The following is a 72089-nucleotide window of genomic DNA, read 5'->3' on the forward strand; positions in this document are numbered from 1 at the left end:
TCATTTATACCCATTCTCATTTATGATAGGATACAACACACATGAATGGTGACTACTCAGCAAAAAATAGCCTCCATAATTGTTCTGAATGTTTTCATGACTTACAATGGGAATATCTTCTGATTATATCTGCTCTTCAATAGAACTTCATAAAATACTGGAATTCTTTCATGGATAAATCATGCAGTAAGAAAGAATACCTTATTTACTTAGCCTAGATTACTTGTTAAAATATAACTTAGTTACTTCTCCAAATTGGAGAATATTACATCAGAAAATTGCAGGCACATATTAATTTATTTTAGTTGGGTAAAATACAGACATTCCTGAGGAGATGGCTAATAGTATAGCTGGTCATTAAATGCTTCTCCCCAAGGACCCAAGGATCCCTGCCTTCCACATGCTAGTCTTTACAATTTTATGACTTTTCTGTCCCCTCAATCCCCTATATAGTACTCCCAACTTCCATTGGACTAGAAGTTAATTTCAGGGCTGGGCAAAACATTTTAATCTAACTTATTTATTTCTACTTCATTTCTTCCAGTTATTGAAGAGCTGTTTAGATAAAAGATGAATACATTTAACCAGGACTTATAGTAGTTGTAATTTGAGTTGGCTCAATATTGTTTTCTTTATTGTTATTTTTTGTTGGTTGGTTTATAAACAATGTTTTTTTTTTTAGAATCCTGACCTATCAGCAATACTATGGAAAATGTAAACAATATTAAGGCCATGCAAATTAATCTCTTTTTAAAATATAGACTAACAAGGGCTGAGTAGAAATAAAGAATCATTAAATATGTGTTTCAATCTCACTTGAAAGTATGAAAGGTTAAGTTTCTCTGAAAGTCTTAACAGTGATATTTAGGCAAAAAGAAAATTTTAAAAATGAGCACACCTTAATTTCTTTGATTTAATGTTAGAGACATTTTCTAGTTATATAGGAAAACTGTCAATGGATTTTTTTTTTTAATTTTCAAAAATAGTCATTAGATTACTGGGCAAAAATTCCAATAATACTCTACATTTAAAAGCCAGTATACAGATTCATATTAACTACATTCCTGCTTGAATAAGCAAAGACAAACACACAAATAGCACTGTTCATTGTAGGACACAAAATAAGGTGTTTTTGGTTATGTATATATTAAGTAAATATGTTTTCCCTGCTTTTATTTGTATGCATTACATGTGAGTGCAGACTGAGGTTTCAAATTACTTTGAATTAAAAAGAAATGAAAACCTTTATTCTATACTTTATTCTGTACAAAGTACTTTATTCTGGAGTACTTTGGTGTCAGATTTTTTATGTAGTTTTTAAAGAAGGAGTTTCATATACAACAAACTAATGCTAGCTTTGTCAAAGACATCTACAAAAAAAAAAATATGTCCCCTACACTTTCAACACAATAAACAAAAGTATAAAATCTGTCAAGGTGGAAACTTTCTGGAACTTCTTTTTTTTTTTTTTTTTTTTTTTTTTTTTTTTTATTCATGAGAGACAGAGCAAGAGAGAAAGGCAGAGGGAGAAGCAGGCTCCCAAGGAGCAGGGAGCCCAATGCGGGACTCGATCCCAGGACCCCGAGATCATGACCTGAGCTGAAGGCAGACGCTTAACCATCTGAGCCACCCAGGTGGCCCACTTTCTGGAACTTCTTAAAATATTGGAAAGTACAGCAAGGCAAAAGAAAGCATTATGTACAAATAGTGTTTAAGCATTCTGGAATATATATGTGTTCTTAGTGTAATTAGAGTGAAACGTATCTATATATATACACACAAAATATTTTAGAAGCAACACCAGTTCTCTAAATTACACTGGATCACATAGACAAACAAGTCTCTGTGATAGTTTATCCTGGAGAAAGCAAGTTTTATTTTTTCAAATTTTTAAAGATTTTATTTATTTATTTGAGAGAGAGAGAGAGAGAGCAAGAGAGAATACAAACAGGGTGAAGGGGAGAGGGAAATAGACTCCCACTGAGCAGGGAGCCCAATGCCGGGCTCTATCCCAGGACTCCAGGATCATGACCTGAACTGAAGGCAAATGTTTAACCAACTGAGCCACCCAGGCGACCAAGAAAACAACTTTTAAAAGTCACAAGATTATGGGGCGCCTGGGTGGCTCAGTTGGTTAAGTGACTGCCTTCGGCTCAGGTCATGATCCTGGAGTCCCAGGATCGAGTCCCACATCGGGACTCGGCAGGGGGTCTGCTTCTCCCTCTGCCCTCTTCCCTCTCGTGCTCTCTCTCATTCTCTCCCTCTCAAATAAATAAATAAAATCTTTAAAAAAAATTCACACAAAACCCAACATTAAGACTTTACTTTTTCAAACATTCTGGAACAAATGGAGAACTTAATAGAGCAGAAGCTACAAAGGGAAGCAAATTTTTTTTTCTTTCTTTCAAGATTTTATTTAAATTCTAGTTAGTTAACATATAGTGTAGTATTAGTTTCAGTGGTAGAATTTAGTGATTCATCACTTGCATACAACACCCAGTGCCCATTACAAGAAGTGCCCTCCTTAATGCCCATCACCCATTTATCCCATCCCCCTTCTAGCAACCCTCAGTTCCCTATTAAGAGCTTCTTATGGTTCAAAGGAGAGCAAATTCAATCTCTAAATGAAATATGCATGAAAGTAGAAAATGTCCATCATAAAGGAGTTAAAATTAACCACATTTTGCTAATTTATGATACATTACATTCATACCAATCATGATAAAATTCAACTTCTCTACCTGTTCCATGGAAGCAACACTTGTACCAACAGAACGTGTCTGACGCTGTGGTAGTTCAATACTGAGATCAAGGCTACAATTTAAAATAATTAGCATAAATGAATATTAATATAGGCATTTTCCTCTTATCTAATTATGATAAGCAATAAAATAGGCTTATCGCAAATTTGAACATTCCACCTAGCTTTATACCTTAATTTAAATAACAAACGAATTCAATTTTATATGTAATAGAACTCAAACATCTTCTGAATGTCCACTTTAGGATAAAAGAATTTACAAATTATAAAGTGTTTTTGTTAAGCCCTAATGGTATCTCATCTGGATGATAATCTTATGATAAAAAAGCTTATAAAAGGACAATGATCCAGTCATCTGAATAAAAGACCAAAACAATGGTTATCCAATATATTCAAGTTACTGGAGATTACTATGTCTTCCACTGTAAAGGAAAATTAGTATAATTAAAAAAGAAAAAACAAGCTACACAAATATGGCTTCAGGATCCATACTTAATAACTGAGCTAACTTCACGTTCAGTGTCTAGCTCCCGAGCTACCCATAATAGGAACAATTACTTCCACCCATCTATACAAGTGACATTTAGAAAAGTTAGGTATACTTGTCCAAGATCACCCTAATGATAGGATCTGGATCAAGGTTTGTCTGCCTCCAAGACCCATGATTTTAATCTCCATTATAACTACACTTCTAGGATATAAACTAGTCTTTCCTTCTGTCTCTAGACCAGTGTATGCAAACCAGTTTGAAAACAACACTGGGGATAAAGCAACTTTAACAGTCATTAGGAGATTCTATAGACAGATTATTTTTTAAAATTTATTAAGTGGTTTACAGCCCTTTCATTATTTTTTTTTATTATGTTCAGTTAGCCAACATATAGTACATCATTAGTTTTTGATGTAGTGTTCAATGATTCATTAGTTGTGTATAATACCCAGTGTTCATGACATCACATGCCCTCCTTAATACCCACCACCCGGCTGCACCACCACCCAAACCCCTCCCTTCTGTAACCCTCAGTTTATTTCCCAGAGTGCAGAGTCTCTCATGCTTTGTCTCCTTCACTGATCTCTTCCCCTTCAGTTAACCCTCTCTTCCCCTATGGTCCTCTGTGCTATTCCTTATATTCCACAAATGAGTGAAACCATATGATAATTGTCTTTCTCTGCTTGATTCATTTCACTTAGCATAATCCCCTCCAGTTCTATCCATGTAGATGCAAATGGTCGGTATTCAACTTTTCTGATGACTGAGTAATATTCCACTGTATATGAACCACATCTTCTTTATCCATTCATATGTTGAACGATATCTTGCTTTCTTCCAGTTTGGCTATTGTGGACATTGCTGCTATGAACATTGGGGTGCATGTTCCCCTTCTTTTCACTATATCTGTATCTTTGAGGTAAATACCCAGTAGTGCAATTGCTTGGTTGTAGGGTAGCTCTATTTTAAGGTCTTGAAGAACCTCCATAGTGTTTTCCAGAGTGGCTGTACCAGCTTGCATTCCCACCAACAGTGTAAGAGGGTTCCCCTTTTCCTCCCTTCATAATTTTAGCCATTCTAACTGGTGTAATGTGGTATATCATTGTGGTTTTGGTTTGTATTTCCCTGATGACTAGTGATGTTGAACATTTTTCATGTGCCTGTTATTCATTTGTAAGTCTTCTTTGGAGAAGTGTCTGTTCATGTCTTCTGCCCATTTCTTGACTGGATTATTTCTTTTTTGGGTGTAGAGTTTGAGAAGTTCTTTATAGATCTTGGATACCAGCCCTTTATCTGTAATGTCACTTGCAAATATCTTCTCCCATTCTGTGGTTTGCCTCTTTGTTTTGTTGACTGTTTCCTTTGCTGTGCAGAAGCTTTTTATCTTGATGAAGTCCCAAAAGTTCATTTTTGCTTTTGTTTCCCTTGCCTTTGGAGACGTGTCTTGAAAGAAATTGCTGGGGTTGATGTCTAAGAGGTTACTGCCTATGTTCTCCTCTAGGATTTTGATGGATTCCTGTCTCACACTGAGGTCTTTCATACATTTTGAGTTTATCTTTGTGTATAGTGTAAGAAAATGGTCAAGTTTCATATTCTGCATGTGGCTGTCCAATTTTCCCAGCACTGTTTACTAAAGAGACTGTCTTTTATCCATTGAATATTTTTTCCTGATTTGTCAAAGATTAGTTGACCATTGGATATTTTTTCCTGATTTGTCAAAGATTAGTTGACCATAGAGTCGAAGGTTCATTTCTGGGCTCTCTATTCTGTTCCATTGATCTATGTGTCTGTTTTTCTGTGAATAACATGCTGTCCTGATGATCACAGATTTGTAATATAGCTTAAAGTCAGGCAGTGTGATGCCCCCAGCTTTGGTTTTCTTTTTCAACATCCCCCTGGTGATTTGGGGTCTTTTCTTGTTCCATACAAATTTTAGAGTTGTTTATTCCAGCTCTGTGAAAAATGTTAATGGTATTTTGATAGGGATTGCATTGAATGTATTGACTTCTCTGGGCAGCATAGAGTTTTCCACAATGTTTATTCTTTCAACCCATGAGCATGGAATGTATTTCCATTTCTTTGTTTCTTCCTCAATTTTTTCATAACTGTTCTGTAGTTTCTAAAGTATAGATACTTTACTTCTTTGGTTAGGTTTATTCCTAGGTATTTTATGGTTTTTGGTGCTATTGTAAATGTAATTGATCCCTTAAGTTCTATTTCTTCAGTTATGCTGTTAGTGTATAGAAATGCAACTGATTTGTGTGCATTGATTTGTCCTGCCAAGTTGCTGAATTGCTGTATGAGTTCTAGAAAATTGCGGGTGGAGTTTTTGGGTTTTCCATATAAAGTATCATGTCATCTGTGAAGAGAGAGAGTTTGACTTCTTCTTTGCCAATTTGAATGGCTTGTCGTTTTGTTGTCTGATTGTTGAGGATAGGAATTCTATAACATGTTGAACAATAATGGTGAGAGTGGGCATCCCTGTTGTGTTCCTGACCTTAAGGGAAAAGCTCTCAGTTTTTCCCCATTTAGAATGATATTTGCTCTGGGCTTTTCATAGATGGTTTTTATGATACTGAGGTATATTCCCTCTATCCTTAAACTTTGAAGAGTTTTAATCAGAAAAGGATGCTGTATTTTGTCAAATGCCTTTTCTGCATCAACTGAGAGGATCATATGGATCCTTTTCTTTTCTTTTCTTTTATTAATGTCCTCTCTCACGTTGATTGATTTGTGAATGTTGAACCACACATGCATCCCAGGAATAAATCTCACCTGGTTTTGATGGATAATCCTTTTAACGTACTGTTGGATCCTTTTGCCTAGGATCTTGTTGAGTATTTTGGCATCCATGTTCATCAGGGATATTGGTCTGTAATTCTCCTTTATGATGGGGTCTTTGCCTGGTTGGTAATAGAGGTAATGCTGGCCTCATAGAACAAGTTTGGAAGTTTTCCTTTCATTTCTATTTTTTGAAACAGCTTCAGTAGAATAGGTATTTCTTCTTTAAATGTTTGGTAGAATTCCCCTGGGAATCCATCAGGCCCTGGACTCTTGTCTTTTGGAGGTTTTTGATTATTGCTTCAATTTCATTACTGGTTATTATTCTATTCAGATTGTCTCTTTCTTCCTGTTTTAGTCTTGGTAGTTTATAATTTTGCAGAAGGCATCAATTTCTTCCAAATTGCTTAATTTGTTGGCATATAGTTGCTGGTAATATTTTCTAATAATTGTTTCTATTTCCTTGGTGTTCGTTGTGATCTCGTCCCTTTCATTCATGATTTTATTGATTTGGGTCATTTCCCTTTTCTTTTGGATAAGTCTGGCCAGCGGTTTATTGATCTTATTAATTCTTTCAAAGTGCCAGCTTCTAATTTCATTGATTTGTTCTACTGTTTTTCTGGTTTATATTTCATTGATTTCTGCTCTAATCTTTATTATTCCTCTTCTTCTGCTTTGTTTAGGCTTTATTTGCTGTTCTTTCTCCAGCTCCTTTAGGTATAAGGTTAGCTTGTGCATTTGAGATTTTTCTAATCTTTTGAGAGAGGCTTGGATGGCTATGTGTTTCCCCCTTAGGACTGATTTTGCAGTATCCTATAGGTTTTGGACCAACATGTTTTCATTCACATTAGTTTGCATGAATTGTTTAAGTTTTTCTTTACTTTCCTGGTTGATCCATTCATTCTTTATCATGATGCTCTTTAACTTCCAAGTGTTTGAATTCCTTCCAAATGTTTTCTTGTGATTGAGTTCCAGTTTCAAAGCACTGTGGTCTGAAAATATTCAGGGAATAATCTCAATGTTTAGGTATCAGTTGAGACCTGATTTGTGACCCAGTATGTGGTCAATTCTGGAGAGAGTTCTGTGTGCACTCGAGAAGAATGAGTATTCTGTTGTTTTAGGATGGAATGTTTTGTACATTATGTATGATGTTCATCTGGCCCATTGTGTCTTTCAAAGCCCTTGTTTCTTTGTTGATCTTTTGCTCAGATTATCTGTCCATTACTGTGAGTAGAGTGTTGAGGTCTCCAACTATTAATGTATTATTATCAATATGTTTCTTTATTTTGGTTATTAATTGGTTTATATAATTAGCTGTTCCCATGTTGGGGGCATAGATATATTCAATTGTTGGATCTTCTTGTTGGATAGACCCTTTAAGTATAATATACTGTCCCTCTACATCTCTTATTATGGTCTTTGGATTAAAATCTAATTTGTCTGGTATGAGGATTGCCACCCCAGATTTCTTTTGAGGTCCATTAGTATGTTAAATTGTTCCCCATCCCCTCACTTTCAATCTGGATGTGTCTTTAGGTTCAAAATGTGTCTCTTGTGGACAGTATATGGATGAGTCCTGCTTTTTTATCCAATCTGCAGCCCTGTTTCTTTTGATGGAAGCATTCAGCCCATTTGCATTTAGATAACTATTGAAAGATATGAATTTAGTGTCATTTTATTACTTGTAAAGTCCCTGTTTTTCTAGATTTTCTGTTTCTTTCTTGTCTGTGTGACTTTTGGGGTCTCTCTTCATTTTCCCCTTAATATTTCTTGCATGGTTGGCTTGGTGGCCACATATTCTTTTAGTTTCTGCCTGTCCTGAATGCTCTTTATCTCTCCTTCCATTCTGAATGACAGCCTTGCTGGACAAAGTATTCTTGGCTGCATGCTCTTTTCATTTAGTACCCTGAATATGTCTTGCCAGCCCCTTCTTTCTTGCCAGGTTTCTGTGGACAGGTCTGATGTTATTCTAATGTTCATTTCTCCATATTTAAGGAAACTCCTTTCCTTGGCTATTCTCAGTATTGCTTCCTTGGCTGTAAAATTTGCAAGTCACTATTATATGTCGGGATGTTGATTTATTTTTATTGATTTTGGCAGGGGTCCTCTCTGCCTCTTGGACTCAAATGCTTGTTTCCTTCCCCAGATTAGGCAAGTTCTCAGCTATGATTTGCTCAACTATACCTTCTAGCCCTCTCTCTCTCTTCACCTTTTTGGGGATCCCAATAATTCTGACACTGGAATGTTTTATGGCATCATTAATCTCTGCAATCCTTTTCTCATGTGCTACTAGCAGCCTATCTCTGTTTTCCTCTACTCCCTTCTTTTCCATCAGCTTATCTTCTAGATCACTGATTAGTTATTCTGCCTCATTTACCCCGGCTGCTAGAGTATCCTGTTTAGACTGCATCTCATTCATAGCATTTTCTAGCTTGGCCTGATTGATCTCGTTTCTGCTCTTAGAGATTGTATATTGTCACTAATGCTCTTTTCAAGCCTGGCTATTGACTAGATGATTGCTATCCTGAATTCTATCTGTGACATTTTGCTTATATCCATATCTGTTGGTTCTGTGGCAGAGGACATTGTCTCTGGTTCTTTTCTTTGTTGAGAGTTCCTCCTCCTACTCATTCTGTTGAGGGATGTTTGAGTGAGTGAGCAGAGTCCAAAATATCAACCACAACCCAAGCCAAGATGCACCGTAGCAAAATCCGGAGCAGACAGAAGCCACCACTGAGAAAACAAAGCCAAAATGAAACAGAAGACTAAAATTTATGAAATTAAATAATAAATAAAGGAGGGGTGAGGGGAAAGGGCCTATAATCTCTCAGTGTGGACAAAGCAGGGTATTTCTATTATTCCTGGTGTATTTTGGTCTGTGTGTTAGAGGACATACTTCCCAAAATTACAAGGAAAATAAAACTTGTATATATATAAAGGACTACAATAAAGCATATATCTATAGAAATATAGGTGTGAAAAAATACAAGTTAAAAAGCTACTATGAAATATATGTTGATATAATACACATTTAGTTGAAATGAGAAAAATGTAAAAACAGAGTAAAAGCATAAGAAAAAGAAAAAAAAAATATCTGAAAAATAAACCATGAGGCAATGCCTGAAGCTCAATATACTATTTTCCCCTGGCATTGGGATTTTACAGTATTACGGGATCCATAGGGTTATTGTCCTCTTGTTCTTCCAGGCTGTCTTCTGGAGGAGGTGTCTGCTGTGCTGTTTTTCAGGTAACCCTGCTTGGGCGGAGTTGCCCTGCCCCCTTTCAGCGGGATGGGCTCAGTGGAAATTGGTCTTCTGTGCTTTTGTTCCCTGGAGGCTTTCCGTGTCTCTTCTGAGGGTCAGAGCAAAAATTATTTCACTCAAACCTCTGGCCCAGAGCAGAGAAATCGCAGTCTGCTCTCTTCACTAAGCCCTCCAGGACAGTCTCCATTTCTCTATATGGCACTGAAAATCACAGCCTTCCATGGTGAGCACCCACAGTGACTCTCTCAGAGGTCATCCCAAGGGCCCAGGAATGTCCCTGCCCTTTATGCTTCTAAAACCATGAGTGGTCGCGGGCTTGCTTGCACACCTGCAGCTCCTGGATCTTATCTGGGCGCTGCTCTAAAACCCTTTCCCAGCTGCTACCACTCTGAGAGTTTTTGCCGGGTCATGATCCCATGCTCCAGATTTTTTCAACCTGCTCATGAGAAGAGTGATTCTCAAATGGCCCAGCTTGCAGTTTATGGTGATCCAAGCTGAGAGACCCTTCCTGGACTCACTGACCATAACCTCCTTCCTAGCTCCACTGCCTGGGTACTTTGCTGGTCCAGGAAGCCCCTTTGGTTCTGAGGCTTCTCCTATCCCATGACCACAATGCTCTACCTAGAATTCTGCCTTTTCATTTCCAGAGCCCCTTTCAGAGAGGGATGTCACTCCCTAGAGCAGATTTCTAAGGGTTCTGATTTTGGGCTCTGCTGTTCTATTACATTCCAGGAGCCAGCTTATGAAGGCTCCCTCCCCATTCTGTTTATCTTCCAGTATCTCCCCGCAGATTCACAATTCCACACTTCCTACCTTGCAGAAAGCAGTGTTTTTCTGCTTGTAGAGATCCAGATATATATTCTTACATCTCAGGCTGATTTCGTGGGTGTTCAGAATGGTTTGGTAGATATTCAGCTAAATTCAGGGGACCATTTGAAATAGGGCCCCCTACTCCTCCACTATGCTGCCTCCATAATCAACAGATTGTTATTTAAAAGTTAATGATATGCTATATTAAAATGTGTTGAGGGAATCACAACCTCAAGCAGAATCTGAATACTTAAACATCTTTAAGGATGGGCAATTAGTATTTTGACATCAGTGGAACCACTGCTCCAGTCACCACCCATTATTGATATAACACATCTCTCTCAATTTTGACCCACTCATCCAAGGAATATTTGCTCTAAATCTTGTCATGAAGTTGTCTACAGAACTTGGTTTTCTGCTGAAAGTCAGCAAGGCTGTAATGTGGCAATGCCCGTTTTACAAGACCTCCCTTGCTGTATTTTCAAGCCCAATCTTATTTTTTTTTTACAGTTGTTTTTCTCTTGATTTTTTTTATTTATTTTTTTATTCTTATGTTAATCCCCATACATTACATCATTAGTTTTAGATGTAGTGTTCCATGATTCATTGTTTGTGCATAACACCCAGTGCTCCATACAGAATGTGCCCTCCTCAATACCCATCACCAGGCTAACCCATCCTCCCACCCCCCTCCCCTCTAGAACCCTCAGTTTGTTTTTCAGAGTCCATCATCTCTCATGGTTCATCTACCCCTCCAATTTCCCCCCCTTCATTCTTACCCTCCTGCTACCTTCTTCTTCTTCTTCTTTTTTTTTTTTTTCTTAACATATATTGCATTATTAGTTTTGGAGGTAGAGATCTGAGATTCAACAGTCTTGCATAATTCACAGCACTTCCCAGAGCACATACCCTCCGCAGTGTCTATCACCCAGTCACGCCATCCCTCCCACCCCACCCCCCACTCCAGCAACCCTCAGTTTGTTTACTGTGATTAAGAATTCCTCATATCAGTGAGGTCATATGATACATGTCTTTCTCTGTTTGACTTATTTCGCTCAACATAATACCATCCAGTTCCATCCACGTCATTGCAAATGGCAAGATCTCATTCCTTTTGATCAAGCCCAATCTTCTTACTTAGTCTTTGGTAGGAACAGAAACAAGTCCTTAGCCTCATATTCTTTAGATGGAATATTCTGACACACAATGCCTTAGTATCCTATATAATACTTAACAAGAGTCTTCTTTCTTGCTACCTACCTGTCGGTATGTAGGCTATATCAGGATACTAACAAAGCAAACTACTGTACAACCTAACCTCCAGCCCTGTTCTCAATTACTGCAATCCTGACTTATTAAACTGGGTTTTAATTTACTAAAGATACATTAGTGATAATAAAGTGCTGATAAAGTTAATTGTTCATATTGATCAGAAATTAGCTTAGGCACTAGAATAATATTCAACAACTCTAGTTTCCAGGTGTATACAAATCTTCTCTTCCCAGGAGAAACAGAGTACATAAAACATATTTCAATCTATTACTCTACCTTTGATGATAAAGTATAAAACTTCAGTATCACCCAGTTTTACTTTTTATCTTTGGAAAAAAAATTATTCTTTATTACAATGTTCTCTTGAGCTAAATAACATACCGGAAAATGCTGATATAACATGACAGATATTATCATGGCCAAGTCATTCCCCTGAAACATGAAGGGTCTGAAGTAAACAGCCCATTAACAGATACCTTATTTCTAATAACAGTACCACAAACAGTGTCAATTATTTACCTTTTTAAAAAATGAGTGACCGGGTGCCTGGGTGGCTCAGTCGTTGGGCGTCTGCCTTCGGCTCAGGTCATGATCCCAGGGTCCTGGGATCGAGCCCCACATCGGGCTCCCTCCTCGAGGGGAAGCCTGCTTCTCCCTCTCCCACTCCCGCTGCTTGTGTTCCTGCTCTCGCTATCTGTCTCTGTCAAATAAATAAATAAACTCTTAAAAAAATAAAAATAAAAATAAAAAAATAAAGAAAAATAAAAAATGAGTGACCTTCTGCAATGAAGCAATGTTGCCATGTTTTGAACCCTTTGAATATTTTGCACATATTTCTCAGATTGCAGGACTCAAACTGGGCTTAAAACATATTGGCTTGATCACAGCAGAATTCTTTTGGAAGATCTTTTATTTATTTATTTATTTATAAAGATTTTATTTATTTATTTGAGAGAGAGTGAAAGCAAGAGAGATCACAGAGGGAGAGGGAGAAGCAGACTCACCTCTGAGTGGAGAGCCCGATGCAGGACTTGATCCCAGGACTCTGGGATCATGACATGAGCCAAAGGCAGTCGCTTAACTGACTGAGCCACACAGGCGCCCCTTGGAAGAACTTTTAAAAGAAATCCAAACATTTTATATATGTTGAATAGAGAAGGTACTGAAGGTATTGAGGAAATGTTTCAAAATTCCCGCCTCCCTGAGTCACCTTCCTCCATTTCTTATCACACACAAAATGAATGCATCTCCAGAGATTTCTAAGAAAATACTTGGATGATTTAAACAGAGTGATACTTTTAGGAGCATGGCAAAATGCAGGATGACTGCTTCAAAGGCTTACCAACACTAAATTGTAGGGTCAAAAATCTAACTCTGACCATTTGTGGTAAAGACAAATTTCTTTATCCACATTACATAATTTTAGGACCTCTAGATATTAAATCAAGAATATCTAAAAGCACTCAATTAAATTCTTACCCAGCATCATCTACCATTTCTTGAAGGAGCACATCTACTTGGTTCTAGAATAAGAAAAAATTTGTATTTTAATGGCATTTACTGTTTGGGCAGTTTTTCTTTCGGATTTTGTTTTAAAAAGGGGAAATTGGTCTACAATTCTTAAAAGAAACCTTTAAAAAATAATTTTTACCAGCAGAGGGAGTTAAATTTCAGAAAATAATTATTTCTCAATAATGTTAAAATTATAAAGCCTTCAATTCTGAAGTTATATGAAAAATATTAGCAGTGATATTCACATATAATTTTAATCTGAGTAATGCAGCTCTCTTTAATTCAGTGAACCAATTCTTAAGCTCTATTTTAGCCCACTTTGCTTATTTTTTTTTCCTTTTTTCAAATTTGTAATTGAATGTCAGTTAAAATACAGTGTAATATTAGCTTCAGGTGTAGAATTTAGCTATTCATCACTTACATACAATTCCCAGTGCACATCACAGCAACTGCCGTCCTCCGTAATACCCACCACCCATTTAACCCATTCCACTGCCCACCTCCCCTCCAGTAACGCTCAGTTTGTTCTCTATAGTTGAGAGTTGACTTTCTGGTTTGCCACTCTTAATTTTTTGACTCCTATATTCATCTGTTTTGTTTATTAAATTGCACATATGAGTCAAATCATATGGTATTTGTCTTTCTCTGATTTATTTCACTTAGCGTGATACTCTCTAGCTCATTCTTATCATTGCAAATAGTAAGATTTCATTCTTTCTTATGGCTATATTCCATTGTATGTGGGGGGGTTATCTATATATAGATAGACACATATACATCTATCTATCTATCTATCTATCTATCTATCTATCTATCTATCATCTATCTATCATCTATATATCTATCGAGAGACAACCACATACACATATACAACTTTATTTATTTGAGAGGAAGAGAGCATGTGAACATGCCAATGGGGGAATGGGCAAAGGGAGAGGGAGAGAACCTCAAGCAGACTCCTTGCTGAGTGTGGAGTCTGACAAGGGGCTTGATCTTACAACCCAGAGATCATAACTTGAACCAAAATCAAGAGTTGGACGCTTAACCAACTGAGCCACCCAGGTGCCACTATATACCATATCTTCTTTATCCATTCATCAGTAGATCGATATTTGGGCTCCCTCCATAATTTGGCTATTGTTGATAATGCTGCTATAAATACAGGGGTGCATGGATCCCTTTGAATCAGTATTTTTGTATCCTTTGTGTAAATACCTAGTAGTACAACTGCTGGGTTGTAGGGTAATTCTATTTTTAACTTCTTGAGGAAACTCCATACTATTTTCCAAAGTGGCTACAACCAGTTTGCATTCCCAACTACAGTGTAAAAGGGTTCCCCTTTCTCTGCATCCTTGCCAACACCTGTTGTTACCTATGTTCTTAATTTTAGCCATTCTGACTGGTGTGAGGTGATATCTCATTGTTGTTTTAATTCGTATTTCCCTGATGACGAGGGATGTTGAGAAACTTTTCATGTGTCTGTTAGTCTTCTTTGGAAAAACATCTATTCATGTCTTCTGCCCATTTTTAAACTAGATTATTTGTTTTTTGGGTGTTGAGTTTTATAAGTTCTTTATATTTTTTGGATACCCCGACCCTTTATCAGATATGTCATTTGCAAATATATTCCCCATTCCAAAGGTTGCCTTTTAGTTTTGTTAATTGTTTCCTTTGCTGTGCAGAAGCTTTTTATCTTAATGATGTCCCAACAGCTTATTATTATTGTTTCCCTTGTCTCGGGATACATATCCAGAAAGAAGTTGCTACAGCCGATGTCAAAGAAGTTACTGCCTGTGTTCTCCTCTAGGATTTTGGTGGATTCCTGTCTCACATTTAGGTCTTTCATCCATTTTGATTTTGTGTGTGTGTGCATGATGTAAGAAAGTGGTCCAGTTTCATTCTTTCGCATGTTGATGTCCAGTTTTCCCAACATTGTTTGTTGAAGAGACTTTTTCCCATTGGATATTCCTTCCTGCTTTGTCAAATATTAGTTGACTATATAGTTGTGGGTCCATTTCTGGGTTTCCTATTCAGTTCCATTAATCTATGTCTCTGTTTTTATGACAATACTATATTGTTTGATCACTACAGCTTTGTGATATAACATGATGTCTGGAATTGTGATGCCTCTAGCATTGTTTTTTATTATTTTTTTTAAAGATTGCTTTGGCTATTTGGGGTCTTTTGTGGTACCATACAAATTTTAGGATTGTGTGTTCTAGCTCTGTGAAAAATACGGTGGTATTTTGCTAGGGATTGCACTTCATGTGTAGATTGCTTTAGGTAGTATAGACATTTTAAAAATATTTCTTCCAATCCAAAAACATGGAATATTTTTCCATTTCTTTGTGTCATGTTCAATTTATTTCATAAGTGTTTTATAGATTTTAGAGTAGAGTTATTTTACCTCTTTGGTTAGGTTTATTCCTCGGTATCTTTGGTTTTTAGTGCAATTGTAAGTGGGATGGATTCCTTGATTTCTCTTTCTGCTGCTTCATTATTGGTGTATACAAATTCAACACATTCCTGTATGTTGATTTTGTATCCTGAGACATTACTTTATTCATGTATCAGTTCTAGCAATTCTTTGTGGTGTCTTTTGGGTTTTCTATATAGAGTATCATGTCATCCACAAATAATGAACGTTTGACTTCTTACTTGCTGATCTGGATGCTTTTACTTCTTTTTCTTGTCTGTTTGCTGTGGCTAGGACTTCCAGTAGAATGTTGAATAGAAGTGACAAGGCTGGACATCCATGTCTTATTCCTGACCATAGAGGAAAAGCTCTTAGTTTTTCCCTATTGAGGATAATATTAACTGTGAGTTTTTCATATATGGCCACTATGATGTTGAGGTATGTTCCTTCTATCCCTACTTTTATGAGGGTTATCATGAATGAATTCTGTACTTTGTCAAATGTTTTTTGTGCATGTATTAAGAGGATCATATGGTTCTTATCCTTACTTTTATTAATGTAGTGTACCACATTGATTTATCTATGAATATTGAATCACCCTTGCAGCTGAGAAACAAACTCCACTTAATCATGGTGAATTATTCTTTTAACGTACTGTTTGATTTGGTTTCCAAATATTTTCTTGAGAATTTTTGCATCCATGATCATCAGTGAAATTGGCCTGTAAGTCTCATTTTTTGTGGAGTTTTTGTCTGGTTTTTGGAATCAGGGTAATGTTGGCCTCATAGAAGGAGTTTGGAAGGTTTCCTTCCATATCATATTTTTTGGAATACTTTGAAAAGAATAGGTATTAACTCTTTTATAAATGTTGGGTAGAATTCACCTGTGAAGCCATCTGGCCCTGGCCTTTTGTTTGTTGGGAGATTTTTGATTACTAATTCAATTTCTTTAGTGGTTATTGGTCTGTTCAATTTTTCTATTTATTCTTGTTTAAGTTTTGGTAGTTTATACATTCTTAGGAATGTATCCATTTCTTTCAGATTGTCTTAATTTATGGCACGTAAGTTTTTTTTAATTTAATTTTATTATGTTATGTTAATCACCATACATCATTACTTTTTGATGTAGTGTTAAGTTTTTAGTAATATTCTCTTATAATTATTTTTACTTCTGTGGTGGTGGTTGTTATTTCTCCTCTCTCATTTGTGATTTTATTTATTTGGGTCATTTCTCTTTTCTTTTGATAAGTCTGGCTAATGGTTTATCAATTAATTTTTTCAATGAACCAGCTACTGGTTTCATTGATCTCTTGTACTTTTTTTTTTTTTTTTAGTTACTATTTCATTTAATTTTGCTCTAATCTTTACTATTTCCATTCTTCTGATGGCTTTAGGCTTCATTTGTTTTTTTTTTCTCTAGCTCCTTTGGGTGTAAGGTTCAGTTGTTCATTTGAGATTTTTTCTTGCTTCCTGTGAAAGCTATTGTATTGATATTTACTTCCCTTTTATGACTGCTTTTGCTGCATCTCAAAGATTTTGGACCATCATGTTTTCATTTTCATTTGTTTCCATGTATATTTTTTAAAGTTCTTCTTTAATTTCCTGGTTGACCCATTCATTCCTTAGTACCATGTTGATTAACCTCCATGTATTTGTGGTCTTTCCAAATTGTTTCCTGTGGTTGACTTCAAGTTTCATAGTGTTGCAGTTAGAAAATATTCATGGTACAATCTCAATATTTTTTGTACTTGTGGAAGCCTGATTTGTGACCCAGAATGTGATCTATTCTGGAGAATGTCCCATGTGCACTTGAAAAGAATATGTATTCTGCTGCTTTAGGATGAAATATTCTGAATATATGTTAAGTCCATCTGGTCCAGTGTGTCATTCAAAGCTGTTGTTTCCTTGTGGATTTTCTATTTAGATGATCTGTCCATTGATACAAGTGGGGTGTTAAAGTCCCCTACTGCTACTGTATTATTATTAGAGTTCCTTTATGTTTGATATTAACTGTTATATATATTTGGGTGCTCCCAAGTTGGGGACATATTTACAATTGTTAGATCTTCTTGTTGGATAGTTCCCTTTATTATGATATAGTACCCTTCTTCAAATCTTGTTACAGTCTTTAGTTTAAAATCTAGTTTGTCTGATATAAGTATTACTACTCTGGCATTGTTTTGACATCCAACTGCATGACAGATGGTTCTCCATCCCCTCACTTTCAATCTGCAGGTGTTTTTAGGTCTAAAATGAGTCTCCTGTCTTCTTTTATCCATGCTGACACTCCATATCTTTTGACTGGAGCATTTAGTCCATTTACATTCAGAGTAAGTATTGATAGTTATATATTTAGTGCCATTTTATTACTTGTTTTGTCATTGTTTTCAGAGATTCCCTCTGTTCCTTTCTAGTCTTTGTCACTTTTGGTCTTTCTTTCCCAAAGAGTCCTCATAATATTTCTTGTAAGGATGGTTTAGTGACCATGAACTCCTTTAGCTTGTTTTCTGGGAAACTCTTTATCTCTCCTATTCTGAATGATTGCCTTGCTGGATAGAGTATTCTTGGCTGCAGAATTTACCCATTAAGCACATTCGATATATCATGGCAGTCTGGCTTGCTAAATTTCTGTAGAGATCTGCTGCTAATCTGATGTGTCTTCCCTTGTATGTTAGGGCCTTCCTTTGTCTTGCTGCTTTTAGGATTTTCCCTTTATCAATACATTTTGCAAATTTAATTACAATATGTCTTGGTGTTGCCCTGCTTTTGTTGATTTTGATGGGACTTTTCTGTGCCTTTGGGACTTGGATGTCTGTTTCCTTTCCCAGATTAAGAAAGTTTTCAGCTATAATTTCCTCTAATACACCTTCTGTCCTCTTTTCTCTCTCTTCTTCTGGGACTCCTATGATATGAATGTTACTGTGTTTGATGGAGTCACTGAGTTCCCTAGGTCTCCTCCTGTGATCCATTATTCTCTCTTTTATTCAGCTTCATTGTTTTCCTTAATTCCATCTTCTATATCACTTATTCATCCCTCTGCTTTTTCCATCCTTGTGGTTATTACATCTAATTGGTTCCTTTTTTTAAAGATTTTATTTATTTATTTGAGAGAAAATGAGAGAGAGGGAGAGCACGAGAAGGGGGAGGGTCAGAGGGAGAAGCAGACTCCCTGCTCAGCAGGGAGCCTGATGTGTGACTCAATCCCGGGACTCCAGGATCATGACCTGAGCCAAAGGCAGTCGCTTTACCAACTGAGCCACCCAGGTGCCCTTATCTAATTGGTTTCTAATATCAGATATTGTATTTTTCACTTTTGCCAGATTGTTTTTTAACTCTTGTAACTCTACAATATGGGTCTCACTCATGTCTTCCATGCTTTTCTCAAGCCCAGTGAGTATCCTTATGGATGTTGCTTCAAATTCTGTATCAGGCCTATTACTTATATCTGTTTAGATTAGATCTCTGGCTGTGACCTTTGCGTGTTCTTGGGGGGGGTGAATTCCTCCATCTTGAAATTTTGTCTAGGTCTTTCTTCTGTATATTAGAAAACCCTGTTATGTTTCCTACTCTTGTGAGTAGTGGCTATAGAAAAATAGGTCATATAATGCCCAGGGCCTGGAATTTCAGAAAGTGCCTTTGGTATGTGCTACATGCACTCTGCTGCTGTGTTTTGGCTGCTCTATGCTTCAGGTTATTCATCTGTAGAGACTCTCCTTGCCTGCAGTGGACAGTCTTTGGACCTTGGCCAGAGTGTGATGAGTTTTAACTAGGTTTGTTCTGGTCTGCTTCTTAAATGAGACCTGATGTTATTTCCACTAGAACTGAAGCTCTGCAGAACTGTACAGTCAGTAGACATGGTAAAGGGTGGAGGGGTTTGTGCTGGTCTTCTGGAAAGGGGCCCATGGTGCTGGTCCTTAGGCACACTTGCCCAAGACATGCAGTACCAGCAGAGCCCAGGAGGGTGGGACCTGCTGTAAGTAGGTTAGGCAGCCAGTGTTGGTGTTGTACTCTTTTTTTTTTTTTTTGAGAGAGAGAGAATGAGAGACAGAGAGCATGAGAGGGAGGAGGGTCAGAGGGAGAAGCAGACTCCCTGCCGAGCAGGGAGCCTGATGCGGGACTCGATCCCGGGACTCCAGGATCATGACCTGAGCTGAAGGCAGTCGCCCAACCAACTGAGCCACCCAGGCGCCCCTGGTGTTGTACTCTTTACTGGAGTTGGTTTATCCTGAGGGGTGTGGGAGGGAAATGGTGTCAGCCCGCTCTTTTGTCCCCAGAGAGTGGTTTCCATGCTTGCTGGTCTCAGGGAAGGGCTCCCAGAAGAGCGAATAATTTCCCCTCACGTGTCCTATGTGTTTCTCAATCACTGTTTTCACACTCTCTGTCTCTGGGTTGCTTGTCTACCTGGAGCAGCACTTTGCATTGTGGACTCTATCATAGCCAAGCCTACTGATTTTCAAAACTCCAAACTTTAGGGACTTGGCGTGGTGGGACCTGAGCTGGTCTTCTTGTGGAGGGTCTTGGTGCACTGGGAATGATGCAGGTTTGATCCAGAATGGCAGACCCACTAGAGCACAGGGGTGTGGGATTTGGAACAAAACAGGCTAAACAGCCAGTGCCAGGTTAGCCACCCTCAGCTGGTGTCTCTGTGCCTATGCTGAGGGATAGGGATGTGAAATGGCACCTGCTGGCTCCTTTGTCTCCAGGAGCAATGCCACCTCTCACAGATACACTCCAAGGAGAGGAACAGCCCCCCCATTGTGCCTCAGGTGATCCTCAGATAACACCGTGTGCACTGTTTGCCTGCGTCTCACCAGGAGTGGGACTGCACCCTCACAACTCTATCCCAGAGAAGTCTACAGACCTCCAAAACTCCAAGCTTGGATCCCCGCTGGTTGTAAAAACTTAAAAAATCAGCCCCTCTCATTTTTCCAGCCAATGACTTTAGGGAAGTGCTCTCCTTGTGTGCATCCCTGTGCATTCCACTCTCTCTCACCTCTCTCCATAACCAGGGCTCCCTCCCCTGCACCACAGCCACAATCTGTTTCTCCCCCAAACCTTGACTCTGCACTTCCTACCTTCCTCCGTGTGACCTTTTCTTTCTCTCTAGTTGTGCAGTTTGTTCTATCAGTCCTCAGGTTGATTTTTTGGGTATTCAGAATGATTTGATAGTTATTTAGCCGTGTTCAAGGGACCAGTTAAGCCTAGAGTCCTCCTACTATGTCGCCATCTTAGCTCTCTCCACTACCCACTTTGGCTGTATTTAAAGTGTAATAGATTTAAGTTTTAGATTAGTCATAACTTTTATTTCTGGTAGTTAATACTAATTTGATATTAAGAATTATTCTTTAAAAATATCTAGAATAACATTGTGTGCCAACTATACTTCAATAAAAATAATTTAAAAACATCTAGAGATGAATAAAATAATATAAGGATTGAGATATTTACTACAGTACAGGAGTTCTCAGGTAATAGAATCTGATTAATAAAAAAACTGTTTTTTTATTTAGTTGTTAAAAATATTTTGGATACATAGGTGGAAATTTTTAAGATAAGTCCCAGCTCTACTATTAATGGGGTGTATGATTTTAAGCAGGTCACTAACTTTGCTGTTTTGCCTTAGTTTTTCTTGTTCTTTCTTTCATTCACTTCAAAAACATTTCCAAATACAGAAAAAGTTCAGAAAATAATACATCAAATACTTACATGCACTTATATTTTGTTGTCTTCATATCTAAAATAACATTATTTTTTAAAATTTACTTAAATGGTATACTATATATACTATTTTGCAACTTGCTTTTCCCATTCAACTTTGTAAGATTTAATTTTATTGAGATCTAGAGATCTTGTTCATTCATTTTACCTCCTGTATAATACTGCCGTATATAAATACAATTGTATTTATCCATTTTATTTATGAACATTGACTTTTTCCCCTAATTATTGACAATGGTGCATGAGCATTCTCATGTACAGGTATCTTTGTATACATATGTAAGGGTTTCTGCAAATATAAATTTGGAAGTAGAAGCACTAGGTTATTGGTCACATGCATTTTTCATATACTCTGAGTTATTCAAGAAATATTAATTAAGCACCTATACTTTATTTCAGATACTGTTTTTAATGCATCAGTATCCTATATTAGAAGGTGATATGTACTATGGAGAAAAATAAAGCAGGGATGGCAGATAGGGAGTATATAGCATGGTGGGTATGCTGTTGACGCACTTTTAAGTAGGATGATCAGGGAAGACCTCACTCAGAAAATTACATTTGAATAAAGAACTGATATGGGAATGGGAAATGAGGATGTCTGCAAGATGGAGGAAAAGCATTCAGGCAGAGGGAAGTGCAAGTGGAATGGTTTTTAGACGGAAATGTACTTGGTGTGTTTGGGAAATAACAAGGAGGCCAAGTACCTAAGTAAAGTAATGAGCAGTAATAGGAGATAAGGTCAGAAAAGTGGGGTGAGGCAGATCCCATAGAGTATTATAGGTCTTTGCAAAGAATTTGGCTTTTGAGGCAGATGTGGAGCCACTAGAGGGTTTTGAGCAGAAGAATGATATGATAGGAGTTGTTTTAATAGGATCACTCTGGCTGCTAGCTTAAGAGCAGACTGTAGACATTACTAAATTGCTTTCCAAAGTGATATGCCAATTTAAATTCTAATTACTCATTAGCAGGGTATGAGAACTTGGGCAACTAAATGTGTTCAACCATATCTCTATTTCTTTTGTACATTTTGGTTGACTTTTTATGAATAATGTTTTGTACATATTTGTCCCTAGTACTAGCACAATACCTAAAACAGAAGAAGGTGCTCAGCAAATGTTGGGTGAATGAATCTCAGGATTTTTCAGAGCTAAAAGGCATTTATATATCATCATATCCAACCCTTACATTTTACAACTAAGGTAGTGAAGCCCAAGGTAGTGAATATCTTAAGGTCCCAAAGTTAATTAGTGGTAGAATAGGGATCAGAAACGTAAGTGTCCTGACTTCCAAGTCATTTTTCCAATTCACCTGTTTCCTAAACTTGACTGATCATAAAATCACCTGTGGATCCTAAGGAACTTGAATAAGAATCAGAAACTCTAGGACAGTGCTTCTCAAACTCAGTGCATAGAGAATTTTGTTAAAATAATTCTGATTTAATGTCTGTGGATGGGGTCTGAATTTCTACATTCCTAAAGACCTCCAAGATTATACAGATGTTCCCAAATTTTGCACCACACTTGGGGGAAGCAAGGCTTTAGAGAAGATATAAAAGTAATGTCTAAATATATGCTCCCTATAACACATGCACATGATTTTTTTTTCTTTTTCTTAACTCTCAAACCTAAATATAAGCATGTTCTCTTTTTATTTACCTAGTAAAACCAGTTTTCTGAAGTATCATTTTGATGGATGGTTTTTGATTTCTTCCTAATCTATTCTGTAAATTATATTTTTTCCATATTAGCAACTGAAGCAGTGGTGACAAGTTCTTTATTCATTTGATTAACCATGTGATAGGTGCTGGGATCAAAAAGAAGAGTGATAATGAAAGAAATTTTCTGTCTGAATTTCACAAAACTTTGTTACTTGCTCATGTCACATGCAAACTAGTTTCAAATGTTCTTTGTAGCACATCTCTGTCTAAGCTGTAGGTTTTAAAAAATCCTCATTTTATGAAAAATAATTGATCTTGCAATTAATTATTAATTATGCACCTGTGACTTGTGCATAGATAACACTCCTAAAGAGTAGATAAAGAAGCAGAAGAATATTTGCAATGAGATGAATTACTGAGGATTAGGATAATACCTAATACCCACTAGCACAGTAAGCCTCTAATGCAATGCCTTCATCATCAATAAATACCACTGGCAGCAAGGTAGAACCAAGTTCCAGACTTTCTAGACATGTGACCTAGTATACTTCTCAGAATTTTAAAACAAATAAGGGAATGTCATCTTCCAACATGTCCTCAGCAATCCAGAGCAGAGCATAACTTACTTCCTTACTTGCATTTTGGGGATACACCATGTTTACTTCACATTCTGGAGATGATTTAGGCCCACAAAGCCTTTATATCTTAAAGTTGCATAATTTTAAAAAGTTATCCTAAGTAGAAAACTATTCTTACTTGGGGCATTGTTAGTGTTGTACTGCTACTCATTGTGTCTTCCATTTGTTGTGTTTGAACATCAAGTGTTTCAAATTGGTGTTCAAATTTGTCCATCGGCAGAAATCTATAAACAGAAACATAGATGTAAGAAAAACTTACACTGAAAAGATGCTATCAGAACATCAAATAATTCTTTTTTTTTTCTTTTTCTTTTAACTTTTCAAGGTTCATACTCTTCATTGTAGCACCCACAGACTTAACTATACCTGCCATGGAATTGGTTACCTACTGGGAGTATAAAAAAAGATTGAGCATCCTATAAGTAGTCTCAAAATGTATGAAGTCTTTTAAATATATAACTTACAGATCAACTTATGAAATTTGCTCTTTCCATCACAGTAAAAATACAATATGTATTTCTGCTCTAGGCATTGACTATCATTTACTGATTCTTCATTGGAAGGCAATTAATTAGACCTTAGTTTAAAAGCCACTACCAAAATAATTTTCCTAAGAACTTTGACTATGTCTCTCCTTCCCATGAAGGCCTTTATCAGCACCCTGTAGCACCTTGCAATAGATTTGGATTTCTGACAGCTCAATATGCTCACTAAACTTAAATCAATAGTTCCTACCTTTTAAAAATGTTAAGACTTACCTTGCCCATTGTTACTACTGCAGTTTGAACTCTGGTTGCCACAGCATCAAACTTAGCACTCATTGTCAAAAAAATAGTTGCTTGGCTCTTCTGGTGGATTGCATTTTCTGGTGGATCTTCTGTATTGCCTTTCTGAATGGCCAGTTTTAAACAGAAAAAAAAAAGTAAACAGTGGTGAAGACAAAGAACAAAGGTAAATATTGGCAAAGAGAGGAAGCAAAAGTATAGCCATTTCAAAAAATTTCCCGAAGTAGCCCATTTTTAATAATATTTAAGAGCTTTTACAATTAGTTTTTTAGGAAATAAGAGAATTTATACTTCCTCACTTTTTAAAAAAAATTCAATTTTATTTTATTATGTTATGTCACCATACAATACATCATTAGTTTTTGATGTAGTGTTCCATGATTCATTGTTTTCATATAACACCCAGTGCTCCATGCAGTATGTGCCCTCCTTAATACCCGTCATTGGGCTAATCCATTTCCCCACCCACCTCCTCTTTAAAACCCTCCATTTGTTTCTCAGTCCATAGTCTCTCATGGTTTGTGTCCCCCTCTGATTCCCCCACCCTTCATTTTTCTGTTACTTCTCCTAATGTCCTCCATGCTATTCCTTATGTTCCACAAATAAGTGAAACCATATAATTGACTTTCTCTGCTTCACTTATTTCACTTAACATAATCTCCTCCAGTTCCATTCATATTGATGTAAAAGTTGGGTATTCATCCTTTCTGATGGCTGAGTAATATTCCATTGTATATATGGACAACAACTTCTTTATCCATTCGTCTGTTGAAGGGCCTCTCGGCTCTTTCCACAGTTTGGTTATTGCGGACATTGCTGCTATGAACATTGGGGTGTGTATCGCCCTTCTTTTCACTACATCTGTGTCATTGGGGTAAATACCCAGTAGTGTAATTGCTGGGTCATAGGGTAGTTTTATTTTTAATTTTTTGAGAAACTTCCAGAGTGTTTTCCAAAGTGGCTGTACCAACTTGCATTCCCACCAACATTGTAAGAGTGTTCCCTTTTCTCCACAACCTCTCCAACATTTGTTGTTTCTTGCCTTGTCAATTTTTGCCATTCTAACTGGTGTAATGTGGTATCTTGGTGTGGTTTTGATTTGAATTTCCCTGATGGCTAATGATGATGAATATTTTTTCATGTGTCTGTTAGCTATTTGTATGTCTTCTTCAGAGAAGTGTCTGTCCATGTCTTCTGCCCATTTTTTGAATTAATTATTTTTTCAGTGTTGAGTTTGAGAAGTTCTTTATATATCTTGGAAATCAGCACTTTGTCTGTAGTGTCATTTGCAAATAACTTCTCCCATTCTGTAGGTTGCCTCTTTGTTTCCTGACTGTTTCCTTTGCTGGGCAGAAGCTTTTTATCTTGATGAAGTCCCAAAAGTTCATTTTTTAATTTTGCTTCACTAGCCTTTGGAGATGTATCTCAAAAGAAGTTGCTGTGGCCGATGTCAAAGAGGTTACTGCCTATGTTCTCCTCCAAAATTTTGAAGAATTCCTGTCTCACATTGAGGTCTTTCATCCATTTTGAGTTTTTCTTTGTGTATGGTGTTAGAGAATGGGTGAGTTTCATTCTTCTGTATATAGCTGTCCAGTTTTTCCACCACGATTTATTGAAGAGACTGTTTTTTTTTTTTTCCATTGCATATTTTTAGCTGCTTTGTCAAAGATTATTTGACCATACATTTGAGGGTACATATCTGGGCTCTCTATTCTGTTCCATTGGTCTATGTGTCTGTTTTTGTGCCAGTACCATGCTGTCTTGGTGATCACTGCTCTGTAATATAGCTTGAAATCAGGCATGATACCCCCAACTTTGTTTTTCTTTTTCAACATTTCCTTGGCAATTCAGGGTCTTTTCTGATTCCATACAAATTTTAGGATTGTTTGTTCCAGCCCTTTGAAAAATGTCATTGGAATTTTTATCAGGATGGCACTGAAGGTATAGATTGCTCTGGGTAGCATAGACATTTTAAAAATGTTTATTCTTCTGATCCATGAGCATGGAATATTTTTCCATCTTTTTGTGTCTTCTTCAATTTTTTTCATGAGTGTTCTGTGGTTCCTAGAGTATAGATCCTTTATGTCTTCAGTTAGGTTTATTCCGAGATATCTTATGGTTTTTGGTGCTATTGTAAATGGAATCATTTCTCTAATTTCTCTTTCTACAGTTGCATTGTTAATGTATAAGAAAGCAACTGATTTCTGTGCATTGATTTTATATTCTGCCACATTACTGAATTGCTGTATGAGTTCTAGTAATTTGGAGGTGGAGTCTTTTGGATTTTCCATATAAAGTATCATGTTGTCTGCAAGGGCAGAGATTTTGATTTCATCTTTGCCAATCTGAATACCTTTTATTTCTTTTTGTTGTCTGATTGCTGTTGCCAGGACTTCTAGTATTATGTTGAACAATAGTGGTGAGAGTGGGCATCCTTGACATATTCCAGATCTTAAGGTAAAGGCTCTCATCTTTTCCACATGGAGGATGATATTCACTGTGGGTTTTTCAAAATGGATTTTATGAACTTGAGGAATGTTCCCTCTATCCCTAAATTCTGAAGAGTTTTAATCAGAAAAGGATGCTGTATATTGTCAAATGCTTTTTCTGCATCAATTGAGAGGACCATATGGTTTTTCTCTCTCCTATTATTAATATCTTCTGTCACATTGATTGATTTGCGAATGCTGAACCACACTTGACACACGGGGATAAATCCCACTTTGTTGTGGTGGATGATCATTTTAATGTTCTGTTGGATCCTATTCCGAGGATTTTTTGAGAATTTTGGAATCCATATTCATCAGGGATATCAGTCTGAAATTCTCCGTTTTGATGGAGTCTTTGCCTGGTTTGAGGATTAAGGTAAAGCTGGCCTCATAAAATGAATCTAGAAGTTGTCCTTCTGCTTCTATTTTTTGAAACAGCTTCAGGAAAATAGGTACTATTCCTTCTTTGAATGTTTGGTAGAATTCCCCAGGGTATCCATCAGGCCCTGGACTCTTGTTTTTTGGGAGGTTTTGGATCAGTGCTTCAATCTCGTTACTGGTTATTGGCCTATTCAGGTTGTCAGTTTCTTCCTGTTTCAGTCTTGGCAGTTTATAGGTTTCTGGGAAGACATCCATTTCTTCCACATTGCTTAACTTATTGGCATATACTTGTTGATAATAATTTCTTTCTTTTTTTTAAGATTTTATTTATTTATTTGACAGAGAGAGACACAGTGAGAGAGGGAACACAAGCAGGGGGAGGGGGAGAAGGAGAAGCAGGCTTCCCGCGGAGCGGGGAGCCTGATGCGGATCTCGATCCCAGGACCCTGAGATCATGACCTGAGCCAAAGGCAGACACTTAATGACTGAGCCACCCAGGCGCCCCGATAATAATTTCTAATGATTGTTTCTATTTCCTTGATGTTGTCATGATCTCTCCCCTTTCACACATATTTTTATTAATTTGGGTCCTTTCTCTTTTCTTTTGGATAAGTCTGGCCAGTGGTTTATCAATCTTATTAATTCATTTTTTTAAGATTTTATTTATTTATTTTAGAGAGAAAATGAGAGAGAGAGCATGAGAGGGGGGAGGGTCAGAGGGAGAAGCAGACTCCCCGCTGAGCAGGGAGCCCGATGCGGGACTTGATCCCGGGACTCCAGGATCATGACCTGAGCCGAAGGCAGTTGCTTAACCAACTGAGCCACCCAGGTGCCCTGATCTTATTAATTCTTTCAACAAACCAACTTCTAGTTTCGTTGATCTGATCTACTGTGTTTCTGGTTTCTAATTCATTGATCTCTGCTCTAATCTTAATTATTTATCGTCTAATGCATGGCTTAGGCATCATTTGTGGCTTTTTCTCTAGTTCTTTAAGGTGTAAAGTTAGTTGGTGAATTCGGGATTTTTCTATTTTTTTGAGTGAGGCTTGGATGGCTAGGTATTGCCCCCTTAGGACAACCTTTGCAGTAGCCCATAGGTTTTGGACCCATGTGTTTTCATTCTCATTGATTTCCATGAATTGTTTAAGTTCTTCTTTGATTTCCTGGTTGACCGAAACATTCTTGAGCAGAGTGGTCTTTAGCTTCCAAGTGTTTGAATTTCTGCCAATTTTTTCTTGTGATTGAGTTCCAGTTTTAAAGTATTATGGTCTGAGAATATGCAGGGAATAATCTCTATCTTTTCGTATCAGTTGAGACCTGATTTGTGACCCAGTATGTAGTCTATTCTGGAGAAAGTTCTGTGTCCACTCCAGAAGAATGAGTATTCTGTTGTTTTAGGGTGGAATGTTCTGTATATACTTATGAGATCCATCTGGTCCAGTGTGTCATTCAAAGCTCTTGTTTCTTTATTGATTTTCTGCTTAGATGATCTGTCTATTGCTGAGAGTGGAGTATTGAGGTTTCCTGCAAGTAACGTATTGTTATCAATATGACTCTTTATTTTGCTTAACATTTTGTTTATGTAGATGGCTGCTCCCATGTTGGGGTCATAGATATTTACAATTGTTAGAACTTCCCGTTGGATAGACCCTTTAAGAATGATACAGTGTCCTTCTGTGTCTTTAACTACAGTCTTTTGCTTAAAATCTAATTTGTCTCATATAAGAATTGCTACCCCAGGTTTCTTTTGAGTTCTGCTGGCATGGAAGATGGATTGCCATCCCCTCACTTTCAGTCTGGTTGTATCTTTAGGTTCAAAATGAGTCTCTTGTAGACAGCATATGGATGGGTCCTGTCTTTTTGTCCAATCTGCAACCCTGTGCCATTTTATGGGAGCATTTCGGCCATTCAGATTGAGAGTGATTATTGAAAGATACAAATTTATTGTCATCATGTTGCCTGTGAAGTCCTTGTTTCTATAGATTGTCCCTGTAAATTTCTATTGTATATCACTCTCGGGGTCTTTCTACTTTTATAGAACCCCCCTTCATATTTCTTGCCGGGCTGGCTTAATGGTCACATATTCTTTCAGTTTCTGCCAGTTGTGGAAGCTCTGCATCTCTCCATCCATTCTAAATGACAGCCTTGCCAGATAAAGTATTCTTAGCTGCATGTTCTTCCCATTTAGTACCCTCAATATGTCTTGCCAGGTCTTTCTGGGTGCCAGTCTGTGGATAGGTCTGATGTTATTCTGATGTTTCTCCCTCTATACGTAAGGACTCTCTTCCCCCAACTGCCCTTAAAATGGTTTCCTTGGTTCTAAGATTTGCAAGTTTTACTATTACATGTCTTGGTGTTGACCTGGTTTCCTTGATCTGGGAGGGGTCATCTCTGCCTCTAGGACAAGAATCTTTTGTTTCATTCCCCAGATTAAGGAAGTTCTCAGCTATGATTTGCTCAAATACATCTTCTAGTCTTCTCTCACTCTCCACCCCCTCAGGGATCCCAATAATTCTGACATTGGAATGTTTCATGGTGTCAGTTATTCTTCTGATCCTATTTTCATGGATTTTGAGTGCTTTTCCATGGCCTCCTCTTTTCCCTTCTTTTCTATCAATTGGTCTTCCAGGTCACTAACTCGTTCTTCTGCTTTGCTTACCTTTGCTGTTAGATTATCTAGATTAGGTTGGATCTCATTGATATCATGTTTAAGTTCTGCCAATTCAGCTTTCATTACTGCCCTTAGAGACTCTGTGTTGCCATTAATTGATTTCTCCATTCTAGCTATTGTCTTCACAATTGCTACTCTGAATTCCATCTCTGACATCTTGGTTATATCTGTATCCATTTGTAAATCTGTGGCATAAGTCATAGTATCTGAGTCTTTCCTATTTTGGTGGTTCCTCGTCCTTGCCATTCTGTTGAGGGGTGCTTGAGAGAATGTACAGAGTCCAAATTATTGGCCACAACCCAAGTAACATGCACCTGTTTTCTAGGAACCTTAGGGTTGCTGGCCGTTTTTTCCCACCCTGTCTTCTGGGGGAGGGGCCTGCCATGCTGTTACTCAGGCAACCCTGTTTGGGCAGAGTTGCCCTGCCCCCTGTGGAGGGGTGGGCTTAGTGAAAACCGGTTTTTTTGGGTTTTTGTTCTCTGGTGGCTTTCCCTGGTGGCTTCCCGCATCTCTTCTGAGAGTCAGAGCTTAGGAGATTGTTTCCATTCCTCCTCCTCAGAGCAGAGAGATGGCAATCTGTTTTTCAGTGAGCTCTCCAGGCCACACCATCTCTATTTCTGTCTGTACTGCTATAAACTGCAGCATCCTGGGTTGTGTGCCCCTCAGCAGGGCTCCCAGTCCTTGCCTCCAGGTCAGGGCACAGGGGCACGTCTCTGCCCTTTGTGCTTCTAAAACTGCCAGCTGCTCCCAGTTCACACACATGGCCCCACCACTCCAGGTTTCAGTCCGAGAAGCTGCCTTAAAGTCCTTTCTCCGCTGCTACCAGTCTGCAAGTCTGTGCCCTGTCCCCAGCATGGGAGGCTATTGCTCCCCTGTGTTGCAGGATCCCCATGGCTCCCTCCACCTTCTGTTTATCTTCTGATATTTGCCCATGAAATCATGGCTCCCTGCTTCATACCTTGAAACCAACTGCCAGCAATACTCTGTTTGTAGAGATCCAGATATATCTTCTTACATCTCAGCCTGATTTCGTGGGTGTTCAGAGTGCTCTGGTAGATATCCAGCTCAATTCTGGGGACCAGTTGGAATAGGGTCCGTTACTCCTCCGCCATCTTTTCCTTCCCCTACTTCTTCACTTTTTAAATTATAATTAGAAAATATATGATAATTTATATGGTTATGAAATTAGAATATAGTTTAAAAAAGTCACATAATCCCATCATTGAGCCATTAACACAACATATTTTAATGTATAGTATTCTGGGTATATAACGTATTTATTACAATATAAACTTATTTATCACAAAAGTACATGCATAGGGTATACTGTTTATTTACCAGGATTTGTTTTAAAAAACTTAAATTACTAAATATATAACTACATCATCATTTCTAACGGCTGTGTTGTATAAATGTACCATTAATCATAGTTTTCCTACACTACTGATAGTACATAAAATGATTTTAGATATTGCACACACATAAGTATCTTCATTTTAATTATGTATTTATTTAAAATGTACGTAACAAGCATAAATCCATGCTTTTCCTGCTATAAATAATTTTGGCCAGGGCTAAAATTAAGTGTCAATTTAAATAAAGGGGTGCTTGGGTGGCTCTGTCAGTTAAGCATCTGACTTTACCTCAGGTCATGTTCTCTGAGTCCTGGGATGAAGCCCAGCTAGAGCTCCACACTCAGCAGGGAGTCTGCTTGTCCCTCTTCCTCTGCCTTTCCCCTGGTCATGTGTTTTCTCTCTCCCTCTAAGTAAATAAAATCTTTTAAAAAATAAAGAAAAATATTAAATAGGTCACATGGTCCTCCAATAGAGCAAAAGAGAGACAGTACAGAAGTGACTGAAATTTGAGAACATGGATCAGTTAAGATCCCTGATTGCTGGGTATTTAGTCTGTTTCCAATTCTTCAGTAATATAAATGTGATAAACATACTAGTATATGCAACCTCACACACTTTACAAGTTTTGTTTTTTACTAGTTAAAATCCATAACTATGCATAGTTACACTTTTTCTTGCAAATCTCTAAGCAAGTTTCAAATATACAATAAAATATCATACTATAGACACCATTGTGTATATTACATCCCCAGGACATACTTTATAAGCAGAATTTTGTACCTTTTCACCTCCTTCCCCATCTTGCCCACCACCTCACATCCCACCACTGGCAACCACCAACCTATTCTCTGTATCTGAGGTTGTTTTTTTTTTTTTTTTTTTTTTTTTAGATTCCAAATAAACATAAGTGAAATTATATAGTGTTAGCTTTTCTCAGACTTATTTCACTTAGCATAATGCCCTCAGAGTACATTCATGTTGTTTAAAATGGCAGGACTTCCTTCTTTGTGGCTGAATAATATTCCTTTTTACATATATTCCACATTTTATTTATCCATTCATCCATCAATGGACACAGGTTGTTTCCATGTCTTGGGTATTGTAAATAATGCTGCAATGAACAATAGGGTAAATGTATCTTTTTGAGTTAGTGTTCTTGTTTCTTTTTTTTTTTATTCTTATGTTAATCCCCATACATTACATCATTAGTATTAGATGAAGTGTTCCATGATTCATTGTTGGTGCATAACACCCAGTGCTCCATGCAGAGTGTGCCCTCCTCAATACCCACCACCAGGCTAACCCATCCTCCCACCCCCCTCCCCTCTAGAACCCTGTTTGTTTTTCAGAGTCCATCGTCTCTCATGGTTCGTCTACCCCTCCGATTTCCCCTGCTTCATTCTTCCCCTCCCGCTACCTTCTTCTTTTTTTTTTTTCTTAACATATATTGCATTATTTGTTTCAGAGGTACAGATCTGAGATTCAACAGTCTTGCACAATTCACAGCGCTTACCAGAGAACATACCCTCCCCAAGGTCTATCACCCAGTCACCCCATCCCTCCCACCCCACCCCCCACTCCAGCAACCCTCAGTTTGTTTGCTACAATTAAGAATTCCTCATATCAGTGAGATCATATGATACATGTCTTTCTCTGTTTGACTTATTTCACTCAACATAATACCCTCCAGTTCCATCCACGTTGCTGCAAATGGCAAGATCTCATTCCTTTTGATGGCTGCATAATATTCCATTGTATATATATACCACTTCTTCTTTATCCATTCATCTCTCGATGGACATCTTGGCTCTTTCCACAGTTTGGCTATTGTGGACATTGCTGCTATAAACATCGGGGTGCACGTACCCCTTCGGGTCCCTACTTTTGTATCTTTGGGGTAAATACCCAGTAGTGCAATTGCTGGATCATATGGTAGCTCTATTTTCAACTTTTTGAGGAACCTCCATACAGTTTTCCAGAGTGGCTGCACCAGCTTGCATTCCCACCAACAGTGTAGGAGGGTGCCCCTTTCTCCGCATCCCCGCCAACATCTGTCGTTTCCTGACTTGCTAATTTTAGCCATTCTGACTGGTGTGAGGTGGTATCTCATTGAGGTTTTGATTTGGATTTCCCTGATACGGAGCGATATTGAGCACTTTTTCATGTGTCTCTTGGTTATTTGGATGTCTTCTTTGGAAAAATGTCTGTTCATGTCTTCTGCCCATTTCTTGATTGGATTCTTTGTTCTTTGGGTGTTGAGTTTGATGAGTTCTTTATAGATTTTGGATACTAGCCCTTTATTTGATATGTCATTTGCAAATATCTTCTCCCATTCTGTCAGTTGTCTTTTGGTTTTGTTGACTGTTTCCTTTGCTTTGCAAAAGCTTTTTATCTTGATGAAGTCCCAATAGTTCATTTTTGCCCTTGCTTCCCTTGCCTTTGGCAATGTTTCTAGGAAGAAGTTGCGTCGGCTGAGGTCGAAGAGGTTGCTGCCTCTATTCTCCTTTAGGATTTTGATGGACTCCTGTCTCACATTGAGGTCTTTCAACCATTTAGAGTCTATTTTTGTGTGTGGTGTAAGGAAATGGTCCAGTTTCATTCCTCTGCATGTGGCTATCCAATTTTCCCAACACCATTTGTTGAAGAGACTGTCTTTGTTCCATTGGACATTCTCTCTTGCTTTGTCAAAGATGAGTTGACCAGAGAGTTGAGGGTCCATTTCTGGGCTCTCTCTTCTGTTCCATTGATCTATGTGTCTGTTTTTGTGCCAGTACCATGCTGTCTTGATGATGACAGCTTTGTAATAGAGCTGGAAGTCCGGAATTGTGATGCCGCCAGCTTTGCTTTTCTTTTTCAACATTCCTCTGGCTATGCGGGGTCTTTTCTGGTTCCATACAAATTGTAGGATTATTTGTTCCATTTCTTTGAAAAAAGTGGATGGTATTTTGATGGGGATTGCATTGAATGTGTAGATTGCTCTAGGTAGCATTGACATCTTCACAATATTTCTTCTTCCAATCCATGAGCATGGAACGTTTTTCCATTTCTTTGGGTTTTCCTCAATTTCCTTCATGAGTATTTTATAGTTTTCTGAGTACAGATCCTTTGTCTCTTTAGTTAGATTGATTCCTAGGTATCTTATGGTTTTGGGTGCAATTGTAAATGGGATCGACTCCAAAATTTCTCTTTCTTCTCTCTTGTTGTTGGTGTATAGGAATGCCACTGACTTCTGTGCATTGATTTTATATCCTGCCATTTTACTGAATTCCTGTATGAGTTCTAGCAGTTTTGGGGTGGAGTCTTTTGGGTTTTCCACATAAAGTATCATATCATCTGCAAAGAGTGAGAGTTTGACCTCTTCTTTGCCAATTTGGATGCATTTGATTTCTTTTTGTTGTCTGATTGATGTGGCCAGGACTTCCAATACTATGTTGAATAGCAGTGGTGATACTGGACATCCCTGCCACGTTCCTGACCTTAGGAGGAAAGCTCTCAGTTTTTCCCATTGAGAATGATATTCGCTGTAGGTTTTTCATAGATGGCTTTTATGATATTGAGGTATGTACCCTCTATTCTTATTTTCTGAAGAGTTTTGATCAAGAAAGGATGCTGTACTTTGTCAAAAGCTTTTTCTGCATCTATTGAGGGGATCATATGATTCTTGTTCTTTCTTTTGTTAATGTATTCTATCACATTGATTGATTTGCGGATGTTGAACCAACCTTGCAGCCCAGGGATAAATCCCACTTGGTCATGGTGAATAATCCTTTTAATGTACTGTTGGATCCTATTGGCTAGTATTGTGGTGAGAATTTTTGCATCCATGTTCATCAGGGATATTCGTCTGTAATTCTCCTTTTTGATGGGGTCTTTGTCTGGTTTTGGGATCAAGGTAATGCTGTCCTCATAAAATGAGTTTGGAAGTTTTCCTTCCGTTTCTATTTTTTTGGAACAGTTTCAGAAGAATAGGTATTAATTCTTCTTGAAATGTTTGGTAGAATTGCCCTGGGAAGCCATTTGTCCTTGGGCTTTTGTTTTTTGGGAGATTTTTGATGACTGCTTCAATTTCCTTACTGGTTGTAGGTCTGTTCAGGTTTTCTATTTCATCCTGGTTCAGTTTTGGTAGTTGATACATCTCTAGGAATGCCTCCATTTCTTCCAGGTTCTCTAATTTGCTGGCATAGAGTTGCTCATAATATGTTCTTATAATTGTTTGTATTTCTTTGGTGTTGGTTGTGATCTCTCCTGTTTCATTCATGATTTTGTTGATTCGGGTCATTTCTCTTCTCTTTTTGATCAGTCTGGCCAGGGGTTTATCAATCTTGTTAATTCTTTCAAAGAACCAGCTCCTAGTTTCGTTGATCTGTTCTACTGTTCTTTTAGTTTCTATTTCATTGATTTCTGCTCTGATCTTTATTATTTCTCTTCTCCTGCTTGGTTTAGGCTTTATTTGCTGTTCTTTCTCCAGCTCCTTTAGGTGGAGGGTTAGGTTGTGTACTTGAGACCTTTCTTGTTTCTTGAGAAAGGCTTGTATTGCTATATACTTTCTTCTTAGGACTGCCTTTGCTGCATCCCAAAGATTTTGAATAGTTGTGTTTTCATTTTCATTGGTTTCCATGTATTTTTTAAATTCTTCTTTAATTTCCTGGTTGACCCATTCATTCTTCAGTAGGATGCTCTTTAGCCTCCATGTATTTGAGTTCTTTCCGACTTTCCTCTTGTGATTGAGTTCTAGTTTCAAAGCACTGTGGTCTGAAAATAGGCAGGAAATGATCCCAATCTTTTGGTACTGGTTGAGACCTGATATATGACCTAGGATGTGATCTATTCTGGAGAATGTTCCATGGGCACTAGAGAAGAATGTGTATTCTGTTGCTTTGGGGTGGAATGTTCTGAATATGTCTGTGAAGTCCATTTGGTCCGGTGTGTCAATTAAAGTCTTTATTTCTTTGTTGATCTTTTGTTTGGACGATCTGTCCATTTCAGTGAGGGGGGTGTTAAAGTCCCCCACTATTATTGTATTGTTGTCGATGTGTTTCTTTGCTTTTGTTATTAATTTGCCTTATATAATTGGCTGCTCCCATGTTAGGGGCATAGATATTTACAATTATTAGATCTTCTTGTTGGATAGATGCCTTAAGTAGGATATAATGTCCTTCCTCATCTCTTATTACAGTCTTTGGTATAAAATCTAATTTGTCTGATATAAGGATTGCCACCCCAGCTTTCTTTTGGTGTCCATTTGCATGGTAAATGGTTTTCCACCCCCTCACTTTCAATCTGGGGGTGTCTTTGGTTCTAAAATGAGTCTCTTGCAGACAGCATATCAATGGGTCTTGTTTTTTAATCCAGTCTGATAGCCTGTGTCTTTTGATTGGGGCATTTAGCCCATTTACATTCAGGGTAACTATTGAAAGATAGGAATTTAGTGCCATTGTATTGTCTGTAAGGTGACTGCTACCGTATATTGTCTGTGTTCCTTCTGGTCTATGTTGCTTTTAGGCTCTCTCTATGCTTAGAGGACCCCTTTCAAGATTTCCTTTAGGGCTGGTTTTGTGTTTGCAAATTCCTTTAGTTTTTGTTTGTCCTGGAAGCTTTTTATCTCTCCTTCAATTTTCAATGACAGCCTAGCTGGATATAGTATTCTTGGCTGCATATTTTTTCTCATTTAGTGCTCTGAATATATCCTGCCAGTCCTTTCTGGCCTGCCAGGTCTCTGTGGATAGGTCTGTTGCCAATCTAATGTTTCTACCCTTGTAGGTTTTATATCTCTTCTCCCAAGCTGCTTTCAGGATTTTCTCTTTGTCTATGAGACTCGTAAGTTTTACTATTAGATGTTGGGGTGTTGACCTATTTTTATTGATTTTGAGAGGGGTTCTCTGTGCTTCCTGGATTTTGATGTCTGTTTCCTTCCCCAAATTAGGGAAGTTCTCTGCTATAATTTGCTCCATTATACCTTCTGCCCCTCTCTCTCTTTCTTCTTCTTCTGGGATCCCAATTATCCTAATGTTGTTTCATCTTATGGTATCGCTTATCTCTCGAATTCTGCCCTTGTGATCCGGTAGTTGTTTATCTCTCTTTTTCTCAGCTTCTTTATTTTCCATCATTTCATCTTCTATATTACTGATTCTCTCTTCTTCCTCATTTATTCTAGCATTTAGCGCCCCCATTTTTGATTGCACCTCATTAATAGCCTTTTTGATTTCTACTTGGCTGGATTTTAATTCTTTTACTTCTCCAGAAAGGGTTTCTCTGATAACTTCCATATTTTTTTCAAGCCCAGCTAGTATCTTTAAAGTGATGATTCTGCACTCTAGATCTGACATCGTACTAATGTCTGTATTGAGTAGGTCCCTGGCAGTCGGTACTACCTCTTGTTCTTTTTGTTGAGGTGATTTTTTCTGTCTTGTCATTTTGTGCAGAGGAGAATAGATTAATGAGAGAACCAAATGCTAGCAGAGTAACAACGTCCCCAGGAAATATACTCTAAACAAATCAGAAAAGACCTGAAGCGGTGGGAAAAGGAAGGGAAAGAGAGAAAAAAGAGAAAGAAAAAAAAAGAAAAAGAAAAAGATGAAGATAAAAACAAAAACAAACAAAACAAAACACAACAAAAAAACCAGAATGTGATCAAATATGATCAGGCTGGTATATATATAGATCAGTGCCACAACTAGATTTGGGGTGTATTTTGGTCTTTTAGAAGAAAGTGCCTCCCAAAATTTTAAAGAAAGGAAAACTTATATATGTACAAAAATAAGGGTTGATATGATGAAGGGATGGAATATGACTGTAAAGATGGAAATTATAAAAAATTTTATAAAAGGAATTGATAAGAAGTTGTTTGAAAAAAGAAAGTAGAGGTTTTAAAAAAAGAAAAAAAGGAAAAAAAAGGGAGAGGATGTGATCAGGCAGGGGAATAGAGAACACCATATTCTAGAGATTTAGGGTATATTTTAATCTGTTAGAAGAGACTATCTCAAAATTTTAAAGAGAGAACAACTTATATATATAAGCCAAAAAATATGGGTAACTACTATGAAGGGATATAATATGACTCTAAAAATGAAAAATAAAAATGTTTTTTTTTTTTAAAAAAGGGATTGATAAGATGTTGGTTGAAAAAGGGAAAAAGAAAAATCAAAAAGAAAAAAAAGAAAAAAAGACAGTTAAAAAAATTAACTTTGAAAGACTAAAGAATCATGGTAAAAAAGCCATGAATTCTATGTGCAGTATTCCCCTAGCGCTAGAGTTCTGCCGTTCTCATTGATCGGTAAACTTGGTCTTGGCTGGCTGTTCTCGCTGATCTTCTGGGGGAGGGGCCTGTTGCCTTGGTTTCCAAATGTCTCTGCTGGAGGCGGAATTGCCCCGCCCTTGCCCCTTCCCGGCTAAGTAATCTGCTCAGGTTTGCTCTCTGGGGCTTTTGTTCCCCGTGAGCTTTCCGTACAGCTTTGGAGTTGGAGAGTGAAAATGGCGGCCTCCCAATCTCTGCCCTAAAGGAGCCGAGAACTCGGGGCCCCTCTACTCAGTGAGCCCCCAGAGAAAAGCCGTCCACCACTCCTGTCTCCCCGGTCTCCGGCTGCACTCCGTGCTCACCCGGCCTGTGACCGCACATTTCTATCTCTGGCACCTGACCCCAGGTGGAGTCTCCAAACCCAGCAGATCCCTGCAGTGCACTCCCGTGCAGCTCCTCCCGGGGGAGGAAGGTGAGTCTCCCCGGATCTGCCGCTTGTTGGGTCCCAGCTGGAGGAACAGTGGCCCGACTGTGCCGCGGATCATGGTTTATGGCAACCCCAAGCTGAGAGCCTGCCCCTGGGCTCCACCTCTGCAGCCGGCTTCCCTGCTCCGTTACCTGGGAGCTCTGCCACACTCAGGCACCCCCGGTCTTTCTGTGACCCCGAGGGTCCTGAGACCACACTGTCCCGGAGGGTTCCACCCTCCGCTTAGCCACCAGAGTGACGTCCCTCGGCGGGGCAGACTTTTAAAAGTTCCGATTTTGTGCTCCGTGGTTCTATCACTTGCCAGAAGCGGCCGACGGAGGCCCCTCCCCTGCTGTCTATCCTCCCAAATATCGCCTCGGATTCACTTCTCCACACGTCCTACCTTCCAGAAAGTGGTCGCTTTTCTGTTCAGAGAGTTGTTGCTATTCCTTTCTTCGATCTCCTGTTGGGTTTGTAGGTGTTCAGAATGGTTTGATCCCTATCCAGCTGAATTCCTGAGAGGACACGAAATCCAGGTCTCCTACTCCTCTGCCATCTTGCTCTGCCAGTGTTCTTGTTTCTTTTGGATAAATACACAGAAATAGAATTGTTGGGTCATGTGGTAGGTTTTTTTTTTTAATTTTTTTAAGGAAACTCCATTATTTTTTCCATTATGGCTACACCAATTTACATTTCCACCAAAAATGCACAGTTTTCCGTTTCCCCACTTCCTCTCCTAAACTTGTTTTCTTCTTGTCTTTTTTATAATAACCATTCTAACAGGTGTGAGTTGATATCTCATTGTGGTTTTGATTTTTTTTATTATGTTAAGTTAGCCACCATACAGTATATCATTAGTTTTTGATGTAGTGTTCAATGATTCATTAGTTGTGTATAACACCCAGTATTTGTTCTTCCAATCTATGTGCATAGAATGTCTTTCCATTTCTTTGTGTCATCTTCAATTTCTTTCATCAGTGTTTTGTAGCTTTCAGAGTATAGATTTTGTCTGTTTCTGTTTTAACACACCTCATTTAATATATATTACTGACTCAGCATTTAATCCATGGCCAACAGCATTAATTAATACTTGAAAGAAGGTTTTCTAGTATACATGTATTATACATAAGGCACACCACAGCCTTGCACTTAGGAACACTATACAGTACTTCAACAATATACTTGAGGATTAGTGAAATCACCAACTATAAGCACAAAAATGCAAAAAAAAATATAGCACTAGATAGAAAGTAGAAAAGATATTTGTGTGGAGTATGAGAACTGAAATTACAAGGTAAAACATTACATTGTTTAACCTAAGGCTGGGAACATGTACCTCTCTGGACATTCAAGTTTTTCAGTGCCTGAGCATATGTGTAAATGACCCTGAAAGCCTAGTTTGCAATGATTTTCAGGTTACAAATAGATTTTAGTGAGGTGAATTTGCAACTATAGAAGCTGTGAATGATGACTGACTGTACTTCATAAGAAAAAATAATTTGGTCTGATATGATGAAACGTTTAGAAAGCATAGAGATTGGCAAATGCATGGGTAAATACAAAGATATACTAACAAAGTGATTGTAATGTCTAATTTCTGAAATAAAAAAAGCAGAACAAACATAACCAGACAATAAAAACATATGACAGAGGATGAAGTAACTTAAGTTAAATATTTAAAAATTTTTGCATTATTAAGGAGAAAGAAAGAATATCTGAATCTTTAGACATTAAATTAAGTATGCATGTTAAAATGTGAAGGATAATGCTAAGAAAATGGTGTGTGACTTCCAAAATAGTAAGGGGAAAAAAAGAAAGAAAGAGTATATGATTATTTAGGCATTAAATTAACTATGCATGCTAAAATGTAAAGGATACTGCTAACAAAATGGCATATGACTTCCAAAATAGTAAAGGGTAAATGGGGTGAACCACTTAATAAATCCAAAAGAAAGTAGCAAAAGAGAAGTGAACAGTATGAATGAATCAGAAATAAAGAATGCAATAACTTACATTGAAAACAGTCTTGATACAATGAGCAGCAGACTGGAAGAAGCAGGCAGAGTAGGAAATCAATGAGACAGAAGACAAAATATGATAAATAATGAAGCTGAATAAAAAAGAATTATGAAATGAATCTCTAAATTCTACTCCTAAAACCAATATTATGCTATATTTTAACTAACTAGAATTTAAATAAAAATTTGAAAGAAAAAATTTTTAAAAAATCAAGTCTCATCAGTATGCTACCTACAGGACACTCATTTTAGACTTAAGATACCTGCAGATTGAAAGTGCAGAGATGAAAAATCATTTATCATGCAAAATGTTGTCAAAAGAAAGCCAGAGTAGCAATACTTATATCGGACAAACTAGGCTTTAAAATGAAGACTCTGACAAGAGACAAAGAAGGGCAATATATCACTCACAGAGGGGACTATCCAATAAAAAGGTCTAACAACTGTAAATATTTATGCATCCAACATGGAGCATCCAAATATATAAAATAATTAACAACAAACAAAAAGAAACTAACTGATAAAAATACAATAATAGTAGGGGACTTTAACACCCCAATGAAATCAATTGATAGAGCATCTAAACAGAAAATAAATGAGGAAACAATGTTTTGAATGACACACTGGACCAGATGAATTTAACAGCTATATTCAGATCATTACATCATAAAACAGGAGAATACACATTCTTTTCAAGTACACATGGGACATTCTCCAAAATAGATCACATACTATGTGAAAAATCAGGTCTTAACAAATACAAAAATACTGAAATTATACCACGCACCTTTTCTGACTTCAATGCTATGAAACCAGAAGTCACTGAAGACAAAATTTGGAAAGACCAAGAATATGTGAAGGTTAAACAACATGATACCAAATAATGAATGGGTCAAACAAGAAATCAAAGAAGAAATAAAGAAAATACATGGCAACAAGCGAAAATAAAGAAAACACACACACACACACACACACACCAGAACAAAACCTTTGGGATTCAGCAAAAGCAGTCTTAAGAGAGTAGTATATAGCAGTACCGACCTACCTCAAGAAGACAGAAAAATCTCAAACAACATAACCTTACACCTAAAGGTGCTAGATAAAGAACAACAAATGAAGTCTAAAGCCAACAAAAGGAAGAGAATAATAAAGATTAGGCCAGAAATAAATGATATAGAAACTAAGAAGACAATACAGCAGATCAATGAAAGCAGGAGCTGGTTCTCTGAAAAAATTAACAAAATTGATAAATTTCTAGCTAGACTTATCAAATGAAAAGAGAACCAAATAAAATCACAAATGAGAGAGGAGAAATAACAAGCAAAACCACAGAAATACAAACAATTATAAGACAATATTATGAATAACTATATGCTGACAAACTGGATAAACTGGCAGAAATGGACAAATTCTTAGAGACATATAAACTACCAAAACTGAAAAAGGAAGAAATAGAAAACTTGAACAGATCAATAACCAGCAAAGAAATTGCATAGTAATCAAAGCACTCCCAAAAAACCAAAAGTCCAGGACCAGATGGCTTCACAGGTGAATTCTACCAAACATTTAAAGTAGAATTAGTACTATTCTTCTCAAAGTATTAAAAAAAGTACCAGAAAATTAGGGAAATTTTCCAAATTCATTCCAGGACGTCAGCATTATCCTGATACCAAAACAAGATCCACTGGAAAAAAAAACACAGGCTAATACCCCTGATGAACATGGGTGCAAAAATTCTCAATAAAATTCTACCAAACTGAATCCAACAATACATTAAAAAAATCATCCACCACAATCAAGTGGGATTTATTCCTGATATGCAAGTGTAATTCAATATTTGCAAATCAATCAAAGTGGTACACCACATTAATAATAAAAAAAATATAAGAACCATAATGTGGGGAAAAGAGAACCTTCTTGCACAGTGGGTGGGAATGTAAACTGGTGCAGCCACTCTGGAAAAAAGTATGGAGGTTCTTCAGAAAGTTAAAAATATAACTACCCTACCACCCAGCAATTGCACTACTAGAGAGTTACCCAAAAGATATAAAAATACAGATTCAAAGGGGTACATACACCCCAATGTTTATAGCAGCATTATCAACAATAGCTAAACTATGGAGAAAGCCCAAATGTCCATCAACTGACAAACAGATAAAGAATATGTAGTATAGGGGCGCCTGGGTGGCTCAGTCATTAGGCGTCTTCCTTCGGCTCAGGTCGTGGTCCCAGGGTCCTGGGATCGAGCCCCACATCAGACTCCCTTCTCCGCGGGAAGCCTGCTTCTCCCTCTCCCACTCCCCCTGCTTGTGTTCCCTCTCGGGCTGTCTTTCTCTCTGTCAAAAAAAAAAAAAAAACTTTAATAAAAAAAAAAAGAATATGTAGTATATATACACAATGGATTATTACTCAGCCATCAAAAAGAATGAAATCTTGTCATTTTCAATGATGTGGATGGAGCTACGTATATTATGCTAAGTGAATAAAGTTAGTCAGAGAAAGACGCATACCATATGATCTCAATCATCTGTGGAATTTAAGAAAGGAAACAAATGAAAATATGGGAAGGCAGGGGAGAGAGGGAAATAAAACATAAGAGACCTTTAATGATAGAGCACAAACTGAGGGTTGATGGAGGAAGGTGGGTGGGGGGATGGGATAGATGGGTAAAGGGTATTAAAGAGGGCACTTTTTGTGATGAGCACTGGGTGTTGTACATAAATGATGAATCACTAAATTCTACTCCAGAATCCAATACTGCACTGCATGTTAACTAAGTAAAATTTGAATAAGAAAAAAATTGGGGGGGAGAACCATATGATCCTCTCAATACATGCAGAAAAGTATTTGGCAAACGACATGATACATTCATGATAAAAACGCTCAACCATGTAGGTTTAGAGGGACCATAACTCAAAATAACAAAGTCCATCTATGAAAACCCCACAACTAATATTATCCTCAAAGGGGAAAAACTGAGAGCTTTTCCTCTACAGTGAGGAACAAGACAGGGATGTCCAGTTTTACCATTATTTAAAATAGTACATATTGGAAGTCATAGTCACAGCAAATAGAAACCACAAAGAAATAAAAGGCATCAAAATCAACAAAAAAGAATAAAACTTTCATTATTTTCAGACCATAGGATAATATATATATAAAACAGCAAAGATTCCAATAAATTTCTAGAACTAATAAACAAATTCAGTAAAGTTGGAGGATACAAAATCAACATACAGAAATCTTTTGCATTTCTATATACCAATAATGAAGCAGGAGAAGGGAAAATTAAGGAATCAATCCAATTACAATTGCACCTAAAACAATAAAATACTTAGGAATAAACTAACCAGAGAGGTAAAAAACCTATACTCAGAAAATTATAAAACACTGATGAAAGAAACTGAAGATGACACAGAGAAATGGAAAGACATTCCATGCTCATAGATTGGAAGAACAAATACTGTAAAATGTCTATACTACCCAAAGCAAACTAAACATGTAATGCAATCCTATCAAAATACCACCAGCATTTTTCACAGAGCTGGAACAATCAATCATAAAATATGTACAGAAGCAAAAAAGACACCGAATAGCCAAGGCAACCATGGAAAAAAAAAGCTGAAGGCATTACAATTCCAGACTTCAAGTTATATTACAAAGGTGTAGTGATGTAAACAATATGGCACACAGATCAAGAGAACAGAATAGAAACCCCAGAAATGAACCCACAACTATATGGTCAATTACTCTTCAACCAAGCAGGAAAGAGTATCCAGTGGGGGAAAAAACAGCCTCTTTAACAAATGGTGTTAGGAAAACAGGACAGCAACATGCAAAAGAATGAAACTCGACCACTTTTTTACACCATACACAAAAATTAATTAAAAATGTATGAAAGAGCTAAATGTGAGACCTGTAATCATAAAAATCCTATGTGTCTCCTTAGGCAAGGGAAACAAAAGCAAAAATAGACTATGGGGACTTTATCAAAATAAAAAGCTTCTGCACAGCAAAAGAAACAATCAACAAAACTAAAAGGGAACCTATGGAAGAGGAGAAGTCATTTGCAAATGACATGTCTGATAAAGGTTTAGTATCTAAAACATATAAAGAACTTATAAAACACAACACCCCAAAAATGAATAATCCAATTAGAAAACGGGCAGAAGACATGAATAGACATTTTTCCAAAGAAGATATACAGATGGGTGATGGGTAATAAGGAGGGCACATGTTGGGATGAGCACTGGGTGTTACACACAACTAATGAATCTTTAAACACTACAGCAAAAACTTATGGCATACTATATGCTGGCTAACTGAAAATAATAATAATAATAATAATAATAATAATAATAATAATAATAATAATAAATACTGAAAAAAAAGAAGACATACAGATGCCCAACAGACACATGAAAAGATGCTCAACATCAATCATCAGGGAAATACAAATCAAAACTACAATGAAATATCACTTCACACCTGTCAGAATGTCTAAAATCAAAAACACAAGAAACCATAGGTGTTGGCAAGGATGTGGAGAAAGGGGAACCCTCTTATACTGTTGGTGGGAATGCAAACTGGTGCAGCCACTGTGGAAAAGTATGGAGATGCCTCAAAAAGTTAAAAATAGAACTACCTTTCAGTCCAGCAATTGCACTACTGCGTATTTACCCAAATACAAAAATACTAATTCAAGAGGATACATGCATATGAATGTTTATTGCAGCATTATCTACAGTAGCCAAATTATAGAAAAGGCCCAAATGTACATGGATTGATGAAAGGATAAAGAAGATGCAGGGTGTGTGTGTGTGTGTGTGTGTGTGTGTGTGTGTGTATAATACAAAGTACATGTGTGTATATATATAGATGTATACGTATATACATACATACACATGTACACACACACACAGTGTAATATTACTCCTCCATAAAAAGGATTACAATCTTGCCATTTGCATTGACATGGATGGAACTATGGATTATTATACTAAGTGAAATAAGTCAAAGAAAGACAAATACCATATGATTTCACTCATATGTGGAACCTCAGAACCAAAACAAATGTGCAAAAGGGGAAAAAAGAGAGAGAGAGAGAGGCAAAGAAAAAACAGAGTCTTAACAATATAGAAGAAACTGTTACCAGAGGGGAGATGAGTGGGGGAGTGGGTCAAATAAGTGATGGGGATTAAGGAGTGCTCTTGTTGAGATGAGCACCAGGTATTTTACAGAAGTGTTGAGTCACTATTTTGTACACCTGAAACTAGTAGCACACTGTATGTTAAGTAACTGAATTTAAATAAAAACTTAAATAAAACAGTATGAAATGCAGAGTCCCAGTCTGGAAACAAACTAACCACAAACAGGAGGGACACCACAAGCACAGACAAGGGAAGTAAACAATTCCACACCAGGTACCACAGAGAAGTGGGAACTGTATAGGAATATGAATCCCCATACAATTTGGCTTTGAAAACTAGGGTTTATCTCATGGAGTTTTTACAATCAGTGTGGCTGAACACTAAGAACTTTGAAAATCAGCAGGCTCAGCTTTGGGACATCCAGAGGACATAAGAAACTTGAGTTCCCACCCTTAAAGAGCCAACATAACAAATAACCCCACCCAGATACAGCACAGAAGCAGCAGTTTAAAAAGTGCCTGGGGTATGCAGGAAGGAGATTTATTTACTAATCTTAGAAGTGTCCTGGAGGAGGAGGGATCTTTAGGAGACTTCTCCAAGAACAAAAGAGGTGGCAGGAACCATTTCTCACCAACCCTTGCCCCTGCCTAGATACCTTGAAATGTAGGAACCAGCACTAAAACTCAATATAGCAAGCTAATGCCAAGTACCCTGCCCTCTGCCAATGTTCTCCTGCCTACAGCCTTGTCCAACCCACACCTCGAGGAAAGAGTTCCTCTGAAGAAACACTTGATGTTTCTCATTGTGCAAGTGGCCTTTGCATTGACCAGCACCACTACAAAATGACTCTTGCCACAGGAAATGGGGAAGATAACCATATACACCACTTCCACTATAGTCCCAGCAGAGGGTTAGTAGCAGATATGTGATCTGACTGCTGGCCCCTCTCTCTCTCTCTCTCTCTCTCTCTCTCTCTCTCTCTCTCTCCCTCTCACACACACACACACACACACACACACACACACAAATCACAGAGGGGCAACACAAGGAGACAGCCCCATACATAGTTCAAGTTAAATTCAACCCCAACAAACAGACTAGGTACAGACATCTGGTCTAAATGCAGGTCCTGTCCACCTCTCAGGACAACATAGGAAGAGCACCCAGCAGATTGGTGCAAACCCAATCCCAGAAAAAGAAGGTGAGGGCAGACACCTGGTCTGACCCATCTACAAGCCCATGGAGGCCCCAGACTGGCCCCTTAACAGTACAAGGACTAAACCTTAACCACAACAGGCAAAAGGGGGCCATTGCAGCTGAGTGGACTGAAGGCAAATGTGTCTTAACCCCAACAGTAGGGCACAAGAAATGTACATAGGAGACACCCTGAAGCACCTGGATCTGGTAAACAGGGTACATTGCACTACAAGGCCATATAAGACCTCTTCTTCATAGGCCACTACTCTGAAGATCAGATGATGTAGCTGATTTCTCTAATACATAGAAACAGGTAATTAGACAAAATGAGGAGACACAATGCCCGAAATGAAAGACCAGTACAAAATCACAGCAAAAGAGATAATGAAATGGAGATAGGCAATGTGCCGCATAGGAAATTCAAAATAATAGTTATAAAAATACATACTAGACTTGAGAAAAGACTGGAAGATCTCAGTGAAACCTTCAACAAAGAGAAAATGCAAAGAAAAAAAAAACAATCAGAGGTGAAAAACTCAATAACTAAATGTAAAAATACACTAAAGGGAAGAAATAATAGAACAGAGGAAGCAAAAGATCAGATATTCCAATAGGCTGGGAAGATAATGGAGTAGGAGGAGTCTAGGTTCACCTCCTCCCATGGTGATAACTAGATAACAGTCACATCACTGTTAATAATCGAGAAAACAAACCAAAGAATGGTAGAACCCTCTCCACAACTAAAGTTAGAAAAGAGGCTACATCTAAGAACACAGGAAGGGCTAAGTTGTGGTTTGGGAGTGAAACAAACTTTAGCTGTCTGTGGTCAGGAAGGAGCAGGTGGTTCAGTGAAGAGTGAGAGACAGACTATCACACCAGGGAGTCCCCATGAATATGAATCCCCATAACATTTGGCTTTGAATGTGAGAGGGGCAGAATTTTGTGAATTCTTAAATGAGCAGGAATTAAAGCCTGGAATTTTAAAAATAGTGGGCAAAACTCTGGGAGAACCTGGAGAGTGATATGAAACTGAGTCCCCACACTTAAAGTGATAGAACAACAAAGAGCAGGTGCAGAAAGAGCCTAGAAGAAGTAGTTTGCAAAACACCTGGGGCATACAGGAGAAAGAATTATTTACTCAATTCAGAGGAATTCCAGAGGGTCAGGGACAGCATGAAGACATTTCCAGGAACAAAGGAGCTGGCAGGCTCCATCTGCCTCTCCTGCCCCTCAGCATAAACACAATGTCACCTGTGGAAACCAGCTCCATGCAGACACAAACCACCTAACTTGCTTACACTAAGCCCCACGCCACCATGATTCAGAGGATTGGCACTTCCCAATCAGACCCAGGGCTGCAGTTCAAACCCTGAAATATCATATCTCTAACACACATATTATGGGACCTTGGTTCTAGGGGTGGCAGCAATAGGACACACTTCACAAGCAGGCTAGTGCACACCTTGTTAAATTGTGCCCTACCATATTTGGGGACCAAACACTGCCCATAACAGGCAAAGACAGCCTCTGCAGATGACTGGACTAAAGGAAATAGCAGCCAGGACAGAACAGCAGGGCATAGGCAACACACATAGACGATACCCCTAAAGCACCTGGTTCTGGGGAACAGGGGACTCTGCACTACAGGACAGTACAGGACCTCTTTTTAATAAGGCCTTTATATTCAAGAGGAGGCATAGCTGACTTTCCTCCCATCCAAGTACTAACCAGGCCCAACCCTGCTTAGCTTCCACATAGCTGACTTTCCTAACACAAAGAAAAAGACACAAACAAAATAAAGAGAGAGAGGAATAAGTCCCAAATGAAAGAATAGGACAAAACCACAGCAAGAGACCTAGGTGAAAGAGATACAAGCAATAAGCATGAGAAATAATTTTTTTTCTTGTTTTTTTTTTATTCTTATGTTAATCCCCATACATTATATCATTAGTTTTAGATGAAGTGTTCCATGATTCATTGTTTGTGCATAACACCCAGTGCTCCATGCAGAATGCGCCCTCCTCAATACCCACCACCAGGCTAACCCATCCTCCCACCCCCCTCCCCTCCAGAACCCTCAGTTTGTTTTTCAGAGTCCATCGTCTCTCATGGTTCGTCTACCCCTCCGATTTCCCCCGCTTCATTCTTCCCCTCCCGCTACCTTCTTCTTCTTCTTCTTTTTTTTTTCTTAACATATATTGCATTATTTGTTTCAGAGGTACAGATCTGAGATTCAACAGTCTTGCACAATTCACAGCGCTTACCAGAGCACATACCCTCCCCAGTGTCTATCACCCAGTCACCCCATCCCTCCCACCCCACCTCCCACTCCAGCAACCCTCAGTTTGTTTCCTGCAATTAAGAATTCCTCATATCAGTGAGATCATATGATACATGTCTTTCTCTGTTTGACTTATTTCACTCAACATAATACCCTCCAGTTCCATCCACGTCTGCAAATGGCAAGATCTCATTCCTTTTGATGGCTGCATAATATTCCATTGTATATATATACCACATCTTCTTTATCCAGTCATCTGTCGATGGACATCTTGGCTCTTTCCACAGTTTGGCTATTGTGGACATTGCTGCTATAAACATTGGGGTGCACGTACCCCTTCGGATCCCTACTTTTGTATCTTTGGGGTAAATACCCAGTAGTGCAATTGCTGGATCATATGGTAGCTCTATTTTCAACTTTTTGAGGAACCTCCATACAGTTTTCCAGAGTGGCTGCACCAAGCATGAGAGATAATTTAAAGTAATGAACATTAAGGTTAATCACTGGCCTTGATAAAATAGGGGAGGGTATCAGTGAGACCCTAAACAACGAAATAAAAAAGAACAAGAGATGAATAAAAAATACAAATGAATTTGAAAATGCACTTGCTGGAATAAACAGCATGCTAGAGGAATCAGAGGAATGAAGTAATGATCTGGAAAACAGTAATGAAAGCAATCAAGATGAGCAAGTGAAAGAAAAGAATTATACAAAACAAGGATAGATTTAGGAAATGCAGTGAGCCCATCAAGCATAATTATATTTGCATTATAGGGATCACAGAATGAGGAGAGAAAAAAGGACAGAACATTTTTTGGAGAAGTAATAGCTGAAAACTTTCCTAATCTGGGGAAGGACAAACGTACCCAGATCCAGGAGGCACAGAGACCTGCCAACAAAATCAACCCAAGGAGGTCCACACTAAGACATATCATAATTAAAATGGCAAGAAGTAGCGATAAGGAAAAAAACTTTAAAAGCAGCAAGAAAAAAATAATAAAAGCAGCAAAATAAGAGAGTTACATACAAGGGAAATCCCGTAAGACTATCGGATTTTTCAGCAGAAACTTTGCAGGCCAGAAAGGAGTGGCATGATATAGTCAAAGAGCTGAATGGGAAAAATCTGCAGCCAAGAGTATTCTATCTAGCTCAGTTATTCAGAACAGGAGAGACAAAGAGTTTCTTGAACAAGCAAAAACTGAAGGAATTCATGACCACTAAACTAGCCCAATCAGAAATACTAAAGGGAACTCTTGGAATAGAAAGAACATGAGCGAGTGTACAAGAAGTAGGAGCCATGAAAGCAGTAAAATATACATATATCTCTAAAAATCAGTCAAGTGGGCGCCTGGGTGGCTCAGTTGGTTAGGCGACTGCCTTCGGCTCAGGTCATGATCCTGGAGTCCCGGGATCGAGTCCCGCATCGGGCTCTCTGCTCGGCAGGGAGTCTGCTTCTCCCACTGACCCTCCCCCCTCTCATGCTCTCTCTATCTCATTCTCTCTCAAATAAATGAATAAAATCTTTAAAAAAATAAAACAAATAAAAATCAGTCAAGAAATTCACCAAATAAAAGGATGTAAATTATGACACCATACACCTAAAACATAGGGAGGAGAGGAGTAAAGAATACGTTCAAACTTAAATGACAGTCAACTTAATATATACTGCTATATGCAGAAGATGTTATACACAAGCCAAATGGTAACCACAAATCAAAAACCAATAATAGATATGCAAAGATCAAAGGAAAAGAATCTAAGTATATCAACTAAAGAAAGCCAACAAACCATGAAAGAGAGCAAGAGAAGAAAGGATCAGAGAAAATGACAAAAACAACCACAAAACAAGATAATGGCAATAAATATATACCTATGAGTAATTATTTTGAGTGTAACAGATTAAACACTCCAATCAAAAGACATAGGGTGACAGAATAAAAAACAAGCTCAATCTATATGCTGGTACAAGAGACTCATTTCAGACCTAAGACACCTGCAGACTGAAAGTAAGGACATGGAGAAACGTTTATCATGCAAATGGATGTGAAAAGAAAGCTGCGGTAGCAATACTTATTACAGACAAAATAGACTTTACAACAAAGACTGTAACAAGAGACAGAAGGTTACTATATAATAAAAAAGAGACATTCTAACAAGAAAATTTAACAATTGTATATTTGTGCACACAACATGGGAGCAACCAAATACACATAAGCTAAAAACAAACATAAGTAAAATAATCAACAGTAATACAACAAAAGTAGGGGATTTTAACACACCACTTGCATGAATGGACAGATATTTCAAAGAGAAAAATCAACAAGGAAACAGTGGCTTTGAATGACACATTGGAACACATGGATTTAATAGATATATTCATATCATATCATCCTAATCAGCAAAGTAAACATTGTTTTCCAGTGCACATGGAACACTTTCCAAAATAGATCACACATTAGGCCACAAAACAAGTCTCAACAAATTCAAAAAGACCAAAGTCATACTGTGCATCTTTTCTAAACACAACACTATGAAAACTAGAAATTAACCACACACACACACACACACACACACACACACACACACAATCTGGAAAGAACACAAACACACGGAGGTTAAATAAAATGATACTAAACAATGAATGGGTCAACCAAGAAATCAAACAAGAAATAAAATTTACATGGAAATGAATGAAAACAAAATGGTTCAAAATCTTTGGAATGCAGCAAAAGTGGTTCTAAGAGGGAAGATTATAGCAATACAGACATACCTCAAGAAGCAAGAAAAATCTCAAATAAACAACCTAACCTTACATCTAAGGGAGTTAGAAAAAGAACAACAATCAAAACCCAAAACCAGTAGAGGGAAGGAAATAATAAAGGTTATAGCAGAAATAAATAATACAGAAACTAAAAAAAATAATAAAACATAAATGAAAACAGGAGGTGGTTCTTTGAAAAGATAAACAAAATTAATAAACCTCTAGCCAGACTCATTAGGAAAAAAAGAGAAAGGACTCATATAAGTGAAATTACAAATGAAAAAGCAGAAATAACAATAAACACCACAGAAATACAAACGATTATAAGAAAATATGAAAATCTATATGCCAAAAAATTGGACAACCTAGATGAAATGGATAAATTCTTAGAACACATAATTTACCAAAAACTGAAGCAGGAAGAGGTAGAAAATTTGAATAGACCAATCACAAGCAAGGAGATTGAATCCGTAATAAAAAATTCCCGAAGAACAAAAATCCATGATATGATACTACATGTAGAAACCCCTAAAGACTCCACTAAAAAACTACTAGAACTGATAAACAAATTCACTGAAAGGTTGCAGGATACAAAATCAATGAAGAGAAGTCTGTTGCATTTCTATACACTAATAATGAAGCAGCAGGAACAGAAATTTAAAAAAAATCTTCTTTAAAATTGCACAATTAATAAGATGTCTAGCAAAAAACTTAAAGAGGTGAAGGACCTGCACTCTGAAAACTGTAAAACACTGATGAAAGAAATTCAAGAAGACACAAGGAAATGGAAAGACATTCAATGTTCATGCATTGGAAAAATAAATACTATTAAAATATGTATACTACTGAAAAGCAATCTACAGATTTAATGTAATCCCTACCAAAACACCAACAGCATTTTTACAGAACTATATGGAACAATCCCAAAATTTGTATGGAAACACACACACACACACACAAACCCAAATAGCCAAAGCAATTTTGACAAAGAAAAGCAAAACTGGAGGTATCACAATTCTGGACTCCCAAGTTATATTACAAAGATGTAGTGATGAAAACAGTATGGTACTGGCACAAAAACAGACACACAGATCAATAGAACAGAATAGAAACCCCAGAAATGGACTCACAACTATATGGTCAATTAATCTTCACCAAGGCAGAAAAGAATATCCAATGGGAAAAAGTCTCTTCAACAAATGGTGTTGGGAAAACCGGACAGGTACACACAAAATAATCAAAGTGGACCACTTACTTAAACCATACATAAAAATAAAATAGATTACAAACCCAAATTTAAGCCTAGAAACCATAGAAATCATAGAAGAGAGCTCAGGCTGTAATTACTGTGACATCAGCCATAGCAAAATTTTTTCCACATATATCTTCTGAGGCAAGGGAAATAAAAGCAAAAATAATCTACTGGGACAACATCTAAATAAAGTTTAGGCACAGCAAAGGAAACAATCAGCAAAACTAAAGGGCAACCTACTGAATGGGAGAAAATATTTGCAAATGATATATCCAATACAGGATTAGAATCAAAGAGATATAAATACGTGATACAACTCTAAGACCAAAAGACCAAATAATCTACTTAAATAAGGGCAGAAGACATGAACACACATTTTGCCAAAGAAGACATCTGGATGGCCAACAGACACATGAAAAGATGCTCAACATCACTTATCATTAGGGAAACACAAATCAAAACTACAGTGAGATATCACCTCACAATCATCAGAACAGCTTAAATCAAAACACAAGAAACAACAGTGTTGGCAAGGATGTGGGAAAAGGGGAGCCCTCATGCACTGCTGATGGGAATGCAGACTGGTGCAGCCACTGTGGAAAACAATATAGAGGTTTTTCAAAAAGTTAAAAATAGAACTACCCTATGATCCAGCAATTGCATTACAGGGTATTTACCCAAAGAATATAAAAACACTAATCCAAAAAGGAAATCTGAACTTCTAGGTTTATAGCAGGATTATTAACAATAGCCAAATTATGGAATTGACCCAAATATCCATCAATTCATAAATGCAAAAAAAAAAAAAAACTATGTGGATATATAGAAACTAATATATATATGTGTGTGTGTGTGTGTGTGTGTGTGTGTGTGTGTGTATAATTCAGCCATAGAAAGCGAATGAAATCTTATCATTTTCAAGAACATTGATAGCACTAGAGAGTATAATGCTAAGGGAAATAAGTCAGAGAAAAATAAATACCATATGGTTTCAGTCATATGTGGAGTTTAAAAAACAAAACAAATGAGGAAAGCGAATAAAAAGGAGAGAGAGAGATCAACCAACACACTCTTAACTACAGGGAACAAAATGATGTTTATCTGAGGAGAGGTGGGGGGGGATGTGTAAAATAGGTGAAGGGGATTAAGGAGTACATTTACTTTGATGATCACTGAGAAATAAATATAATTGTTGAATCACTATATTTTACACATGAAACTAATATAATACCATATGCTAATAATACTGACATTAATATAAAAATTGCAAAGTAAATAAAAAGAAGAAAAAAGAGAATGGGTTTGTGAGCTGGAAAATAGAGTAATACAAAGCAACTAAGCTGAACAGCGAAAAGAAAAAAAAAATCAAATGAAAGTAGGTTAAGGAAACTCAGCAACAAAATCAATCATAATAGCATTCACATTATAGGGATCCCAGAAGAAGAGAGAGAAAAGGAGGAAAGAAAATGTATTTGAAGAAATAATAGCTGATGACTTCCAAATCTGGGGAAGCAAACACACATTTAGATCCAGGAATCAGAGAGAGTCCCAAAAATCAACACAAGGAGGTCTACACCAAGACACATGATAATTAAAATGTCCAAAAATAGTGATACAGAATTTAAAGAGAAGCAAAGGAAAAGAAAGAAGTTATATACAAGGGAAACACCATACGACTATCAGCTGATTTTTCAGCAGAAACTTTGCAGACCAGAAGAGAGTGGCATGATATATTCAAAGTGCTAAAAGGAAAAGCTTGCAACCATGAATACTCTATCCAGCAAGGCTATCACTCAGAATAGAAGGAGAAATAATTTTCCAATGTTAAATTAGTTCATCCCCATTAAACAAGCATTCCAAGAAATGTAAATGTGAATTTTTGAGTGGAAAGAAAAAAACAATAATCAGTAGTAAGAAAATTAGGAATAAAAAAAAAACACAGGTACATGCAAACATAATTAAAGTAATAGATTAATTAATTACAAAACCAGTATGGAGGTTAAAGGAAAAAATCATTAAAATCAATTACATCTACAAAGATCAGTCAAGAGATTCACAAAATAAAAAGTTGTAAAGTATGACATCATATACATAAAATGTGGGTGGGGAGAGTAAATATATAGGTCTTCGAGAATGGATTAAATCTGAAATTACCATCAAATTATTATAGACTGCTATATGCATAGGATGTTATATAGAAACCTAATGATAACCACAAATCAAAAATCTATAATAGATATGCAAAAAATAAAAATAAAATAAAAAGAAAGGATCCAAGTATATCACTAAAAGAAAGCCATAAAAAGACTAGAAAAGAGAGCAAGAGAAGGAACAGTGCATTATAAATATAGCAATAAAACAAGTAACAAAATGTCAGTAAGTACATATCTATCAGTAATTACTTTGAGTTTAAACAGATAAAATGCTCCAACCAAAAGTCACAGAGTAACTGAATGGATAAAAAAAAAGCTAGACATATCTATATGCTACCTACAAGAGATTCATTTAAGACCTAACACACATGCAGATTGAATATGGAAACATGGAATAACATTATGCAAATGAAATTGAAAAGAAAGCTGGGGTAGCAATACTTATATCAAATAAAATAGACTTTTTTCTTTTAATTTTATGTTATGTTAGTCACCATACAATACATCATTAGTTTTTGATGTGGTGATCCACGATCCATTGTTTTCGTATAACACCCAGTGCTCCATGCAGTACGTACCCTCCTTAATACCCATCACTGGGCTAACCCATCCCCCCTCCCCCCTCCCCTCTAAAACCCTGTTTGTTTCTCAGAGTCCATAGTCTCTCATGGTTCGTCTCTCCCTCCGATTTCCCTCCCTTCATTTTTCCCTTCCTTCTCCTAATGTCCTCCATGCTATTCCTTATGTTCCACAAATAAGTGAAACCATATGATAATTGACTTTCTCTGCTTGACTTATTTCACTTAGCATAATCTCCTCCAGTCCCATCCATGTTGATGTAAAAGTTGGGTCTTCATCCTTTCAGATGGCTGAGTCATATTCCATTGTATATATGGACTACATCTTCTTTATCCATTCATCTGTTGAAGGGCATCTTGGCTCTTTCCACAGTTTGGCTATTGCAGACATTGCTGCTGTGAACATTGGGGTGCATATGGCCCTTCTTTTCACTACATCTGTGTCTTTGGGGTAAATACCCAGGAATGCAATTGCTGGGTCATAGGGTAGCTCTATTTTTAAATTTTTGAGGAACCTCCACACTGTTTTCCAAAGTGGCTGTACCAACTTGCATTCCCACCAACAGTGTAAGAAGGTTCCCCTTTCTCCACAACCCCTGCAACATTTGTTGTTTCTTTCTCAGTCCATTTTTGCCATTCTAACTGGTGTAAGGTGGTATCTCAATGTTGTTTTAATTTGAATTTCCCTGATGGCTAATGATGATGAACATTTTTTCATGTGTCTGTTAGCCATTTGTATTTCTTCAGAGACAGATTTGTATGTCTTCTTCTGCCCATTTTTAGACTTGATTATTTGTTTTTTGGGTGTTGATTTTGAGAAGTTCTTTATAGATCTTGGATACCAGCCCTTTATCTGTAGTGTCATTTGCAAATATCTTCTCCCATTCTGTGGGTGGCCTCTTTGTTTTGTTGACTGTTTCCTTTGCTGTGCAGAAGCTTTTTATCTTGATGAAGTCCCAGAAGTTCATTTTTGCTTTTGTTTCACTAGCTTTTGGAGATGTATCTTGAAAGAAGTTGCTGTGGCCTATGTCAAAGAGGTTACCGCCTATGTTCTCCTCTAGGATTTTGATGGATTCCTATCTTACATTGAGGTCTTTCATCCATTTTGAGTTTATCTTTGTTGTTTATGGTGTTAGAGAATGGTCGAGTTTCATTCTTCTGCATGTGGATGTCCAATTTTCCCACCACCATTTACTGAAGAGACTGTCTTTTTTCCATTGCATGTTTTTTCCTGCTTTGTCGAAGATTATTTAACCATAAAGTTGAGGGTCCATATCTGGGTTCTCTATTCTGTTTCATTGGTCTATATGTCTGTTTTTGTGCCAGTACCATGCTGTCTTGGGGATCACAGCTTTGTAATATAGCTTGAAATCAGGCAACGTGATGCCCCCAGCTTTGTTTTTCTTTTTCAACATTTCCTTGGCGATTCAGGGTGTTTTCTAATTCCATACAAATTTTAGGATTGTTTGTTCCAGCACTTTGAGAAATGTCACTGGAATTTTGATCGGGATGGCATTGAAGGTATAGATTGCTCTGGGTAGCATAGACACTTTAACAATGTTTATTCTTCCAATCCATGAGCATGGAATATTTTTTCATCTTTTTGTGTCTTCTTATACACTAACAACGCAACTGTAGAAAGAGAAATTAGAGAAATGATTCCATTTACAATAGCACCAAAAACCATAAGTTACCTCGGAATAAACCTAACCAAAGAGGTAAAGGATCTATACTCTAGGAACTACAGAACACTCATGAAAGAAATTGAAGAAGACACAATAAAATAGACTTTAAAACAAAGACTATCACAAGAGACAAAAAGGACACTACATAATCATAAAGGGAAAAATACAAGAAGTGGATATAACAACTATAATTATTTATGTACCCAACATGGAAGTGCATAATCCAAAAAGCAAATATTAACAGACATAAAAAAAGAAATCAATAATAATAATAGTAGGGTACATTAACACTTCACTTACATCAATGGAGAGAGATCATCCCAATAGAGAATCAACAAACAGTAGCTTTGTATGGCACACTGTAACAGATGGATTTAACAAATATATTCAGAACATTCCATCTTAATATAGCAGAATACACATTCTTTTCAAGTGCACATGGAACATTCCTGAATAGATCACATATTAGGCCACAAAGCAAGTCTTAACAAATTCAAAGAGAATGAAATCATATCATGCATCCTTTCTGACCACAATGATAGGCAACTAGAAATCAACCACAACAAAAAGTCTGGAAAGTAGAAAAATATAAGGAGCTTAAATAACATGCTATGAAACAATGAATGCGTCAACCACGAAGAGGAATTCAAAAAATAGATGGAGACAAATAAAAATGAAAGCACAATTTTCCAAAATCTTTGAGATCCAGCAAAACTTGTTCAAAGAGGGAAGATTATAGCAATACAGGCCTATCTCAAGAAACAAACAAAAAACCCAAAATAAACAACCTAACCTACACATAAAGGGGCAAGAAAAAGCAGACCACACAAAGTCCCAAGCCAGTAGAGGGATAGAAATAAAAATGATTAGAACAGAAATAAATGAAATAAAGAATAAGAAAACAACAGAGCAAATCAATGAAACCAGGAGCTGTTTCTTTGATAAGATCAGCAAAACTGATCAACTTCTAGCCAGACTCATCAAAAAAAAGAGAGAGGACTCAAAATCAGAAGTGAAAGAGGAGAAAAAACAACCAACACCACAGAAATAAAAAAGATCATCAAGGAATATTATGAGAAATTGTAGGCCAACAAGTTGGACAACCTAGATAAAATACATAAATTCCAAGACACAGATAACATTCCACAACCGAATAAGGAAGAAAGAAAACGTGAGCTGACTAATTACTAGCAATGAAATTGAATCAGTAGGGTGCCTGGGTGGCTCAGTTGGTTAAGTGACTGCCTTCGGCTCAGGTCATGATCCTGGAGTCCTGGGATCGAGTCCCATATTGGGCTCCTTGCTCAGCAGGGGGTCTGCTTCTCCCTCTGACCCTCCTCCCTCTCATGTGCTCTCTCTCTCCCATTCTCTCTCTCAAATAAATAAATAAAATCTTAAAAAAAAGAAATTGAATCAGTAATCAAACAAACTGAGGGTTTTGGGGGGTTGGGGGGGATGGGTTAGCCCAGTGATGGGTATTAAGAAGGGCTTGTATTGCATGGAGCACTGGGTGTTATACGAAAACAATGAATCATGGAACACTACATCAAAAACTAATGATGTACTCTATGGTGACTAACATAATAAAATAAAATTAAAAAAAAAAAATCCAAACGTAAGTCCAGTACCAGATGGCTTCACAAGGAATGCTACAAAACATTTAAAGAAGAGTTAATACTTATTATTGTCAAACTATTCCAAAAAATAGAAGTGGAAGGAAAGCTTCCAAATTCATTCTCCAAGGCCAGCATTGCCCTGACACCAAAACCAGATAAGGACACTACAAAAAAGAAAGCAACAGAACTATATCTCCAAGGATGCAAAAATCCTTAACAAAATATTAGCAAACTGCATTCAACAATACAAAAAATTACTTACCACAACCAAGTGGGATTTATTCCAGGGATGCAAGAGTGGTTCAATATTTACAAATCAGTCAATTTAACACATCATATTAACAAGAGAAAAGATACAAAACATGATCATTTCAATAGATGCAGAAGAAAGCATTTCACAAAGTATAACATCCATTCATGATAAAAACTTAAAACAAAGATTCAGAGAGAACATCCCTCAACATAATAAAGGACATATAGGAAAAACCCACATATAATACCATACTCAATGGTGAAAAACTGAGAGCTTTTTCTATTAGATCAGGAACAAGACAAGGATGTCCACTCTCACCATTTTTATTCAACACATTACTGGAAGTCCTAGCCATAGCAATCAGGCAACATCAAAAGAAAAGGCATTCAGATTGGTAAGGAAGAAATAAAACTTTCACTATTTTCAGGTGACATGATTCTATATATAGAAAATCCTTAAGATTCCACCAAAAAACTCTTAGATCTGATAAATGAATTCAGTAAATGCACAAGATACGAAATTAATAGAGAAATCTGTTGTTTCCATACAGTAATGATGTTGCAGAAAGAGAAATTTATTTACATATTTTTTAACTAGAATTAAGAATTTTCATAGAAAGGGCCTTATAATGTTATGACATGTTCACCGATATTCCTCAATTTCCTCAAATGCCAGCAGAGATAAAACAGCATGAAGAAGGAGAACCAGAACAGCTTGTCCCAGGTCCTCCTCCTGGGGCTCCCCCCCTGGCCAGAGAAGCAAGGCATGTTCTTTCCTCTGTTCCTGGGCATGTACCTGACCACAGTCCTGGGGAACCTGGTCATCATCCTGCTTATCAGGCTGGACTCTTGCCTCCATATCCCCAGGTACTTCTTTCTCAACCACTTGGCTTTCTATGACATTTCCCTTTCATCAATTACAGTTCCAAAAATGCTCATGAACATGCAGACTCAGTAACAATCTATGCCCTATGTTGGGTGCATTTCTTAGATGTATTTTTTTCATAATTTTTGGTTGTCTTGACAATTTGCATCTGGCAGTGAAGGCATATGACAGGTACTTGGCCATCTCTCAGCCACTCCAATACACCATTGTCATGAGGCAGGAGTTGTGTATCTCATTAGTACCTGGGTCTTGGTTCTTCTGTTGCATCCATGCCCTGTAGCACACCCTCCTCTTGGTCCAACTGTTCTTCTGTATGATAGTACCATCCCCAACTTCGTCTGTGACCTCACTGCAATCCTGAAGATGGGTGGCTCAGACATCCCCCTTAATGAGCTGATCATCTTTTTTTAAGTTTTTACTTAATTTCTAGTTAGTCAATATACAGTATAATATCAGTTTCAGGTGTACAAGATACTGATTTGACACTTGCATACAACACCTGGTGCTCATTACAAATGCACTCCTTAATCCCCATCACCTATTGAACCCATCCTGTCTACCCACCTCCCCCCTGACCCCGGTAACCATCAGTTTGTTCTCTATAGTTGAGAGTCTGTTTCTTGGATTGCATCTCTACTTTTATTCCCATTGCTCATTTGTTTTGTTTCTTAAATTCAACATATGGGTGAAATCATATGGTATTTGTCTTTAACTGACTGACTTATTTCACTTTGCATAAAACTCTCTAGCTCTGTCCACATCACTACAAATGGCAAGATTTCATTTGTTCTTTGGCTGAGTAATACTCCACTGTATGTATGTGTGTGTATATATATATATCTCATATCTTCTTTATCCATTCATCAGTCGATGGACATGGGCTATTTCCATAATTTGGCTATTATTGATAATGCTGCTATATAAACATTAGGGTGCATGAATCCCTTTTAATTAGTATTTTTGTATTCTTTGGGTAAATACCCAGTAGTGCAATTGCTGCATCAAAAGGCAGTTCTATTTTTAACTTTTTCAGAAACCTCCATACTATTTTCCAGAGCAGCTGCAACAGTTTGCAATCCCACCAACAGTGCAAAAGGATTCCCCATTATCCACACCCTTGCCAACTCCTATTGTTTCTTGTGTTGTTGATTTTAGCCATTCTGACATGTGTCAGGTGATATCTCATTGTAGTTTTGATATGTATTTCCCTGATGATCAGTGATGTTGAGCATCTTTTCATATCTGTTGGCCATCTGTATGTCTTCTCTGGAGAAATGTCTATTCATGTCTTCTGCCCATTTTTTAATTGGATTATTCATTTTTGGAGGGCTGAGTTTTATAAAGTCCTTATATATTTTGGATACCAGCCCTTTATCAGATAAGGCATTTGCAAATATCTTCTCCCATTCTGTAGGTTGCCTTTTACCTTTGATGACCATTTCCTTAACTGTGCAGAAGATTTTTATTTTGATAAATTCCCAATAATCTATTTTTGCTTTTGTTTCCCTTGCCTCAGGAGACATATCCAGAAAGAAGTTGCTGAGGCTGAGGTCAAAGAGGTTACTGTCTGTGTTCTTCTCTAGGATTTTTATGGTTTCAGGTCCCACATTTAGGTCTTTAATCCGTTTTCAATTTATTTTTATATACAGCATAAGAAAGTGGTCCAGTTTCATTCTTTTGCATGTTGCTGTCCTGTTTTCCCAACACCATTTGTTGAAAAGACTGTCTTTTTCTGATTGGATATTCTTCCTACTTTGTTGAAGATTAATTGACCATATTGTTGTGGGGTCATTTCTTGGTTTCTATTCTGTTCCATTGATCTATGTTTCGATTTTTGTGCCAGTACCATACTGCTTTCAACACTACAGCTTAATATAGTTGAAGTCTAAAACTATGATGCCTCCAGTTTTGCTTTTCCTTTTCAAGATTGCTTTGGCTATTTGGGGTCTTTTCTGGTTTCATTCAAATTTTAGGATTGGGGGGCGCCTGGGTGGCTCAGTCGTTAAGTGTCTGCCTTTGGCTCAGGTCATGATCCAGGGTCCTGGGATCGAGCCCCGCATCGGGCTCCCCGCTCGACGGGAAGCCTGCTTCTCCCTCTCCCACTCCCCCTGCTTGTGTTCCTGCTCTCACTGTCTCTCTCTCTGTCAAATAAATAAATAAAATCTTAAAAAAAAAAAACAACTAAAAACTAATTTTAGGATTGTTTGTTCCAGCTCTGTGAAAAATGCTAGTGGTATTTTGATAGAGATTGCATTAAATGTGTAGATTGTTTTGGGTAGTAGAGATATTTTAACAATATCTGCTCTTCCAATCCATGAGCGTGAAATGCCTTTACATTTCTTTGTTTCATCTTCAATTGCGTTCATCAGTGCTACATAGTTTTCAGAGTCTTTCACCTCTTTGGTTAGGTTTATTCCTAGGTATCTTATAGTTTTGGTGAAATTGTAAATAGGATTTCTTTTTTTGCTGTTTCATTATTGGTGTATAGAATTGCAACAGATTTCTGTACATTGAATTTGTACCCTGAGAATTCACTGAATTTGTTTATCAGTTTGAGCAGTTTTTTGATGGAGTCCTTAGGGTTTTCTATATAATCATATAATCTCCAAATAGTGAAATTTTCACTTCTTCCTTGCTTATTTATATGCCTTTTATCTTCTTTTGTTGTTGTTGTCTGATTGCTGTGGCTAGCACTTCCAGTATTATGCTGAATAAAAGTGGTGCGAAGGGAAATCCTTGTCTTCTTCCTTACATTAGAGGAATAACTCTCAGTTTCTCCATATTTAGGATATTAGCTGTAGGTGTTCCATAGATGGTCTTTATTATGTTGAGCTATGTTCCCTCTAAACCTACTTTGTTTAGGCCTTTTACCATGAATGGGATGTTATACTTTGTCAAATGCTTTTTTTTCCCCATCTATTAAAATGATCATATCATTCTATCATTTCTTTTGTTAATGTGGTGTATCACATTGATTGATTTGCAAATATTGAACCACACTTGTAACACAGGAGTAAATCCCACTTCATTGTGGTGAATGATTTCTCTAATATATTGTTGGATTATGTTTGTTAATATTTTATTGTATCTGCATCCAGGTCTGTCAGGGTTATTGGCCTGTATTTCTCCTTTTTAGTAGAATCTTATTTTTTTTTTTAATCAGGGTAATCCTGGCCTCATAGAATCAATTTGAAAGTTTCCCTTCCTTTTCTATTTTGTGGAATAGTTTGAGAAGAATAGGTAAACTCTTCTTTAAATGTTTGGTAGAATTTCCCTGTGAAGCAATTTGGCCCTGGACTTTTGTTTGTTGGGAGTGTTTTGATTACTTACTCATAATTTATTTGTTGGCTATTGATCTGTTCAAGTGTTCTGTTTCTTCCTGTTTCTGTTTTGGTAGTTTATACATTTCTAGGAATGTATCCATTTCTTCAATGCGGTCCAATTTGTTGGCATAATTTTTTTCATAGTATTCTCTTATAATTGCTTGTATTTCTGTGGTGTTAGTTGTTATTTCTCCCCCTCTCATTTGTAATTTTATTTATTTGGGGCCTTTTTATCTTCTTTCTGATAATCATGGATAAAGTTTTATCAATTTTCTTAATATTTTCAAAGAACCAGCTCCTGGTTTCATTGATCTGTTCTTTGTTTTTTTTAGGTTCTGTATCATTTAGTCATTTATTTCTGCTCTATTCCTTATTATTTCTTTCCTTTTACTGGCTTTAGGCTTCACTTGTTGTTCTTTTTCTACCTCTTTAGGTATAAGGATAGGTTGTTTATTTGAGAATTTTTTTTTTTTCGCTTCTTAAGGTAGGCCTGCATTGCTATATACTTCCCTCTTAGGGTCACTTTTGCTGTATCCCAAAGGTTTTGCAATGTTATTTTCTTTTTCATTTGTTTCCATGTGTATTTTATTTCTTCTTTGATTTCCTGGTTGAGCCACTCATTGTTTAGGAACACGTTGTTTAACCTCCATGTATTTGTAGTCTTTCCAAATATTTTCTTGTGGTTGAATTCTAATTTTGTAGCATTGTGATCAGAAAAGTTGCACGAGGGACGCCTGCGTGGCTCAGTCATTAAGCGCAGTCATTAAGCGTCTGCCTTCGGCTCGGGTCATGATCCCAGGGTCGTGGGATCGAGCCCCACATCGGGTTCCCTGCTCAGCGGGAAGCCTGCTTCTCCTCCCACTCCCCCTGCTTGTGTTCCCTCTCTTGCTGTGTCTCTTTCTGTCAAATAAATAAATAAAATCTTAAAAAAAAAAAAAAAGAAAAGTTGCACAGTATGATTTTCTTTTTGTATTTGTTTAGGTGTGCTTTATGAGCTAATATGTGATCTATTCTGGAGAATGTTCCCTGTGCACCTGAAAAGAACATGTAGTCTGCTGCATTAGGATGGAATGTTCTGAATAGAGCTGTTAAGTCCATCTGTTCCAGTGTGTCATTCAAAGCCATTATTTCCTTGTTCATTTTCTGTTTAGATGATACATCCACTGGTATAAGTGGGGTGTTACAATCTCCTACTATTATTGTACTATTACCCATTAGTTTATGTATGTTATTATTTCGTACATTTGGGTGCTTCTATGTTGGGTGCATAAATACTTAACATTGTTAGATATTCTTTTTGGTTTGTCACCTTTATTATGGTATAGTGCTCTTCTTTACCTCTTGTTGCATTCTTTGTTTTAAAGTCTAGTTTGATGTAAGTATTGGTACTCTGGCTTTCTTTTGACATCCATTTGCATGATAAATGTCTCCCCCTCCCCTTACTTTCAATCTGAAGGTGTCTGTAGGTCCAAAATGAGTCTCTTGTAGGAAGTATACAGATTGGTCTTGTTTTTTTATCCATTCTGAAACCCTATGCCTTTTCATAGGACCATTTAGTCCATTTACATTCAGAGCAGTTATTGATAGGTGTGTATTTAGTGCCATTTTATTACTTGTTTTATTGTTCTATCTAGAGATTTTCTCTGTTCCTTTTTTGTCTTTGTCACTTTTGGTCTTTCCCTTCCATTCAAAGAGTTCCCTTTAATATTTCTTGCAGGGCTGCTTTAGTGGTCATGAACTCCTTTATTTTGTCTAGGGAACTTTATATCTCCTTCTATTCTGAATGATAACCTTGCTGGATAGAGGATTCTTGGCTGCAGATTCTTCCCATTCAGCATGTTGAATATATGATGCCCCTTTCTTTTGGCTTGACAAGTTTCTGTTGAGAAATATCCAGCTAGCCTTGTAAGTTAAGGACTGCTTTTGTCTTACTGCTGTTAAGACTTTTTTCTTTATCACTGTATTTTGTAATTTTATTTACAGTATGTCTTGGTGAGGCCTGCTTTTTTTGATTTTGATCAGAGTTCTCTGTGCCTCCTGACAGAATGTCTCTTTCCTTCCCCAGATTAGGGAAGGTTTCAGCCCTTAGTTCTTCAAATAAATTTTTTTTGCCCCATTTTCTCTCTCTTAATCTTCTGGGGCTCCTATAAGAAGAATGTTATTACATTTAATGAAGTCACTGAGTTCCTGAAGTCTATCTCATAATTCTTTTTTTCAGCTTCATTATTTTCTTTTATCGTGTATGTCAATAATTCCTTCCTTGTTTATTCCAGCCTGCTCATTATATCAAGCCTGTTTCCAATCTCATTTATTGCATTCTTTATCTCTGATTCTTTTTTAACTCTTTTATCTCTGTGGTATGCAACTCACTCATGTCTTCTATACTTTTCTCAAGCCCAGTTAGTACTGTGATTGTTGCTTGAAATTCTCCATCAGGCATGTTACTTATATCTGTTTTGCTTAGATCTTGGCCATGGATTTATCTTGTTCTTTCATTTGGGATGAATTCCTCTGCCACCTTCTGTGTTAGAAAAGCCTGTTATGTCTCCTGATCCTGAAAGTAATGGCTTTATGTAAAAGAGGTCATGCAGTGTCAGGGCCTGGCACTTCAGAAACTGTCTCTTGTGTGTGCTTCGTGTGCTATGCTGTTGTATTTGGGCTGTTATATCCTTCAGACAAGTCATCTGCAGAGGCTCTGCTTTTCTCTGGGCAGCATTTGGTATTGGCCTGAATGTGGCAAGTTTTAAGTAGGTGTGCTCTGGTCTGTTTATGAAATGAGACCTGATACTACTTCCACAAGAACTGAGGCCTTGCAGAACTCTCTGGTTAGGAGATATGGTGTGGGCAGGGGTTTGTGCTGATCTTCTGGGGAAGAGGCTGGGCACTCTGGGACTGAGGTAAGCTTGACAAGGGGTTCGTAACAACAAAGCACAGGGGGGTGGGGCTTTTTATAAACAACATAAGCATCCAGTGTTTGTGCTGTGCTATTTCCCACAGGTGGCTCTGTGTTTATGCTAAGGGGTAGGGGAAGGAAATGGTGTCAACCAGCTCCTTTGTTCCTAGAGAGGAATTTTTGTAATGTTGTCTCTCAGGAGAAGCACTACAAGAAGAGCAAATAATCTCCCCACTGTGTGCCCCACATGTTGCTGAGATCACTGTTTCCATGCTGTCTGCCTCAGGATTTTTGCCTGCCTTCTCAGGTACAGCACAGTGCTCACCAAGTTCTATCTCACCCAAACCTGCTGGCCTTTAAAACTCCAGGCTTTAGAGACATAGTGTAAGCAGGAACTTGCCCCAGTCTGGGGGTGGGGCCCACAGCATTGGGACTGAGGCAAGCTTGACATAGCAGAGCAGTCCTTGCAGAGTGCTGGGGTGTGGGGCTTGGTGTCAGCAAGTTAAGGAGCCAGTGTTGGCAGTGTGCTGTTTCCCACAGGTGGCTTTGTGTTTATGGTGAGGGGCGGGGTAGGGAAGTGGCATCAGCCAGCTCCTATATTCATGGAACAGCATCTCAGTGAATGCTAGCTCTCATGGAAGCACTCCATGCATTCTTTAAATCACTACAGAAAATGAAATTTCAAAAAAAAAAATCCCATTTGCTATTGCAACAGAAATAATAAAAATACACAGGAATAAATTTAACCTAGGAGGTAACAGACTTATACTCTGAAAACTATAAAACACTGAAAGAAATTGAAGATAACACAAATAGATATCCCATGCCCATGGATTAAGAGACCAAATATTGTTAAAATATCCATAGTACCTAATACAATCTACAGGTGTAATGCAATCCCTATCAAAATACCAAGAGCATTTTTTTATTAAAGATTCTATTTATTTATTTATTTATTTGAGAGAGAGAGAATGAGAGACAGAGAGCATGAGAGGCAGGAGGGTCAGAGGGAGAAGCAGACTCCCTGCTGAGCAGGGAGCCCGATGCAGGACTCGATCCCGGGGCTCCAGGATCATGACCTGAGCCGAAGGCAGTCACTTAACCAACTGAGCCACCCAGGCGCCCACCAAGAGCATTTTTAACAGAACTAGAACAAATAATCCTAAAATTCATATGGAACCACAAAAAAATACAAACAGACAAAGCAATCTTGAGAAAGAAAAAAAATTGGAGGTATCCCAATCCCAGATTTCAAAACATATAACAAAGTTATGGTAATCAAAACAGTATGGTACTTGCACAAAAATAGACATATAGATCAATAGAACAGGATAGACGACCCAGAAATAAATTCACGTTCATATGGTTAATCTGTGATGTAGAAGGCAAGAACATGCAATGGAAAAAAAGAGTCTCTTCAACAAATGGTGCTGGAAAACTGGACAGCTACATGCAAAAGAATGAAACTGGACCACTTTCTTATACCATATACAGAAATAAACTCAAAATGAATTAAAGATCCAAATGTGAGGCCTGAAACTATAAAATTCCTAGATGAAAAAATAGGCAGTAATTTGACTCAGTTGTAGACACATTTTTCTAGGTATGTCTCCTAAGGCAAGGAAAATGAAAGGAAAATTAAACTATTGGATCTATCCCAAAACAAAAGCTTTTGCATGGCAAATAAAACCATAAACAAAACAAAAAGACAACCTAATGACTGGAAGAGATATTTGCAAATGATATATCTGATAAGGGGTCAGTATACAAAATATACAAGGAACTTATACAACTCAATACCAACATAATAATAATTGAATTTAAATAATGAGCAGAGGACTTGAACAGACATTTTTCTAAAGAAGAAATACAGATTACCTACAAACACATGAAAAGATGCTCAAGATCATGAATCATCAAGGACATGTAAACCAAAACTACAATGAGTTATCACCTCATACCTGTCAGAATGACTAAAATCAATAACACAAGAAACAACAAGTTTTGGCAAGAATATGGAGAAAAATGAATCCTTGTGTACTATTAATACTACTGCAAGTTGTTGCAGTCACTATGGAAAATAGTACAGAGTTTCCTCAAAAATTAAAAAAAAAAAAACAGAATGACCATATGATCAATAATTCCACTACTGGGTATTTACCTGAAGAAAATGAAAATACTAATTCAATAAGATATATGCACCACTACAATTTATTGCAACATTATTTACAATAACCAAGATAGGTAAGCAAACCAAATGTCCATTCAAAAAAGAATGGATAAAGAATTAGTATTATGGGGTGCCTGGGTGGCTCAGTCATTAAGGATCTGCCTTCGGCTCAGGTCATGGTCCCAGGGTCCTGGGATCGAGCCCCGCATTGGGCTCCCTGCTCAGCAGGAGGCCTGCTTCTCCCTCTCCCACTCCCCCCTGCTTGTGTTCTCTCTCTCGCTGTGTCTCTCTCTGTCAAATAAATAAATAAAATCTTTAAAAAAAAAAAAAGAATTAGTATCATACAACATGGAATATTACTCAGCCCTATGAAAGAATGAAATCTTGCCATTTGCAACAACATGGATAGATCTAAAGGGGTATAATGCTATGTAAAATAAGTCACAGAAAGACAAATACCATATGACTTCACTCATGTGGAATTTAAGAAACAAATACACAAAGAAAAAAAGATACAAACAATAAAACATATTCTTCAATACAGAATACAAACTGGTGTTTACCAGAGGGGAGGTGGATGGGAGGATGGGTGATATAGGTGAAGGGGATTAAGTGTTTACATATTGTGATGAGCACTGAGCAATGTATAAAATTGTTGAATCATTATATTGTAACCTGAAACTAATATAACACTGTATGATAATTATACTTGTATTTTAAAAAGTGTACATATGGAGAGAGGGGCAAGATGGTGGCAGAATAGGGGACCTCATTTCATCTGGTCCCTCAAATTTAGTTGGATACCTATGAAATATTCTAAACATACATGAATTCAACGTGATATATAAGAAGATTTATCTGGATCTCCACAAGCAGAAAGATGACTATTTTTTGCAAGGTAGGAGGTGTGGAACATGGGATCTTCAGGGGAAATATTGGAAGATAAATGGAGGGGGGAGGGAACCTCCATAAGCTGGCCACCAGAAAGTGATATAACACCAGAGCAAAAAATCAGGACCCTTGGAAATCTGCTCTAGTGAGAGGCACCCCCTTCTGAAAAGGGCACAGGAGATGAATAGGGTAGAATTCTAGGTGGATCATTGTGGTCTCAGGATTCCAGGAGATTCAGAAAGAATGTGGGGGCCTGCACCAATAGAGTGCCCAAACACTGGAGTGGGGAGACTATTTATAGTCAGCAAGCCTAGAAGGGACTCTCAGCTCTGGTCACAATAAACTGTGAGCCAAGTGGGTAGGGAGACTGCCTTCTGCCTGACCACTCTGAAAAGGACTAGAAGGTGTGGGCTGTTTAACATCCTATGGGAGATAGGAAACGGCTTGCGCTCATGGCAGGGCAACAGCTCTCAGGGCGGTGTGGCCCACGAAGGGACACTGGGGCAGCATCCAGCATGACCAGGGAGCTGCGGAAAAGGGTGCACATGAGAGCCCATGGCCACTAGCAGTTGAAGAGTCATAAAGCACAGAGATGTTCAAGGGTCCCTGTAACTCCCCCAGGAGGGGTGCAGCTGGTAGGAGCCGTGGGATTCAGCAGTTGGGCACACAAAGAGCCCACGACTGTGCAATAGCTCTCAGGGTAGTGTGAACCCCAAAGGGACACTGGGGCAGCACCCAGAATGACCTGGAAGCTGCAGAAGAGGGTGCACGTGCGACCTCATAGTGGAACGCTGCTAACAATTGCAAAGTCACAAAGCACAGAGATGCTCAGTGGTCCCTGTGATTCCCTGGGGAGAGGTGCAGCAGGCACAAATTGAGCAAGTCTGTGGAGTTTGATACGTGCAGAGGTGGAGAGGGTTTGACCTGGAGGATTTGTTGCGGGGGCGGGGCGGGGGGAGATACTGCAAACTTGTGGCTCTGTGCTGGGGATTCCCGCTCGGTCATATTTGCTCTGACCCTCTAAAGAGAAGCAGAAAGATGCCAGGGAACAAAAGCCAAAAATCCAACCAGCTCACATTAAGCCCAGCCCCCTGACAATGGGTGGGGCAACTCCACCCAGGCAAAGACACCTGAGAGGCTGAGCAGCAGGCCCCTCCCCCAGAAGACAGACAGGAAGAACGAGTGAATGATAAGGTTATTTCCCACAGGACTGTAAAACTCCAATGCCAGGGTAAAATAATATAGGGAGCTCCAGGTGTTCCCTCATGACTCGTTTATACTTCAGGCTAAAATCTTACATTTCTTTTTTAGTTTCTTTTCTTATTCTTTCTTTTTTTCTTTTTTCTACTTTTTACCCTGTTTCTGTATCAAATAGATTCTTATATTCCAACTGATGTTTTTAAGTCACTTAACTTATTTTTTTCACATCTATGTTTTATAGCTTTATGTCCCATACTAGCCCATATATATATTCGTTCTGAATTTATTGCAATTCTGGGATATAGTGTTGTCTAACACAGAGACCAAAAGTCATCAGGAATAGGCAGATCACCCTGCTTTGTTCACTCTGAGATATTATAATCTCTCTCCTTGCACCCCCTTTCTTTTTCTTTTTTTAGTTTTTTTTTTCTTTTTTATTGTTTTGGATCATCCTGGCTCTTATATGTCAATGTGTTGATCTATTTTTATTTATTTTTGGAGGGGTCATCTCTGCCTCTTGGACACAAATGCTTATTTCCTTCCCTAGATTAGGGAAGGTCTCAGCTATGATTTGCTCAAATATACCTTCTAGTCCTCTCTCTCTCTCCACCTACTTGGGGATCCCAATAATTCTAACATTGGAATGTTTCATGGCATCATTGATCTCTCTCTAACCATATCTGTGGTCATTTTCAACCACTTTGGATTTTTTATAAGGTGCATTTTTTTTGGATCATGGTTGATATTTTAAACTATGTTCATTCGTTCAACCATCTCTTGACAAGGAGGAGGAACTCCCAATGAAGAAAACAACCAGAGACAATGTCCTCTGCTACAGAATTAATGGATACGGATATAAGCAAGATGTCAGAGATACTCTTCAGGATAGCAAACATGAAGTCAATAGCTAGCCTCGACAAAAAAATGGGTGACAATATATAAAGTCTAAGGGCAGAAATGAGATCTAATCAGGCCAAACTTAAAAATGCTATGAATGAGGGGCACCTGGGTGGCTCAGTTGGTTAAGCGACTGCCTTCGGCTCAGGTCATGATCCCAGGGTCCTGGGATTGAGTCCCACGTC

Source organism: Mirounga angustirostris, unplaced genomic scaffold (genome assembly GCF_029215605.1).
Source record: "Mirounga angustirostris isolate CCGP_5_RB_7025 unplaced genomic scaffold, mMirAng1.0.hap1 SCAF_11, whole genome shotgun sequence".
Classification (NCBI taxonomy): domain Eukaryota; kingdom Metazoa; phylum Chordata; class Mammalia; order Carnivora; family Phocidae; genus Mirounga; species Mirounga angustirostris.